The 72089-nt window shown below is 35.8% G+C and overlaps 1 long non-coding RNA gene and 1 pseudogene across 2 annotated transcripts; one reads left to right on the top strand and one right to left on the bottom strand.

Moving 5' to 3' along the window:
- Window positions 1-29390: 29390 nt before the first annotated feature.
- Window positions 29391-48527, top strand: LOC109492932. 2 transcript variants are annotated; one of them, XR_002146914.3, is made up of 3 exons: window positions 29391-29779; window positions 46482-46558; window positions 48291-48527. It is a non-coding gene; the product is annotated as an uncharacterized LOC109492932 (long non-coding RNA). The 2 variants fall into 2 exon arrangements; XR_006586811.1 differs by lacking the exon at window positions 29391-29779 and adding an exon at window positions 42168-42368.
- A 16998-nt stretch (window positions 48528-65525) lies between these two features.
- LOC109492928 lies at window positions 65526-66311 on the bottom strand (annotated as a pseudogene).
- Between the last annotated feature and the right edge of the window lie 5778 nt (window positions 66312-72089).

Genomic DNA, 72089 nt, shown 5'->3' with positions numbered 1-72089 from the left:
TTATCAGAAATGAAAATTAAGCCACACAGCTAAATAATCACTCCAGGCCTCTTAATTTCAAATACTCACTACTTACAATATCATGCATCCTGAAGTTAGGTCATTTAGTCCATAACTCTTTTTTAAAAGCATTTATAATTTGGCTCCTTTCCTAAAAGAGCAAAGATGTTTGCACATTTTTTGTAGCAGTAAGTGTTCTTTGAAGGATGGAATAGAAAAAAAAAACAGTTCTCTGGAAGTAAAAAGGCTCTCCCTTTCATAGACATTCAATACATGGTTAAAAGTAGAATGTGAAATAACTAAAAATGAACTTGATATAGTTAATGTATTATGTATGCTCTATAAAGCATATTTATGGAAAAAATGAAGTCTATATCAAAATTAAAATTTTTAAATGCTATTTTCTATTTTAACCAGAAGTAAATTGACAGTGGCATCCCTGGCCTCTCTGCATTACTTCACTCACTTTCTCTGATTGGAAAGCTTGGCAGAAGGAACTGTGCCTGTCAGCCTCACCTCCTGACCTTCTTTTGGGATCGGACTGCCTGCCTGCTTGCCGAGAGTATTCTTTCTGATGTTCTATGCCACATGTGTATAGGTCTGCCAGTCTTCCTCATAATTGGTTAAGAAACTTAATTCAGTAATGTAATATTAATAAGAACACTTAGCAAGCATACCGAATTGTATTTTCAACCTCATCTTTAAAAGTGAGACATATAACATTTTGATTTCCACATATCTGACTACCACATTTATCTCTCAACTGGTTTCAACCCAGTGAACGTGTGTCTTCATAATGCTCTAAAACTCAAAAAATGAGTATCCTTATTAATGTCATTATTAATATTCTTAAAAATGAAAAAAAACCTGCAGTTTTGGAGATTAAGTAATTTTCCCAAGATTGTAGAATAGTAAGAAGTAGAGATGGAATTCAAATGCAGGCATGGCTGGATCCAAAGTCAATGTTCTTACAGTTATTTTAAATCTGATTCTGTTATTTTCTTGCATACTATCTTCAAGTGATTTCCATTAACAATCTTTTATCTGTTAATTAATTGAAATACTTGATTGCCTCGTATGTACTATCCTTTGTCTATTAGATGATGAATAACATAGACACAGTCTCTAATGGTTTTTAATGTTTTATATTTTTAAGTTTTATTTATTTATTTTGAGAGAGAGTGAGCAGGGGAGGGGTAAAGAGAAAGAGGCAGAGAGAGAATCCCAAGCAGGCTCCACATTGTCAACATAGAGCCCAATATGGGGCTCGAACTCACAAACTGTAAGATCATGACCTGAGCTGAAATCAAGAGTCGGATGCTAAACCAACTGAGTTATACAGGCACCCTTCTAATATTTATCATGCAAATGGAAGTGAAGTTAAAGCCAGGATAGCAATATTTATATTAAACAGAATAGACTCTAAATTAAGGCTGTAACAAGAGTCAAAGAAGGACACTACGTGATAATAAAGAAGACAACCAACAGGAAGTCATAACAATTGTAGATATTTTTGCACCCAACATAGGGGAACACAAATACATAAAGCACCTATTAAGAAACATAAAGTAAATAATCAATAGTAATACAATAATAATAGAAGACTTATCATCCCACTTACATCAATGGATAAATTATCCAAACAGAAAATCAACAAGGAAACAGTGGCCTTGAATGACACACTGGGCCATATGGATCAAACAAAAATATTCAGAACATTCCATCTTACAACAGCAGAATAAACATTTCTTTCAGGTGCACATTGAATATTCTTCAGAATAGATCATATATTAGGCTACAAAACAAGTATCAACAAATTTAAAAACACTGAAATCATACCATGAATCTTTTCTAATAACTATAATGCTACAAAACTAGAAATCAATCACAAGAAAAAAATCTGGAAAGAATATACATACATTGAGGTTAAATAACATACTACTGAACCGTGAATGGGTCAACCATGAAATCAAAGAGGAAATCAAAACACACATGAAGACAAATGAAAATGAAAATACGTAGTCCAAAATCTTTGGAATGCAGCAAAAGCTATTTTAAGAAGGGAAGTTTATAGCAATACAAGCCTACTTCGAGAAGCAAGAAAACTCTTAAACAACCTAACCTTACATGTAAAGCAGCTAGGAAAAGAAGAACAAACAAAACCCCAAAACAGTAGGAGGATGGATATAATAAGATTATAGCAGAAATAAAATCCACTGTTTGGTTCAGTCAGTTAAGCATCCAACTCTTGATCCATGAGATTGAGCCCTACATCAGGCTCTGCACTAGCACACAGAGCCAGCTTTGGATTCTCTCTCTCCCTCTCTGTCTTCCCCTCCCCTACTCACTCTCTTTCTCTCCCTCTCAAAAATAAACAAAATAACAAACAAATAAATAAATGAAATAGACACTAAAGAAACAATAGAACAGAGGCACCTGGGTGGCTCAGTCAGTTAAATATCCAACTCTTGGTTTTGGCTCAGGTCATGATCTCACTGTGAGTTAGAGCCCCGCATTAGGCTCTGTGCTGACAGCGCAGAGCCTGCTTGGTATTCTCTCTCCCCCTCTCTGTGCCTCTTCCCCACTCGTTCGCTCACTCTCTCTCTCTCTCAAAATAAATAAGTAAACCTTTTAAAAAAATTTAAAAAAGTAGAATAAATCAATAAAACCAGCAGCTTGTTCTTTGAAAACATCAACAAAATTGATAAACTGCTAGCCAGACTCATAAAAGAGATAGAGAGGACTCAAATAAAAAAAAATCACAAATAAAACAGGAGAAACGACAACCAACACCACAGAAATACAATTGTAAAAAAATACTGTGAAAAATTATATGCCAACAAATTGGACAACTTAGAAGAAATGGATAAATTCCTAGAAACATAACCTTTCAAAATGGAATCAGGAAGAAGTAGAAAATTTGAACAGACCAGTAACCAGCAATGAAATTCAATCATAAATTAAAAAAAAAAATCCAAAAAACAAAAGTCCAGGACCAAATGGCTTCACAGGTGAATTCTATCAAACATTTAAATAAGAGTTAATATCTATTCTTCTCAAACAATTCCAAAAACTAGAAAAGGAAGTAAAGTTTCCAATCCATTCTATGAGGCCAGCATTACCCTGATTCCAAAACCAGACAAAGACACCACAAAAAAAGAGAACTACAGGCCAATATTTCTGATTAACATAGATGCAAAAATCCTCAACAAAATATTAACAAACCAAATTGAACAATACATTAAAAACTCATTTGCCATGATCAAATGGGATTCATTCCTGGGATGCAAGGATGGTTCAATATTCCAAATAAATCAATGTGATACATCACATCAATAAAAGAAATGATAAGAACCATACGATTATTTCAGTAGATTCAGAAAAAGCATTTGACAGAGTATAACATCCATTCATGATAAAAACCCTCAACAAAGTTGGTTTAGAGGGAACATACCTCAACATAAGGAAGGTTAGATATGAAAAACCCACAGCTAAAATTATACTCAATGGTGAAAAACTAAGATCTTTTCTCCCAACATCAGGAACAAGACAGGGATGCCCACATTCACCACTTATATTCAACATACTACTGGAAGTCATAGCCACAGTTATCAGTCAAGAAAAAGAAATAAAAGGCATCCAAATTGGTAAGGAAGAAGTAAAACTTCCATGATTTGTAGCCAGCACGATACTGTGTACATATATAAAAAAAAAAAAAAACCTTAATGTCTCCACCAAAATACTGCTAGAACTTACATGTGAATTCAGTAAAGTCCCAGAATACAAAATCAATGCACAGAAATCTGTTGCATTTCTATACAAAATAAGTAGCAAACAGAAAAATTAAGAAAACAATCCCATTTACAGTTGCACCAAAAATAATAAAATACATAGAAATAAACCCAACCAAGGAGGTAAAAGACCTGTACTCTGAAAAAATATAAAACCTTGATGAGAGAAATTGAAAATGACACAAACAAATGGAAAGCTATTCCATCCTCATGGGTTGGGAGAACAGATATTGTCAAATGTCCATACCACCCAAAGCAATCTACAGATTCACTGCAATCCCTATCAAAATACCAACAGCATTTTGCACAAAACTAGAAAAAATGATGGTAAAATTTTTCTAGAACCACAAAAGACCATAAGTAGCCAAAGCAATCTTAAAAAAGAACAAAATTGGAGGTATCACAATTCCAAATTTCAAGTTATTACAAACCATAGTAATCAAAACACTATGGTTCTGATAAATAAAACAAACACAGATAAACTGAACAGAATAGAGAACCCACAAGTAAACCCATGATTATATTGTCAATTAATCCATGACAAAGAAGGCAAGAATGTGCAATGGGAAAACAAAACAAAACAAAACAAAACAAAACAAAACAAAACAGTCTCTTCAACAAATGGTGTTGGGAAACTGGACAGCTACATGCAAAAAGAATGAAACTGGATAATTTTTTACATGATATATAAAAAATACATTCAAAATGGATTAAAGGCCTAAATGTGAGAACTGAATTCATAAAAATCCTAGAAAAAAGCATAGGCAGTAATTTCTTTGGCATTGGCTATAGTTACATTTTTCTAAATATGTCACCTCAGGCAATGGAAACAAGAGCAAAAATAAACTATTGGGACTACATCAAAATAAAAAAGCTCTACCCAGCAAAGAAACAATCAACAAACCAAAAAAAAAAAAAAAAATACAACCTATTGGATGGGAGAAGATATTTGCAAATAATATATCTGATAAGGGGATAGTATCAAAAATAGATAAAGAACTTATACAACTCAACACCAAAAAAAAAAAAACACAAATAATCCATAAATAATTAAATCCATAAATAATTAAAAATGGGAGAAGACATGAATAGACATTTCTCCAAAGAAGACATACAGATGGCCATAAGACACATGAAAAGATGCTCAATATCACTCATCATCAGGGAAATGAAAATCAAAACCACAATGAGATACCACCTCACATCTGTCAGAATGGTTAAAATAAAAAATACAAGAAGCAACAAGTTCTGGTGAGTATGTGGAGAAATAGGAACACTCATGCACTATTGGTTGGAATGAAAACTGGTGCCATCATTTTAGAAATCACGGAGGTTCTGCAAAGAATTAAAAATAGAATTACCATATGATTCAATAATTCCACTATTGGTTCTTTACCCAAAGAAAATGAAAAGAGCAATGTGAAAAGATTTCTGCATGCCTATGTTTATAGCAGAATTATTTACAATAGTCAAATTATTGGAAGCAGCCTAAGTGTCCATCCATAGAAGAATGGATAAAGATATGGTACATAAATGCACAATGGACTAATTCTCAGCCACAAAAATGAATGAAATCTTGCCATTTGTGACAACATGGATGGAGCTATAATGTATTATACTAAGTGAAATAAGTCAGAGAAAGACAAATACTTTATTATTTCACTCATAAGTGGAATTTAAGAAGTAATACAAACGAACAAAGAAAACAACAGACAAACAAAGAAACTGTTAAATATAGAGAAGAAACTGGTTGTTACTGGAGAAGAGGTGGGTTGGGGTATGGGGGAAATAGGTGAAGGGCATTAAGAATACATTTATTGTGATGAGCACTGAGTAATGTATAGAATTGTTGAATCACTATATTGTACACCTGAACCTAATATAACACTATGTGTTAATTACACTAGAATTTTAAAAATTAAAAATTGTAATTATGAAAAAATGTCTGTTAAGATCATGGCATATTGTCTCTGATGAGATGCTATATACAGCAGGAGGGGCCTGGCAAGGAATTAGGTTATGAAGAGAAGTAGGGGCTAAACAAAGAAGTAATTTGCGAGGCATGTTTAAGAATTTTAGCTTAAAGTCCAGCAGACAGGAAGCCATTAAATAAATATATTTTTAAGCCATTTGGTGAAATTATTGTACATGCATTTCATTAAAAAAAACCACTGGGATAAGGAAGGGAAGAGAGAGAAGAAAGGAAGTCAAGAAATCCAGTCAGAAGACCGCTCCCTTGGCTGGATAAAGGGTGGATGGGCCCAAACAAGGTGGTAGCAATCATATACACAGACATGGAAGGAGTCTCAACGTATTTAGGAAGTAAAATAATAAGCCTTAGCAGAAAGGACGCAGTAGTAAGAATGATACTCGGATTTCTGGATGTATGGGGCCACTGTCCATAGAGATGAAAAATATTGGAAGATTCCACGGGAGAGAGTAGGGTATCAGGGAATTCTGGGAGCTCAAGGTTTCCATCTTGGGTTAAGCTTTAAGTGTCTTTTTTAACATTTTAGTGAATGTGACAGAAAAATCAATCGGATATTAATCTCTATTCAGCAATGATCTTCCAAGAAGCGGCTACACTCTGTGCTAGACACTGTGGATGCAGAATAACAAGTAAGATAATGAGATGCAGAATAATAAAATAAGGTAGGCTTTTTATTTGCCCTCATGATTCCTACCATCTAGGAAGGATGATGTAAGTAGGATGACTAATGACAGTCTACTGATGAATGCTACAAAAGGTAAAGTATAAAAAGGTGCAGGAGATGTAACCTAATTTGAAGGTGTCAAAGAGGACTCCTTAAAAATTGATATGAAACAAAAAATGTATCTTAAATTATATGTCTCATCTATAAATGTCATAACCATTTGTTAAGTATTATTTTAAATTTTTTTATAACATGATCCATCAAACTAGTGAGATATTAAACTTTGAAAGATGCTATATAGTTCATAAGCCTGGTAGCAAGAAAGCAAAAGGTATGGGTATATACTAATTTCCTTTTTTGCAATTCACTAATTTCCTAAGCTTTTATGCATCAAATATATTTTTGAATGACTCCTAGAAGTCATTTGTATAGTTCTGATGGAGTATCAGAGATATTATACACATATAATAGATAAGACTGATTGTAGCTAAAACCTTTGAGCTTTGCTTTAGAATTTTAAAAAACTGACCTTGGTCAGATAGACACTGGGGAGTCATAGAAAGTTTGTGAGCTAGTAACTGTCATGACCATATCTCTGACATAAATTAATTTGCAAAAGCTTTCCTGATAATCACTACTAACATTAAGGTATTTTGATATGTTTTAAACCTGTATCCATCTCACACTATTGTCTAATATTGTTTTTGTGGCATGTGGTACAATATTTTAAGTATACTTCCACAGTCCTTACAAATTTGATCATTGATTTCAGAAAATTCATTGATAGTGCTTATCATGAAAGCATAAATGTAATCATATTATCAATATTCATGCAGAAGTATAATAATAAAGTACAAGGGGTGTGCTGGAAGGGACTGCTATAAAGTCTTCAAATTTTCCTCCCTTTATCAACACTTGTTACAATATCAGACAAAATAAGGAATGTGTTTCTTGTTTTTTGCCACAGCTATTTAACTAGAACTCCTTTCTTAAAAGGCACACATAAGACCTTCGAGTCAGTTATAGCATCTCTGTAAAGAGGCCAGAGATGATGGGAAATGGGGAAAGCTCTGCATTTTTCCATACGTGATATACAAATGAATGATTTTTAGGATTTGTCGTAAAGTCCCTTAAGAGGTCTCATTTGGTGCACGGGCAGCTCAGTCAGTTAGGCAGCCGACTTCAGCTCAGGTCATGATCTCCTGGTTCATGGGTTCAAGCCCCATGTCAAGCTCTGTCCTGACACCTCAGAGCCTGGAGCCTGCTTCAGATTCTGTGTCTCCCTCTCTCCCTGCCCCTCCCCTGCTTATGCTCTGTCTCTCTGTTTCTCACAGGTGAATAAATGTTTAAAAAAATTTTTTTAATTAAAAAAAAAAAGAGGTCTCATTCAAATTCTTGAGGACTTATATGTGGTGGCAAGGGTCACAAAGTATAATAACTCATCAGTATCAACAAGGATAAGAGACCTCTCAGACCAAAGGGGCTGATGTCAGCACTTTGTCAATAATCACATGGGTAGGGTGGAGAAAGTATGATCTAGTATTTCAAGAGGGGGGTGGTACAGATGGAGAAGAAGTGCAAAGTTTGGAAGCATATAAAACTTCATGAAATCCTTGCTTTCTAATCAGGTTAAACCTGACCCTTTCTTGACTTCATCCAATGCCACAGAGGACAATTTAAAGCAACTTAAATCTTTTAACTTCCTTCATTCTACATTTAATTATACGGGAAAGGAGGAGATCTGGTTATAGGAAAACTGGCTCTCTAACCTGGGATTAGGGATATTTCTATTTTTGTCAACTGTCTTATTTATTTAAATTTTATACAATGAACTTACACTTCTTTTATAAACAGGGGAGAGATTAATTCATTTAAGATTCCCTCTCTAACTTAGCATATATAAATATTTCAACAGACTCAAAATTATCTACAAGTCATTTAAGGCTACTATAATGTTAATAAATTCCTGGGGGGCAACATATTATTTTTCAAATAATTTAAAATCATAACCTGGACAGAGTACTGTGACTAATACAAATGAAATAGCAAGCATTTTGGAGGCATTATTAACAGAACTTTTTACCTTGGGGAAAAAGAAGAAAAATGCCCAAGGAATAAAATCAAATGGTAGTATACAACATCATCCTGCTGTTGGTGTCAGAATTCTCCATTGGATTGAAAATTCTAAAATTTTGTGTTCTAAAACTTGATAAATTATTTGGATATCCAGAGACTCACCCAAACTACGTAATGGAACAGTTGCTAGTCAATGATCTTAAAGATCCATGATTGGGGTGCCTGGATGACTCAACTGGTTAAACATCCAACTTCAGCTCAGGTCATGATCTCACAGTTCGTGAGTTTGAGCCCCATGTCAGGCTCTGTGCTGACATCTCAGAGCCTGGAACCTGCTTCGGATTTTGTGTCTCCCTCTCTCCCTGACCCTCCCCCACTCGTGCTCTCTGTCTCTGTCTCTGTCTCTCTCTTTTGAGGCGGGCACCTGTTGGGATGAGCACTGGGTGTTGTATGGAAGACAATTTGACAATAAATTATGTTTAATATAAAAATAAATTAACGGGGCGCCTGGGTGGCGCAGTCAGTTAAGCGTCCAACTTCAGCCAGGTCACGATCTCGCGGTCCGTGGGTTCGAGCCCCGCGTCGGGCTCTGGGCTGATGGCTCAGAGCCTGGAGCCTGTTTCCGATTCTGTGTCTCCCTCTCTCTCTGCCCCTCCCCCTTTCACGCTCTGTCTCTCTCTGTCCCAAAAATAAATTAAAAAAAAAAGTTGAAAAAAAATAAATTAACAAATAAAGAAATAAATAATTTTTAAAGATATTCATAAATCAACTATTTGCATATATTCTCTGTTCAAGTCACATTTCTTGAGTGACTTACTCTGGTGTTCCACTACCTCCATTTCTTACAGAATAGTTCAAACCAGAAGTTCTTAAACTTCTTTTGGAAATAGACCCATTTTAAAAGTGTTGTAAAGCTCTGGGTGTTCTCCATGAATCCCTAAATGCAAATACGAACATAAAAACACAGTGCTTAGAATATTCCAGGGGGTTCACTAGTCCCTTGAAACGAGAGTTGCCCGGGACAGGCTCAATCTATTCCTGTTGCTAGTTTCCCAAATTATGTAAACTTCCCCCTAAAAACTACTCAGGTAAAAATGCATATCCATTCTTCATTTTAGTTTTCTTCTTGGTCAGTTCTGTCTTTGCCTTTCTTCTCATGTTACTGTTGCCCACTGGTAGAAGGTAAAGATGTGAACAATGGACAAACATTAATGAGAGTGAAAACTTCAGTATCTGAAGTCATCATACTTGTTGCCAGACTCTTCTTCAAATTATTTCCCTACCTGGTAAATTTTCTGAGTATTTTAATGTTTCAGGCTGAATTGTGTCCACCCCAAATTCCTATGTGGAGTCCTAATCTTCAGCTTCTCAAAATGTGATTGTATTTGGGGACAGGATTTTTAAAGGTAATTAAGTGAAAATGAGGTCGTTAGGGTGGACCCTAATCCAAAATGACTTATGAAAAGAAAAAAGAGAAAATTCAGACACAGACTAGTGCGGAGAAAAGATCATGTGAAGAAACAAAGATGGAGAAGAACGAGCCCTACCAACACCTCGATCTTGGACTGCGAGCCTTTCAAAATTGTGGGAAAATAAGTACATTTCTGTTATTTAAATGCTACCCAGTCTGTGATGGCAGCCCTAGCAAACTAATACACTTCACAATTGATCTTTGTTACCCACTGTGAATGTAATTATGAAAATTCTTTATGTGTATAACCAAAGCTCATTGGATTAGACATAGAATTAGACAACAAAAATTTGATAGTTTTATTTTTTACATTAAAGGATTACTTCCCTCATGTTCTATGCCTCAGATCTTGTAACTGATATGATATTGAGCCTGAAATAGTTAAGATTATAATAAGTATTAGCTGCTGAAATGACTAATACTACTACAGACAAAGCATTGTGGTGGGGCATTTTTTAGTGTTGATTTCAAACAGGAAGTGGATTTTCCCACAAAAAAAAACTTTAAAGAGGACTATCATCAACCTGTGGGCAGAGAATGATGAATAAGGCAGAGAAAACCCAGCTGGCCAAGAGCACCAAGAGAAACAGAGATCTAAAGCTTCATGTAGACATTCTTGACATCGACCAAAGAGAAGGTGTCCAGAATTTTGAAAATTATATTGGATAGCCAAATTATGGAAAGAGCCTAAATGTCCATCAACTGATGAATGGATAAAGAAATTGTGGTTTACATACACAATGGAGTACTACAGGGAAATGAGAAAGAATGAAATATGGCCCTTTGTAGCAACGTGGATGGAACTGGAGAGTGTGAGGCTAAGTGAAATAAGCCATACAGAGAAAGACAGATACCATATGTTTTCGCTCTTATAAAGAGGTTAGAGTGGGAGAGAGCCAAAGCATAAGAGACTCTTAAAAACTGAGAACAAACTGAGGGTTGATGGGGGGTGGGAGGGAGGGGAGGGGAGGTGATGGGTATTGAGGAGGGCACCTTTTGGGACGAGCACTGGGTGTTGTATGGAAACCAATTTGACAATAAATTTCATATATTGAAAATAAAAAAGAAAATTATATTGGAACATAGCAAAAACCTTTCTTATTAATTCATCTCAAAAGTTATGCTAAAAGAAAAATTTGCTGTAGTAAATGTCTTTATATAGGTTATGTAAACAAAGTTTTCACCTCTAAAAAAGTACTAGTAGGTAAACATGGACATCTGAAATGAGAAGTATTGAACATGACAATGTGCAATTCACAAGAGACACAAAAAAATCTAGTTCAGTTTGGAATCATTTCCCTAATAGCACTGGTTAAGGGGTATCATCCAATTTTAAGAGAGGAATAAAAGACTCATGACAAAATCTATTACATATCCTTGATGTATCATTACCTATTTATCTGAGTTTTAAATAATATATAATCATCATTAAAGAAGATGGTAAATTATTTTCACAAGTTCTACCACATATTCTTAAAATTCTAGGACACTTTCCAAACACCATAAGAGATGTCAACATTCTGTATACACCATGAAGTTTTGTGCCCATATATGGCAAAATGAGATAAGCACACTTCTTCGTGAAATTATATCTTGACAAAGTTTATTTCTTTCTGAGTGTAACAGAGATTAAAGACTGTTATCTACTGGATACCAATCAAGTTAGATGGTTCCTCACCAGATATTTAAATGACATGTGTAGTGCACAATTTTCACTTTTCTTATGTATTTATGATTGTGTAATAATATATATACAGAAACACACACATATACTTACAGAGAAATATGATGGGTTATTTTAATTAAACTGCTATTTTGATTAATCATGAAATTTCTAATTTCTTAGTACTTATTAAAAAGGGCAGGATAAAATGTCAGAGAAAATGAAAAGGAGGAAGAAAAAGAAGAGGGTGAGAAGAAGAAGAAAACACTTCAAATTCCAGGAAGCTTTCCATTTCTGTTGCACAACAATCAAATTACACCATAATTTTCAGCAGCATAAAGAAAGAGTAACAACAGTAACAATATCTGGGAACTATTTTGGTGATTGATTCAACACTGTAACAAAAATGAGCCCTTGAGACAGATATACTCTTTACATGACTAAATCAAGCATTAGGCTACTGTATTCTGTTATCACTGGGTGTGCCTGTGTGTGTGTGTGTGTGTGTGTGTGTGTGTGTGTGTGTTCATAATTAAACCAATATTTTCCTATGAATTCTTCAGATGCTCAGAAACATGATCTTACAGATCAGTAAAACCCAACTTGAACAGATTTTGCTGAAACCAATTTTGGTTGTGGTGGCTGCTGAGAGAAGCCATACTTTACTTGAGCTTTAGTGTGCAGGAAAGGTGTTAATCACAACAGGTTATCTTGTTCTACCCAATCTCCTTTTCCTATCCAGACAACCTCAAAATCATTCCCAAACTCCACCCCCTCTTTCCTCAACACACACACACACACACACATACACACACTCATTTCTTTTGAGGATCTGCTTCTCCCACACCATCCATACCCATGTCCTTCTGGCTTGGCTTCTAATCATTTTATCATATTCATTAAGCCATAGTGATTATTCCAGAGTTTGAGCTGTCTCAAGCAAGATCATTTAGACCCATTATGTCACATTTTTAATACTGATTCTGAGAAAGACATGTTCCCTCTATGCTCTAAGACTACCTAACTGTAATAACGCAAGCCTGGAGCTATCTGCATCCATTTTTTCCTTTCCATGTGCTCTGTAGAGGAATAATCTGTCCATAGTAGAGAGGTTAAACACTGCAAACAGGGCAAAAGAGTTAGTAAAATGCCCATTAGAGGGCACACAGCCCTCCACAAGAGTACTTCACTACTGATGCCATCTGCAAATTCCAAGGTTCTCAAAACCACCCACATGTTTGAGGACACACAAAACTCACAGTTATTCTCACAGTTAAAGTTAAAAGAAGGCAAGGTAATATCAGCTAAGAGAAGAAGTGCATAGGACAGAGTCCAGAAAGCTTACAAATGAAGGGTTTCTGTTTTCCTAAGTCCATGGAGTCAAAATCCATCATTCTCCTAGCACTGATGTTAGACAATATGCAGAGTACTTCCAAAAAGGGAAGCTCACCTAGTCTCAGCATTCAGTTTTTCTTGGAGGTCCATTATGTAGGCATGATTGGGTGTCCATGTGGCTGATCTCAGTCTCCAGGTAGACTAACACCTTATCACCTGAAGCCCCCTCCAACACACATACCAACTCACATTATTGGTCATCCTGGCATGGCCACCCCACCCTAAAAGTATACAGGTTTGGTCCACCTCCACCCTAAATCACATTTTTAAGACTACCCAAATGACCCAAGGCCCCCAGGCAAACAAAGATATTCCCATTAGGCACACATTCCAAGAGCCCAGATATTACTTCCCTGAAACCACGGGCAAAGGCTAGACCTTCTCTTTGGGCAAGGCTAAATTCTTTATTAGCTAGAGGCCCACATATGGTGAGGACAGAGAAAGAGGCAAAGAAAGAGAGCATTATTTGAGTCCTGTATCTCATCATGCTTAAATACTGTACCACTTCTATCTTTCCAAGTTACATATCAATAAATTCCTTAAACAAGTCTCATTTGGGTTTCTTTTATTTTTAACAAAAAGAAAGGGAAAGGAAGGAGTGGAGGTGGAGGATATTTCAATTCTAATAAAAGGTTCCTGTGACACTCCTGGCCAATAATATTTTAATAAATTTTCACAGACTTATTGTATGGTTGTCTGCCTAACATATAAATGGCCATAACTATAAAAGCAGTTAAGAAATGTGTTGCATCCAAGTGAAAAACTGAAACAGAAATAAACTCCATCGATTTACTCTCATTATAAGAAAATAAAGTATTAGCTACTCTTATCCATTGTACATTCCTCAGTATTTCTATACAACAAAGTCAAGATGGTCCATGAGCCTAACTGAAAGCATCCTAACTTCTGGTTGCATCATCAGTCAGGTAGCTCGTTATTTTTACTGTTATGGTCACATCACAGTAATGAAATGTGGGATTGGAAAGGGACCAAAGAAACTTAGAACCATTCCAATGAGTAAGTGCCTTAGAATAAAAAAGTCCACTTTTAATCAGGTTTGTATGTGTCATCACCTGAAAAGACTTTTTAGAGTATGTATTCTTTAGGTCCCACTCCAGACTGTGTAGTATGTATGTTGGTCAAACTCCCAGAGTGATTTGTCCATCTCAAGAACACCTGCCATTTATTAACTGATTTTATCTATGTAAGTGTCTCAGCAAAGATAAAGAAAAACCCCACTGTGGAACCAGGGGCACTTTAAATAGCAGTATATAATCTAGTGGTTAGCGTGTTGTATAGGTACCCAATACATGAATATGTTATATGCCATTGTAGGATTACGTGTTGTTTATCTGCCACAAACTGTGTTATGAAATTTCCCTAACACACAAGCAAACAATAGAATTCTTGGTGCTGTCAGGTGCTCCCTTCAAATCTAACATTGGCTCTAGAATAAGGATTCTCCTCCCAAACTCGTTTGCATCAACAGAACATTCAAAACTCTAAGACACCTTTCAGTTCAACTTATATTCGCTACTTACTCACCATGGCTGATGCAAGGTAAAAGGACCTAGTGGGGCAGGATACAGGGTGAGGCAGAAGGCTTAAGCCTGTAGGACAAAGTCATGATTTCTAAGGAGCTTTCCATTATGCATTTGCCTTCCACTACATGTGTCCAAACTTAGTAGATCTAGCCTGGCCTGGATAGAAGGCAAAGTGTTAATTTCTCAAACCCCAAGTGCTTAGATCCAGGGAGTGATGGCTGAACCATTTCTAAGTGAGAACACAGGAGTTGCTCTAATTCATACAAGTGCACTGTAGTAGACAGAATAACGGCTGTCCCAAAGATACCCATGTCCTAACCCCTGGACCTGTGAATGTGTTAGCTTCTATGGCATAAAGGACTCTGAAGATGTGATTAAGTTAAAGACCTTGAGTGGAGGAGATTATCCTGAATTATCCAGGTAACCCAGAGAGGCCTGATATACTCACAAGGGTCCTTACAAGAGGGAAGCAGGTGGGTGAGAGTCAGAAAAGATGTGAGGATCAAAGCAGAAGCTGGTCTGATGCATTTTGAAGATGAAGGAGGGACAATGCATCAAGGAATGCAGGCAACCTCTAGAAGACAGAATGCAGGTTTCTCTCCTGGAGCCTGCAGAACGAGCACAGCCCTGGTGACGTGTGTTTTTAGTCCCAGAAAATTTGTTTTGGGTTACTGACTTCCACAACTGTAAGATAATAAGTTTGTGTTGTTTGAAGCTCTTAGTTGGTGATAATCTGTTTCAGCAGCAATAGCAAATTAATCCACATGCACAAAATCAATCTTTAAAACAAAAGGCCTGAAGTAGTATGCCATAATTTGAGGAAGCTCTAGGATCTCTGCACCCTTCCAGAGAGTACCCAGAGAGTACCCTTCCAGAGGGTACCCTTCCTGTTCTAACAGGGCATGAAAGGCACTCATTCATATCACACGTAGGAAAATAACACACTTCTAATTACACCACCCCTACCCTATTCATTCCATTTTTTCCCCCTCTTAAGCAAAGTAGCAGAACAGTGCATGGCTTGTGTTTGGTTTAGTTTGCAGTGTTGTTTTGTCCACCAATCATTGTCCATTCATCATTCGTATCTTCTTTAAGGGAAACACTCCTCTTTGACTTCTATTTTCTCAAGCTGTGGTAAATCCTGCTACAAAGCTCCAGGGATGGGTTCATGATGCACATCAAGATAATTAGAACATTCTGTACCTTTGACTACAATGATTGGTTCAGGGATAAGCATTTGACCCAAGTCAGCTCAGGGAGAATAGCCTCAGACCTTGAGCTTGTGCCAAAGGAAGAATGCAGTGCTGCAGATGCTAGGAACTTTATCCCTGCAATGAAGGTTCCCTTCTGAGAAATGCATGGAGGTCATGCAGAGAGGAAAAGCATGGGAAAGAGATGGAGAACAGGGGACAGAGAGACAGAGACAGAGAGAGAGAGAGAGAGAGAGAGAGAGAGAGAGAGAGAGAGAGAGAGAGAGACTGAAGCTCTGGTGCCAGCCAGATCCAAAATAAGACCACATCTTTGAACTTCCAGTTATGAACCTCAAAATTCCATTCCCTTCTCCGTTGAAAGAAGCTCTGAGTGTATGTGAATAGCTAGAATCCTGACTAACGCAAGTATTACATTTGCACCCTGATCACAGCAGCACGAAGCCTGCGTAGCACCCAGCTGCATCTCAGGAAGTGCAAAAGATGCCAGCTTCTCCATCTTTGGCTTCATTTGGAAATATTCACACAGCTTTCACAAAATAAAAAAGCATCCCTCACCTATTCTTTGATGCCTGAGATTTCTTTATAGAAAGGAAATTTCACTAGAGATTTAAAGGCTTATAGTTTCATATCCTGAGAGGGGAGAAATTTATGGCTGATTCCATTAGTGTCACCAATGCGACTTTATCATGCAAACTTGGACACTTTGAAAATGAAAAGGGACACTAAGAATAATTATGGTAAGACAGTGGGTAAGACAGTGACAGTCCCAGGCAAAATAGGCTATATGTTCCTCCTACCCAAGAGGAATGTGGCATGCAAATTGGTTTTTGCATCAGAGGCTTGAGTTCAAACACTGCCTCTATTACTTCAGGGTTGTGGGCACTTTAGCTCTTGGGACCTTTATTCTCTCATTTTAATGATGTTGAGATAAAACCACCTCAGATGGTTGGTGTGAGTATCAAAAGCTGTAAATACGTGTTTGCCAACCTTAAAGCCTTATGCTACTTAGTTTTCTCCTTATGTATTAGAATATGATTTCATTAGAAGAGAAGGAAAAAGGGTACTTCAGAGATGAAGTGAGACAGTGAAAGACAAAACAGGAAAAGTGGTCAAGGGCAGCTCTAAACACTTGTTCGTAGTTTACCTTTCTTGCCTGTGGTCAGTGGTAACCTCTCTTGAGGGCAGAGAGCGCCACCTGGAGGCATCATAGGTATTTTAAGCTGCTCTGGCACAGTGGCGGAGTCCCCATAATGGGGTATGTTGTAGCAATCCCATCAAAGGAATTGATCCTTGAAACACTGGCAGGGTGTTCAGCCACACAAACTGGACTGAACTCTGGCACTATTCTGATCCACTTAAATATGATGTGATCATCTTAAGAAAGCACCTCTCAGCAAACCTCTGACTGTATTTCCATCCACTTAACTGAGATGCAAGCCCCAGCTGTCCAGTCAGTGAGCTGTAAAATATGGTTTCCTAAAATAAGGGCACATTAGAACTGCTGGCAGAATATACCAGAATATACCAACTTTAATTCAACATCTGGCTCCACCAATTACCCTGAGAAAATTATTAGCCCCTAAAATCTCTGTCTCCTCAGCTGTAAAATGAAAATAATAGTAGTACCTATTTTCATAAAGTGTTATGAGGACTGAATGAGATCCTGTGTCTAATGCACTCACCACACCACCTGGCTAATGGAATCCATGCTTGATAGCTGAATATTTTCTTTCCTAGGTGCCTCCCAGCCAAAACCTGCTACAGTTAAAATAATTTCATCTAAGCCAATACAGTGGAATTTATCTAGCTTTTAAAATTTATGTGGTCATTGATTTAACAAGCCCACCTTCCTAAACATAGAGTTCTCTTTTTATTTCTTCTTGGCTGACTTGAAGATGTGCTAGTTTGTCAACTGCTGATGTACAGACCCGTGATCTGCACCCCCCAGGATAACTCTTTAGCATTGGAGAAAACCTAATTAAACAACTAAACTCAAATGAAACATCCAAGGAGAAGCCCATCTGCTTCCAAATAATCTCTGCCTCTTAATTCCATGCAGGTTGGAATTTACAATGGAAATGAGATCAGTGCCTTGTGTATTTTTAGTTCAGAATATCCAAGTGGGCATATTTCTTTAGGCTTAGCATGTACAGTATTTTAAACAACAACAGTTGTTGTTTAATAGTTCTAATAGAAGAGTTCCAACTTTTTATGTAGCTGTTGCTTTCAGTTGCTGGAAGATAAAAACTTTTAAATTTATGATGAAACATTTTCATTAGGAGTGTCTTAAAAATATCTTTTCGAATATAAAATTGTCCATTTGTGCTATTTTATCTCAGTGCTCACTACTGAAAAGTATTTCAAGTCCAATACAAATTAAATAGCTTAAAATAGATTAAAATACTGAGTCAAAAAATATGAGGACCAAATTCAAGCTATTTAGAAATTCTGTCCTTTTTGTCCTAGCTCACACTACTCCATCAACTCAACACTGATTGAGCAAGTATTGTATTCAGTCTCATAGAGCTGGGCAGGCTTGATTCCTCATGAGCATATACGATTTCTTTTAAAAAGTGGGAAAGAGAAAATGACTAAGAAAGCTCACGATTATTTTTGTCTCTTCTGTTACTTTTACTATATAGAGCAAACCCAGTGAACACAATTTACTCAAAAAATGAAAGAATTTCTGTAGTGTTTAAAAGTGTAGAGACAAATGCTAATCTTTTAAAATAAACTAAAAAAGAGAAAGATCAAGAAATGGTTTCTCTTTTAAGAGAGAAAAGTCCTCCCAAAATGCATTACTATCCAGTTAAACCCAATTTCAGAAACCCATATAAAAAATGACAAGATCTGAAACTTTGAAAACTAATTCATGATAGGAAGCATTTTTTTCTGAGTTAATTATTTCTTTTTCTTCAGGTATGCTTAATATCTAAATATACAGTGTTTAAATGTATCATACAGTTTGTGAAAGTCATCCTCACGTACATCCACGTGATTACACATTATTGTACATCCACCCCAAACCTCACATGTCCTAAGAAAGATGAAATTATGGTGGTCAGAGGAAAAATCCCAACCTGATCAAGAAATTGGTGGAACTACCATCTCAAGAGAGACCTTAAAGAATGAAAAAATGCTGATAAAAGCTTGATGCAAAGTCTTTGAAGGCATAGCAATGCAAACAGTGTCTTATGAGCCCTATGATCACATAACTAGACAATTGGCATTTGACCTTTTGGAAAACACTTGGTATTACAAAGGATATTGAGTTTGAGATCAAGTTATAAGGGTTACACTACTAAGGCTAAAATTAATTAAAAGTATATTCTAAACAAGTTGTTTAACTTTATTTGATCCGACACCACATACATCAGTTAAGAAGTTTTCTTCACATTTTAACTCAAGGTACAAGGAGGGGCTTTATGTCCATGCATTTTGGTGAAGGAACAGGGTCTAGAGAAGCATGTAACTCCCTAAAGTTTCAGAACTATTTTATTAAATAATTCTTACAGTCTGTTTCAGTCTTACCACTAAATACATCCACCCTATAAAAATATCCAAAGAATGTTCAGCATTTTGCAAAATTATGCATCTAAACTCATTAATGACAAATATACTTGATTCAAAGAGAAAAAGCAGGGGTGTTCAGAGTCCATTTGTAACTTCTCTAGATGACATAAACAAGAGCAACTCTGCCATTCCACAACGGATCCTATGATGGCTCTCCACTAAACAGTTCAGTCTATCAAATCATATGTGTGTTGTTGATTAGGATGATAAATGAATACAGACATCACAGATGTGAACATTTTATGAAGCAGTGGGCACCCCTAAAGAGATTTTTTCCAGATCTTTAGAATAATTTTTAGTTATCTGTCACAAGAAGACTGACCCATACTTGTTGAACATCTAAGCAGATACAACTTTGCTCAGAATTCTGGAGTCAGTGTGACACTGTTGTCATTTTTAAGCTTGTATTCTCATGACATTCCTGCTGCTTCCTGTAAGAGCCTTTTTGACTATTTGGATGAGGCTCAAATTCAATTATGCCTCCAAATAGCTTCTCAATGACTGTATCGAAAGAAGATAAATCCTGCAAAAGCATTTCTAAACAACTGGCTAATATAAGACACAAAATTCACACTCTTCTGATTTAAATGAGAATTTCTATTACATTATTGTCAACATATAATTTCCGGATTTTAACTAATATCTGTGGCAACTTTAAAATGTACTTTTCTTTTCTTGGGGTGCCTGGGTGGCTCAGTCGGTTAAGCATTCAACTCTTGATTTCAGCTCAAGTCATGGTTTCAGTGTTCTGAAGATCAAGCCCAGCATGGGCTCCATGTTGACAGCATGGAGCCTTCTTGGGATTCTCTCTCTCTCCCTCTGCCTCTGCTTCTTCCCCCCTCACTCACGTTTTCTCTCTCTCGCTCTCAAAATAAATTAATTAATTAAAAAAAATAAATTAAATGCACTTAACTTTTCTCATATGCCATCTAGGACTTAGTTATACAATCATTAAGAAAAAGGAAGTATGTGAATATGGCTACATTTTCAGCTTCAGCTTTACAGACAATTTGACCACCAAGAATATTATTGTTCCACACAGCATTTAATGACACTTTGTTCAGCCACACTGAGATGGTTTTCCTCAGACATTTTGGTGATTTTTAAAAGTTTTCTTTACACTGTCCTATTAACCAAAATACATACTAACAAGCATACTAATTACTGTTCAATTGATTGATATTTAGCTCCATCACCTCATCAAAAAGAATTTTCATTTATCGATGGTATTTCTTTCAGAGTACCTGCATATATATTTCTTCAGATATCTTGTTCACATCAGTGGGAGATTCAGAAGTATCTGTAGCTCACATGGGGGACTTCCCTTACATCAAAAGCAGAGCTGCCCAAGGTCACAGATACAGAGAAGAGATGGATGGTCAGCAGAGGTCGGGGATGGGGATGAGCGAAATGCGAGAAGGGGGTCAAAAGGCACAAACAATTAAATAAGTCACAGCGATGTAATGTATACCATGTGGACCATAGCTAATAATACTATACTGCATATTTGAAAATTACTAGGAAAAGAAAACAATGTTTGCAACTCTGTATGGTGAGAGATGTTAACTAGACATTATGGCAATTATTTCACAATATTTACAAATTTCAAATCATTATGTTACATATCTGAAACTACTCTAATGTTATATGTCAATTATATCTCAATAGTTAAAAAAAAAAAGAGTAAAGTTGGTTTGCGCACCTTCCCATTGTTTCACTGCTCACCAGTTATTCTCCTGGCTCATTGGAGCCAGCACATTGTATGTTCTCTGCAGTGTCCGTTGAAGAAATAACCATTACTGGAAGTATAACAACTGACAATGTGACTTATCCCATTTCAATAGTAAAATTGTATTTTAAGCAGGTCACAGTTTTTCTCAGAAATATTTCTTCAAAGGATGTGAAACAAGAAAGTTGAGTAAGGGACATGAAAGTACAAAAACCAGCTCTAAGAATAAGGAGGATAAAGTGTTGTTTCCCCTCCCCAACTGGTTTAAACCCTCTCCTTCAGTCTATATATTCCTACTCTCAAGACAAAAAGGAAAAAAAAAAAAGAGTTCACTATTATTTAAGATAACCTTACTAATATGAAAAACAAAATATTCCAGGAAATATCCTGACTACCTTCCCAGAATTTTCTGAAGAAATACTAAAATTTTTAGTTTAATGAAAGAAAAAAAATGAGTAAACAAAATGTTTTCAGTTCCTCTATCATAATAACAATATGACATTGCACATACTTGCCCTTTTGTGCTCTGTTCCTTAGTCATGAAAATCCTCTACTACCATGTCCATGAGCAAAGACTATCATCTTTCAGGACTCAGAACATTCAGTATGTCTTCTAGAAACTAGTTCTCAACTCTCCATTAGTTTTTTCCAGTGTAATAAACTGGATGTGTTCCCCCAAAATTCATATGTTAAATCCACACACACTGTTCGGATGGCATTTGGATGTGGGGCTTTTGAGAGGTTACTAGGTCAAAAGGGCAGACTTCAGAAACACAGCACCATCTAAAGGAGTTTTGGAGTCCATTACACCAACAGCTGCACACCTGCATCCGCCAGGCACATCTCTAGTAAGGCAAGTCAGCCTGAGAAACAGAGCAGCAGGCCCCTCTCCCAATAGGCCATCACAAATCCCTTCCACCCACTTAGTCTAAGGATCACAGTGTGCTGCAAAGTTTCAATTCTAAGAGAAACTAGATCTAGCTTCATTTTGGGTTTCTTTTTGTTCATTTGTTCATTTGATTTGCTTATGTTTTTTTCTTCTTCTTTTCTTTTTGTTTCTTGGATACACAAAGAGCAAATGTTTTATTCTATTTCATTTTGTTATTTTTAAAAAATTTTTTAATTTCTTAAAATTTTTTATTTTTTTTTCCTTTTCTATCAAGCTTCTCTTAATGATCAGACTAAAACACACCTAGGATCTAGCTTCCCTTTTGTGACTTTGTTTTGTTTCGTTTTTTTATTTTTCAATTTAAAATTTTAATTTAATTTTATTAATTGTTTTCTTCCACCAAAATGACAGATGGAGGAATTCACCCCAAAAGAAAGAACAAAAAAAAAAATGACAGCCAGGGATTTAATCAACAGATATAAGTAAGATGTCTTAACTAGAATTTAAAACCACAATTTTAAGAATATGAGTGGGGATTAAAAAAAAGCATAGAAGATGCCAGAGAATCCATTTATGCAGAGATAAAAGAGCTAACATCTAGTCAGGCTGAAATTAAAAATGCTATAACTGAGATGAAATCTCAAATGGATGCGATGACAGTGAAGGTGAACAAAGCACAGTAGTGAATTGTGATACAAAAGGTAAAATTATGGAAAATAATGAAGTGGAAAAGAAGAGGGGAAGAAAGGCAAAAGATCATGATACAAGACTTAGAGAATTCAGCAACTTATTAAAGAGGAATGACATTCATATCATAGGAGTCCCAGAAAATAAAGAGAGAGAAAAAAGAACAGGAGATTTATGTGAGCAATTTATAGCTGAAAACTTTCCTAATCTTGGGAAAGACATGAACATCAAAATCCAAGAAACACAGAGAACCCCCATTAAATTCAACAAAAACTGACCATCGCCATGGCATATTATAGTCAAATCCACAAAACACAAACAAGGAAAGAATCATGAAAGCAGCAAAGGAAAAAAAGTCCTTAACCTACAAGAGAAGACAGATCAAGTTCACAGCAGTCTTATCCAAAGAAATTTGGCAGGCCAGAAGGTAATGTCAGGATATATTCAATGTGCTAAATAGGGAAAATACGCAGCCAAGAATCCTTTATCCAGCAATGCTGTCATTTAGAATAGAAGGAGAGATAAGAGTTTCCCACACAGAATGCAAGCTGGGGCAGCCACTCTGGAAAGCAGTATGGAGGTTTCTCAAAAAACTAAAAATAGAACTACCCTACATCCCAGCAATTGCACTACTAGACATTTATCCAAGGGATACAGGTGTGCTGTTTTGAAGGGACACATGCACCCCCATGTTTATAGCAGCACTATCAGCAATAGCCAAAGTATGGAAAAGAGCCCAAATGTCCATCGATGGATGAATGGATAAAGAAGATGTGGTATACACACACACACACACACACACACACACACACACACACACACACACACACATACACAATGGAGTATTACTCGGCAATCAAAAAGAATGAAATCTTGCCATTTGCAACTACATGGATAGAACTGGACGGTATTATGCTAAGTGAAATTAGTCAGAGAAAGACAAAAATCATATGACCACTCATATGAGGACTTTAAGAGACAAAACAGATGAACATAAGGGAAGGGAAACAAAAATAATATAAAAACAGGGAGGGGGACAAAACAAAAGACACTCATAAATATGGAGAACAAACAGAGGGTTGCTGGAGGGGTTGTGGGATGGGCTAAATGGGTAAGGTGCATTAAGGAATTTACTCCTGAAATCATTGCTTCACTATATACTAACGAATTTGGATGTAAATCTTAAAAAATAAAAAAATAAAGTTTAATTATAAAAAAATTAAAATTAAAACACCTGAAAAATTCATTACATCTAAAGAATAATTAAGTGGCTAGACCCATGCTGTGGAAAGAGAACTATGTAGAATGGCTACAATTCATATTTAATGTGGTTCTGGTATTTTTTCCCAAACCCTCCCCATTAGAATAATGGACCTGTGACATAAGCGAGCATTTCTTCAAGTCTTAGGAGGGAGCCTTCCCTTTTCTTTTATAATTTTACTTTGATATTCTCCAGTGTTGTACTTCTGAGTTCTGCATTATCTATTGCCTAACTGCACGTAGCTTTTGTACAAATTACAGGTAATTGTCTTCTTTTGCTCTTGAAGAGGAAATCCTTCCTCATGGTCTTTTTATGAACTTAAATTAAATGGAATGAATTTAGAACACTTAGCATTGGGCCAGGATCACACTAGATGCTCAGTAAAGGTTAGTTCCTTTCCCCATTTCAGCCTAATTAATTTTTTTTTAACATCAACAACACAAACAATGTAAGTATCTGGCATCCAGTTGACAATTTTCTCTTTAAAAGATCAGATTGTCTGAAAAACAGTAACAAAAGGTACAGTGTCCTAGAATCTTTCCTTGCATATTTTGTATATTAACCACTGTAAGCTTTTTAAGAGGATAAAAGTTTATGCTACTCCATGAAATAGACAATTAAACATTTATATAGTTGTTTAAAAAAAATGTTTTCTACACAAACAAAAATTAAAAGAGTTCATGACCACTAAGCCAGCCCTGCAAGAAATTTTAAGGGGGACACTTTGAGTGGAGAAAAAAAATAAAATGAAACAAAAGACGAAAAGCAACAAAGACTAGAAAGGACCAGAGAACATCACCAGAAATACCAACTCTACAGGAAACACAATGGCACTAAATTCATACCTGTCAGTAATCACTCTGAATGTAAATGGACTAAGTACTACAATCAAAAGACATAGCATATCAGCATAGATTTAAAATTAAAAAAAAAACAAGATCCATCTATATGCTGCCTACAAGAGACTCTCTTGAGACCTAAAGACACCTGCAGATTGAAAGTGAGGAGACGGAGAACCATCTATCATACTGACGGACATCAAAAGAAAGCTGAAGTACCCATACTTACATCAGACAAACCACATTTTGAAACCAAGACTGTAACAAGAAATAAAGAAGGGCATTGTATCATAATTAAAGGGTCTATCCATCAAAAATTAATCACACACAAAGAAATTCATTGATAATAATACCATAATAGTAGGGGACTTTAACCTACAGCAATGAACAGATCAAGAACCCAGCAGGGATGTCTACTTTCACCGCTGTTGTTCAACATAGTACTGGAAATCCAAGCCTCAGCAATCAGACAACAAAAAGAAATAAAAGGCTTACAAATTAGCAAGGAAGTAGTCAAACTTTCACTCTTTGCAGACAATGTGATCTTCTACGTGGAAAACCCAAAAGACTCCACCAAAAAAACTGCTAGAAATAATACATGGATTCAGCAAAGTCATAGGATATAAAATCAATGTACAGAATCTGTTGCATTTCTATACACCAATAATGAAGCAACAGAAAGAGAAATCAAGGAATCGATCCCATTTATAATTGCATCAAAAAGCATAAGATAACAGGAATAAATCTAACAGAAGAGGTAAAAGATCTGTATGCTGAAAACTATAGAATGCTTATGAAAGAAATTGATGATTACATAAAGAGATGGAAGAACCTTCCATGCTCATGAAGTGGAAGAACAAATATTGTTAAAATGTCCATACTACCCAAAGCAATCTACACATTCAGTGCAATCCCTATCAAAATAACACCAACATTTTTCACAGACCTAGAACAAACAATTCTAAAATTTGTATGGAACCAGAAAAGACCCCAAATAGACAAATAAGGTTGAAAACAAAACCAAAGCTGGTGACATCACAATTTTAACTGTATTTATTTAACTGGACTTTAAGCTGTATTACAAAGCTGTAATCATCAAGACAGTATGGTATTGGCACAAAAACAAACACAGACATTGATTGAACATAATAAAGATCCCAGAAACAGGCCCGCTAATGTATGGCCAACTAATCTTCGAAAACGCAGGAAAGAATATCCAATGGAAAAAAGTCTTTTCAGCAAATGGTGTTGGGAGAACTGAACGGCAACATGCAGAAGTATGAGACTGGACCACCTTTCTTACACCATACACAAAAATAAACTCAAAATAAATGACATACCTAAACGTCTTTCCTAGACAAACCATCAAAATCCTAGAGAAGAAAACAGCAACTTCTTTGACCTTGGATACAGCAACTTTTTACTAGACATGTCTCTGGAGGCAAGGGAAACCAAAGCAAAAATTAACTACTGGGACCTTATCAAGATAAAAATCTTCTGCACAGTGAAGGAAACAATCAACAAAACTAAACAGCAACCAATGGGAATGGGAGAAAATATTTGCAAATGATATAAAGGATAAAAGGTTAGTATCCAAAATATATAAAGAACTTATCAAACTCAACACCTAAAAAAACAAATAATCCAGTGAAAACATGGTCAGAAGACATGATTAGACCTCTAGGCTTCTTTTCTTTTCTTTTCTTTCTTTTCTTTTCTTTTCCTTAATTTACTCTCAAGTTGGCAAATACATACAGTGTGTAAAGTGTGCTCTTGGTTTTGGGGGTAGATTCCCATGGTTCATTTCATACATACAACATCCAGTGCTCATCCCAACACGTGCCCTCCTCAATGCCCATCACCCATTTTTAGACTTCTTTTCTAAGAATACATCTAGATAGCTAACAGAAACATGAAAAGATGCTCAACATCACTCATCATCAGGGAAATACAAATCAAAACCACAATGAGATACTACCTCACATCTGTAAGAATGGCTAAAATTAACAACTCAGGAAACAACAGATGTTGGCGAGGATATAGAGAAAGGGGAACCCTTTTGTACTGTTGATAGGAATGCAAACTGGTACAGCCACTCTAGAGAACAGTATGGGAGGCTCCTTAAAAAATTGAAAATAGAACTACCCTACAACCCAGCAATTGCACTACTAGGTATGTTGTATCAAAGGACACAAAAATGTTGATTCAAAGGGACACATGAAACCAATGTTTATAGCTGTGCTTTCAACAATGCCCCAATTATGAAAAGAGCTCAAATGTCCATCAACTGATGAAGGGATATGGTGTATGTATGTGTATGTAATACACACACACACACACACACACACACACACACACACACACAAAATGGAATATTACTCAGCAATGAAACAGAATGAAATCTTGGCATTTGTAACAATGTAGATGGAACTAGGGTGTATTATGCGAAACCAAATAAGTCAGTCAGAAGAATACCAATATCATATGATTTCACTCATAGGTGGAATTTAAGAAACAAAACAGATGAACATATGGAAAGGGAAATAAAAGTAAAATTATAAGTTAAAAACAGGAAGGCAAACCATGTGTCTCTTAAATACAAAGAACAAACTGAGGGTTGATGGAGGGAAGGTAGCTGGGGGCATGGGCTAAATGAGTGATGGGTTTTAAGGAGGGAATTTTTTTGGATGAGCACTAGGTGTTATATATAAGTGATGAATCACTAAATTCTATTCCTTAAACCAATATTACAGTAAATGTTAACTAACTTGAATCTAAAATAAAAATAAAAAGAAATCTGAGGCCAAGAAAATGCATATGATTTGGTACTGGATTACCCAAGTTTGGGACTGATCTCCATTAACTCCTATATCACACTTTCTTTCCATTTGTCATTAGATATAGAAAATCACTGAAATCCTATGGAAAACCTTTTGTCATTTTTTAAGAAACATTTTCTCATTAAAAATCATTTTTTAATATGAAATTTATTGCCAAATTGATTTCCATACAACACCCAGTGCTCATCCCAACAGGTGCCCTCCTCAATGCCCATCACCCACTTTCCCCTCCCTCCCACTCCCCACCAACCCTCAGTTTACTCTCAGTTTTTAAGAGTCTCTTATGGTTTGCTTCCCTCCCTCTCTAACTTTTTTCCCCCTTCCCCTCCCCCATGTCTTCTGTTAAGTTTCTCAGGTTCCACATAAGAGTGAGTGTTTACCAAGAGCAAGGTAGGAAACTAATCCCTGAGAAATGAATGAAAATGTGTAATCTATTGTCCTGAGCTCAAAGTAGTCATTACCATGGCTGAATGAAAATTCTGCTTTGACTTGTATGCTAGTTTCCCATTAAAGCCATTGCAATAGTAACTAAGGGAGATAACTTGGGTATTTCTTCTCCTGACATTCTTAAATCAATGTCATCATGTTTATGCATAATAAGTGATATAGCTATTTGTCATTTCATATTGTATAAAGAGGAAGGAAGGGAAGGAGGAAGGAAAAGATGGAGGTAAGAAGGAAGGAAAAGAGCATGAGCTCTTTCTTTCAAGTCTTAAAATAAAGACCTGGCATAGAAATTCAATTTTTTTTGTTTTAATCTGTTTTTGTTGTTGTTTTCTTATCCTGTTCCCGAACCTCTTCATTTATATTTTCTCCTATAGAAATCATAGGTGATTTCTATCCTGTTTTCTTATCCTGTTCCCGAACCTCTTCATTTATATTTTCTCCTATAGAAATCATAGGTGATCACATTGCTACCCATACTATTGAAATTTGTACACTTTTCTCCCTATTTGGAACTTTAGAGTAAACATAATTACTTCCTGTTATTGATGTTTATTGCTCTGTTGCAGTAGCTCATTTACATGTATATTTCTTCAAATTATTTTCTTGTATGAATTTGGGGAGCAATTAGGTTGTATTAGTTTAAATCAACAAATATTATTAAAAGAATAATTATAGAATATATTGATGACAACCCTTCCCTGGGAAACTTAAGTACTATTTATCATCCAACTAATTCTCCAGTGAAGTAGATCATTGGTTTCCAAAATCTGCAAATTATAGAGGAAAGGGGATATTAAAACTAACAGGATGGACTTGGAAAAAATCACTTAGCATAACATAGTCAAAATGAGAAAAATAATTTAAAAATCTATGACTTTTGTAATAAATATACTAAAGTGCATTAAAACGACATAAAATTTATTGAATTTTAGTGTGAAATATGAGAATGATTAACAGAGAAAAATTTTAAACCAAGTTCTCTTGAAATCACATTTATTATAGACATAATAGGCCCTTCCTTTACTACATATTATGCACAAAATTTACCCTTATAGAAATATTGAAGGCCTATGAACCATTGCCTCTCTTTAACAGATATATAAATTGTTGGCTTCCAAGTTCATTGACCATATAACATAATAAAAGAGATACAAACAATGCCCGTGAGAAATGGCACACTATTCCTGTTCTGTACTACTCTCAAGTTCCCTCTTTCAAAACTGAAGGAGCAATGCCTTGATGTAAAAGGACACCAATATTGAAGCAATAATGCTCCTGAATAATATGCTTCACTGGCAGAAGCTTGTCACCGTGGTAACACAACAACATCAGGCAACATTGTTTTGTTCCTTTGTCCATGAAAATTCTTAAGATAAAATACGATGTTAAAATTAACAAACCAACAAAATGAGGCATTTCTTTGAATCATACTTATCTGTAACAGGTAAACAACAGCATATTTTTATTCATATTTTTAAAACTGTGTAAAAACATCACCTTGACCCTATGTGATCTTAGAGAAATGGGATGAACTTTTAACAACTCATCTGCTACATTTCTAAATGGGCACAACTTGTTAAGAGATGAGAAATCTGCTAAGAGAGCAGTGACGTCATTGTCAAAAGTGGTCAAAGGAGCAGGGAAAACAAAGTACATCCCAGCAGATGAAGGAAAAAGAGCTATGGAAAAAGATGAAGGAAAATGAGCTGGTGAGTCACTCCCACACAGCGGAAGTGGGCCTAATCAAGGAATAGTCTCTAACCTCAGAGAAGGGACACCTAGCAGCATTTGTCCAGCTGGATTTCAGAATTACAATGGACAAATGTCTCTCCTATGTGATTTTCTTTCTTCCCTTTTTTGAATGGATATTTCTCTTGTAATTATACTGCTCTAGTTTAACCCATATGTTGGATGTTTGTAGTATTAACAAACTTATCCATAGGTCTCTGGATTAAGAAGGACACATCCTGATTTAAAATATACCATAAAATACTGTACTCTTAGCCTGATGCTATAATTGGGTGAGATTCTTTCAGGACTTGAAGGGATTGACTGTATTCTGCATTTGGAAGGCAATAAATAATTTTGAACAAGAGATAGACTATGGCAGATTGATTGCTTAATGCCATCAATTAATGTTGTCTCTATATCCATATGCTTTGCCCTATAAACTCACAGTCCCTTCCCTTTCTGACTCTGAGATCAGGCTGTGACTTGCTTCAGGCAATTTAATGTTATCAAATGTACTATAATCAGAAAATTAAAAAGCCCATGTGTGTTTCCATTTTCTATTTTACACAATGATGCTTGCTCTCTCTTTTGACCTCTGCCATCATCATAGGAACAAGTGAACCTGCCAGAGGTGTATGAGAAGTACTTGGAAAAAAGCTGAGGTCATTCTAGACAAGGCAACAGCCAGCAGACCCCAAAACATGTGAGAGAACACAGCCAAGATCAGTTCATCTCAGCCCAGATCAGCCCAGTACATAATGCCAACCTAATATATAGATTTGTGAGGAATAATAAAAGGTGGTTGTTTTAAACGACTAAGCTTTGGGGTAGTTTGTTCAGTAGCCATAGCCAACTGATATATCTTCATTTGCATGATCTGGGACTAAGAATCCAAGACCAGGATTAATTAGTAGACTAGAGTCAGTTTCTAGTAAACTTTGTCGATGAATTCCTTGTCTGGAAGACAGTGTTTAAGGAAATTATTGTTGGGCATATTAACCCTAATCTCTCAATCCACTACTCTGATCACAAAATGTGTCCCCTAAGCAAAATAACCCATTCCACTATCAATTCTCTAAGAGCTGTGAGAATTGAAGACCATCCTCAGAATGCAGGTTATTTCCCCTGAGAAGAATGGGGTAAAACCATCTGTATGGACAGTCCAAAGGGCATATATTTTCTCATATGGAAAGTGTTTACAGGACTACCATCCACAAATATAGCATGAAGGTTGAGAACGGTATTCTGAGGACGTCTAAGATTTTTCTCAAGCATCCTCCAATGATCTCTATCATTCTGGAGGAAGTAACCATCCCAAATGACTTCCTTTCTCTTAAACCTTGGGATCTAAGATCCACTTTTGGCAATCACTTTCATTTGTTAATATTATTATATGATACATAGATCAAGTGTGTTAGAAAGTTTCAGAAGCAGAGAAAGTGTGTTAGAAGGTGAAGTGTTCTCTCTCCTTGTTGAAATATCAGACAGATGAACAAAAAGGTTATCACTATAAAAATTGCAAGAATCTGGGATGGTCTTCTTGCAATTCTGGAGAAATCCAAGGGCAGGACAGTGTGTACCCATTTCTAGCTTCTCATCTTCAGTGATCCCATCTTACTAGGCAAGGATCTTTTTCTTCCTTAGAATATATCCATAGCCTTATTTGCATGCCAGGAGCAGTCATTTACATGGAGGCCAGTAGTTTCCTTATTATTCTGCTTGCTTTCTCTTTGACCTCTGTCATCACCATAAGAACAAGAAAGTCTTCCAGAAGCATGTAAGAGGCACTTGGAAAAAAAGCTGAGGTCATTCTAGACAGGACAATAGCCAGCAGACACCAAAATATGTGAGAAAACAGTGCCAAGACCAGTTAATCTCAGCCCAGATCTGCTAACCCACTCCTATGTTCCTGATGTAGTTGAAATACACTAATTTGTACGCTTACTAGAGTGAGACAAGCCAGTATCATGCTTACGTGACATAAGTATGGACCTTGAAACAAATCACATAAAACAGTACAATGAGTATATTCCATCCAGGGAGTCATCAAACGTGTTTCTGATTATAGTAGTACCTTTAGTCCCCATCTACTCCATGGCACAGGGTACAGCCAGACTTCTGTAATAATAAGGGTGAAGACAAGGTTCTGCTAAGACATATTACCATTGTTTCTTAGTCACTAATCACACCAGAGGGGCTGGTACTTCCCTAATCATAACTTAACATTACATTGCCAAATAGTTAGACTGTCTCTTGCTAAGTCTGACTTCCACTGCAGCTTCAATTCTTGGCACTGGCCTAGAATTTAATGGCCAACAGGAGACTCACACACTTCTGTTACTGCTGTCTCTATAAATTTCCCTGATACATGCTATTCCAGCATGTTTACTATGTGTGTGCTCTTGCCATTTCCCCTCCTTTGTATGAAGCACCTCACTTACATCAATGGACATATCATCTATGCAGAAGATCAACAAAAAAACGATGGCTCCAGCTGGAATAACAGATACATTTAGGACATTCCATCCTAAAACAGCAGCATACACATTCTTTCCAAGTGCACACGGGACATTCTCCAATATAGATCATATATTAGGTCACAAATCAGGCCTCAACAAATACAAAAATACTGAGATCACACCATGCATATTTTCTGACCACAATGCCATGAAATTTGAAGTCAACCACAAGGAGAAAATAGGAAGACCACAAACACATGGAGGTTACAATACATGCTACTAAACAATGAATGGGTCACCCAGGAATTCAAAGAAGAAATTAAAAAGTACATGGAAACAAATGAAAATGAAAGCAAAGGTCCAAAATCTTTGAGATACAGCAAAAGCACTTCTAAGAGAGAAGGACACGCAATACAGGCCTACCTTCAGAAGTAGGAAAAACCCTGGGGTGCCTGGGTGGCTCAGTCTGTTAAGCATCCAATTCTTGGTTTCAGCTCAGGTCATGATCTCATGGTTCATGGATTCAAGTCCCGCATCAGGCTCTGTGCTGACTGTGTGGAGCCTGCTTAGGATTCTCTCAAACTTCTCTCTCCCCCTCCCCCCACTCACACTGTCTCTCTCTCTCTCTCTCAAAATAAATAAATAAATTTAAAAAAAATACTTTATAAGAAGAAAAATCCCAAATAAACAACTTAACCTTACACCTAAGGTAGCTACAAAAAGAACAATAAATGAAGCCTAAAGCCAGCAGAGTAAAGAAAAAAGTAAAGATTACAGCAGACATAAATGATATACAAAGTAAAAAACAAACAAACAAACAAACAAAAAAACAAGAGAACAGATCAATGAAACCAGGAGCTGGTTCTTTGAAAGAATTAATAAAATTGATAAACCTCTAGCTAGACATGTCAAAAAGAAAAGAGAAAGGACCTAAATAAATAAACACAAATGAGAGAGGAGAAATAACAACCAACACTACAGACATACAAGCAATTAGAAGAGAATATTATGAAAAACTATATGCCAACAACTTGGAGAACCTGGAAGAAATGGATAAATTCCTAGAAACTTATAAACCACGAAAACTAAAACAGGAAGAAATAGAAAACCTGAATATACTTATAACCAGCAAAGAAACTGAAACAGTAATCAAAAATCTCCCAACAAACCAAAGCAAGACCAGATGGCTTCATAGGTGAATTCTACCAAACATTTAGAGAAGAGTTAATACCTATTCTTCTCAAACTATTCCAAAAAAAGAAAAGAAAAGAAAAGAAAACTTCCAAATTCATTGTATGTGGCCAAGATTACCCTAATACCAAATCCAAATAAAGGCACTACTAAAAAAGAGAACTATAGGTCAATATTCCTAAAGAACATGGATGCAAAAATTCTCAATAGAATACTAAGCAAACTGAATCCAACAGTACATTAAAAGAATCATTCACTGTGATCATGTGGGATTTATTCCTGGTCTGCAAGGGTGGTTCAATATGTGCAAATTAAACATTATTTTTTTTAATGTTTATTTATTTTTGAGAGACAGAGAGAATGAGAACACAAGCAGGGGAGGGGCAGAGAGAGAGAGAGAGAAAGACACAGAATCAGAAGCAGGCTCAAGGCTCTGACCTGTTAGCAGACAGCCCAACACAGGGCTCTAACCCACTAACAATGAGATCATGACCTGAGCCAAAGTCAAACCCTGAACAGCCTGAGCCACCCAGGTGCCCCCACTGCAAAGTAATCAATGTAATATACCACATTAATAAAATAAAGGACAAGATCCATATGATCATTTCAATAAATGCTTTATAAAAAGCATTTGACAAAGTACAACATCAATTCATGGTGAAAACAATCCTCAACAAACTAGGATTAGACAGAACGTACAGTGACATAATAAAGGCCATCTATGAAAAACCCACATCTAATATCATCCTCAATGGAGAAAAACTGAGAGCTTTTCCTCTATAAATAGGAACAAGATAGGGATGTCCACTCTCACCACTGTTACTGAACATAATACTGGAAGTCCTAGCCACAGCAATCAAATAACAAAAAGTAATAAAAGCCATCCACATTGCCAAGGAGGAAGTCAAACTCTCACTAACTCCAGATAACAATACTCTACACAGAGAACCGAAAAGACTCCATCAAAATATTGCTAGAAATGATGCATTAATTCAGTCACAGGATACAAAATCAACATACAGAAATCTGCTGCATTTCTATGCACCAATAATGAAGAGCAGAAAGAGAAATCAAGGAATCAAACCCATTTATAATTGCACCAAAAACCATAAGATGCCTAGGAATAAACCTAACTTAAAGAGGTAGCAAAGAATCTGTACGCTGAAAACTGTAAAACACTGATAAAAGAAATTGAAAATGACACAAATAAATGGAAAAACATTCCATGCTCATGGACTGGAAGAAAAAATACTGTTAAAATGTCTATAGTACCCAAAGCGATCTACACATCTAATGCAACCTCTATTAAAGTGTCAAAAGTATTTTTTCACAGAGCTAGAACAAACAATCCTAAAATTTGTATGGAACTACAAAAGACCCAAGCAACCTTGAAAAAGAAAAACAAAACTGGAGGCATCACAATTCCAGACTTCAAGTTATATTGCAAAGCTGTAATGATCAAGACAGTATGATACTTGCACAAAAATATACATATAGATCAATAGAACAGAATAAAAAAATCCAGAAATGAACATAGAACTCGATGGCCACTTAATCTTCTTGAAAGCAGGAAATACTATCCAATGGAAAAAAAGATAGTCTCCTCAACAAATGGTGTGGGGGAAACTGGACAAAACATGCAAAAGAATGAAACTGAACCACTTTCTTATACTATACACAAAAATAAACTCAAGATGTATTGAAGACCTAAATGTGAGACAGGAAACCATCAAAATCTTAGAGGAGAACACTCTGACCTTGGATGTAGCAACTTCTTACTAGATATGTCTGAGGCAAGGGAAATGAAAGTAAAAATAAACTATAGGGACTTCATCAAAATAAAAAGCCTCTGCACAGCAAAGGAAACAATCAACAAAACTAAATGGTATCCTACCCAATGGGAGAAGATATTTTTAAATGACATATCTGATAAAGGGTTAGTATCCAAAGATATATGAAAAACATCAAACTCAACATTAAAAAATCAAATATTCCAGTTAAAAACTTGGCAGAAGAACTGTACATTTTTTCCAAAGAAGGCATCCAGATGGCTAACAGACATATGAAAAATTGCTCCACATCACTCTTCATCGGGGAAATACAAATCAAAACCACAGTGAGATATTACCTCACACGTATCAGAATGGCTAAAATTAACAACACAGAAACAAAATGTGTGGACAGAGTGTGCAGAAAGGGAAACCCTCTTATAACGTTGCTGGGAATGAAAACTGGTGTACCCACACTGCAAAACCTTATGGAGATTCCTCAAAAAGTTAAAATAGAACTACCCTATGATCCAGCAATTGCACTACCAGGTATTTGCCCAAAGGATATAAAAATACTAATTCAGAGGACTACAGTGCACCTTGATATTTATAGCAGCATTATCAACAATAGCCAAATTATGGAAAGATCCCAAATGTCCATTGACTGATGAAGGGATAAAGAAGATGTGGTGCGAATACAAAATGGAATATTAGTCATAAAGAATGAAATCTTGCCACTTGCAATGATGTGGATGGAGGTACGTGTATTATGCTAAGTGAAAGAAGTCAGTCAGACAAAGACAAATACCATATGATTTCACTCATATGTGAAACTTAAGAAACAAAACAAACTAGGGAGGCAAACTAAGAAACAGACTCTTAACTACAAAGAACAAACTGATGGTTACCAGAGGGGAGGTGGGTGAGAAGATAGGTTAAATAGGTGATGTCAATTAAGGAGGGCACTTGTGATGAGCCTCAGGTGTGGTATTGTGTTGAAATCACTAGATTATACACAGAAATTAATATAACATTGGATGTTAACTAGCTGGAATTTAAATAAAAACTTAAAAAAAATAGAATTCGTCTGTGAAGCCATCTGGTCCTGGACTATTTTTTGTTGGGAATTTTTTTTATTACTGATTCCATGTTCTTTGCTGGTAATTGGTCTGTTTGAATTTTCCATTTTTCCCTGCACCAGTTTTGGTAATGTATATGTTTCTCAGAGTTTGTTATGTGTTTCTCAGAGATTGTCCAATTTGATGGCATACAATATTTCATAATATTCTCTTAAAATCGTTTGTATTCCTGTGGTGCTCGTTGTTATTTCTTCTCATTTGTGATTTTGTTTGAGTCCTTTTTCTTCTTCTCCTCCTCCTCCTCCTCCTCCTCCTCCTCCTCCGTCTCTACCTCCACCCCCTTTCTTTTTTATCCCCCCTAGTGAGTCTGGGTAGAAGTTTATCAATTTTGTTGATCTTTTCAAAGAACCAGCTCCTGGTTTCATTGATCTGGTCTATTGATTTTTAGTTTCTATTTCATTTATTTCTGTCTAGTCTTCATTATTTCATTCCTTCTGCTGTTTGGGTGTTTTGTTTTTCTTCTTTTCCTAGCTCCTTTATGTGTAAAGTTAGATTGTTTATTTGAGATTTTTATTGCTTCTTGAGGTAGACCTGTATTTCTATAAATGTTCCCCTTAGTGTAACTTTTGCTGCATCACAAAGATTTTGGATCAAGTGTTTTCATTTTAATTTGTTTCCATGTTTCCATTTTTAATTTCTTCTTTGACATCTTGATTGATCCATTCACTCATTGTTCAGTGGCATGTTATTTCAGCTCCATGTATTTTGTGGTCCAGATTTTTTCTTGTGGTTGATTTCTAGTTTCACAGTGGTCTGGTCAGAAAAGAGGCTGGTATATCTTCAGTCTTTCTGAATTTGTTAAGGATTGTCTTGTGGCCTAATATGGGGTCTATTCTGGACAATGTTCCACGTGCACTTGAAAAGGATGTGTATGCTGATGTTTTAGTATTGAACGTTCTGAATAAATCTATTAAATCCATCTGGTCATTCAAAGCCACTGTTTCCTTGCTGATTCTCTGTTTGGATGATCTGTCCATTTATGTAAGTAGAGTGATAAAGCCCTGGCATTATTGAATTGCTAATGATTAGTTCTTTCATGTTTGTTATTACTGCTTTATATATGTGAGTATCTCCATGTTGGATGCATAAATATTTAGAATTGTTGTATCTTTTTGTTGGATTGTCTCTTCTATTATTACATAGTGCCCTTCTTTGACTCTTGTTTTAAAGTCTATTTTGTTTGATATAAACATTGCTACTCCAGCTTTCTTTTGACATCAATTTGCATGATTAATGTTCCCCATCCTCTCACTTACAATCTGTAGGTGTCTATAGGTTTGAAAAGAGTCTCTTGTAAGAAGCAGGTAAGTGGTTCTTTTTTTTTTTTTCTAGCCACTTTGTCACCCTATGTCGTTTGATTGTTTAGTCCATTTACTTCAAAGTAATTACTGATAGATATGTATTTATTGCCATTTTATTATTTGTGTGTGTGTGTGTTTTTTTGTTTGTTTGTTTGTTTTTTTTAGTTTTTCTCTGTTCCTTTCTTCTCTTGTTCTCTTTTATGTTTGCTGGCTTTTTTTAGTGGTACACTTAGATTCCATTCTCTTTATTCTTTGCATATCTATTACTTTTTTTTATTTGTGGTTACCATCTGGTGTTTGTATGTAACATCTTCTGCATATAGCATTCTATATGAAGTTGATGGTCACTTAAGCTTAAAATTAAGCTTCTTTCTTCCTCTTCCTCATCCTACACCTCCTCCAAGTTTTACGTATATAGTGTCATTATTTATGCCCTTTTATATTTTGAAACCCTTAATTAACTTTTACAGATAGGCTTATTTTTAGTGTATTTTGTTTCCAATTTTTTATACTCTTATTTATGGTCTTACCTTTAAGACCTTTAAGAACTCTACTCAAAGAGTTCCTTTTAATATTTCTGGCAGCCTAGTTAAGTGGTCATAGACTCCTTTAGTTTTGTTTGTCTGAGAAATTCTTTATCTTTCCTTTTATTCTGAATGATAGCCTTGCTGGATAAAGTATTCTTGGCTGCAGATTTATTCTTTTCAGCACTTTGAATATATCATGCCTCTCTCTCCCTTCTGGCCTGCAAAGTTTCTGCTGAAAAATCAGCTGATAGCCTCATGGATTTCCCTTGTGTGTAACTGTCTTCTTTTCTCTTTCTGCATGTAAAATGTTTGCTTTATCACTAATTTTTGTCATTTTAATTACTATGTGTCTTGGTGTGGACCTCCTTGGGTTGAGTTTTTTTGGGGGGATCTGGGCCTCTTGGATCTGGATGTCTGTTTCCAACCCCAGATTAAGGAAGTTTTCATGTTTTATTTTTTTAAATAACTTTTCTGCCCCTTTTTCTCTGTTCTTCTTCTGGGATCCCTATAATGCACATGTTGTTACACTTGATGGAATCACTGAGTTCCCTAAGTCTATTTTCATTTTACATATTTTTTTTCTCTCACCTACTCAGTTTGATTAGTATCCATTACTCTGTCTTCCAGATCATTAATTCATTCTTCTGCTTCCTCTAGCCTGCTACTTATTCCCTCGTTTTTTTTTTCTTTAATCTCTTTATTAAGGATCACACTGATGCCCTCCACTCTTTTCTCAAGTCCAGTGAATATCTTTATGAGCATTCCTTTTAATTCTCTATCTGACATATTACTTGCATCCATTTTGCTTTGGTCTCTTGCTGTGATTTTGTCCTGTTCCTTCACTTGAGACAAATTCCTCTCTCTTCTCATTTGGTCTAACTATCTGTGTCTGTTCCTGTAGGAAAGTCAGTTACATATCCTGTTCTTGAAAGTAATGGCTTTATGAAGAAGAGGTCCTATAGTACCCTGTAGTGCAGTGTTCCCTATTCCTCAGGACCTAGCAGTCCAGGGAGTATCTCCTCTGTGTGCTGTGTGTGCCCTGCTGTGGAGACCTGGCCACTTTTTCCTTCAGTCTAGTCATATGTAGAGGCTCTCTTTGCCTGTTGTGGTCAGTGTTTGGTCCCTGGCTGAGTGGGGCACATTTTAATAAGGTATGCACTGGTCTGCTTGCAAAATGAGACCACCAAAACTTTTGCTGCCACCAGAACTTCTTCAGTGTGGCAATTTCTCTACCTTCAGTTGTGGAGTTTGTTCTGCCAGTCTTTGGGTTGTTTTCTGAATTAGTTAGCTTATGTGAGTGTTATATTTTATCCATGGGGCAAGTGAGCTGAAGGTCCTCCTTCTCTGCCATATTCCCAGACTTCCCTGATTATGAGCTTTGATGAAATACTCTGATTCATTGTGGGGACCCCCATCTCAGCATTGTTAAGTCTTTTCTTCTTAAAATGATGAGATACTCCATTCCAAGGTATTTTATCATCCTATTTCAGTTATATAACCTTTGCTTACAGTCTTATAGAAATCAAATAACAAAGGATATAGGGTCTCCATATTCACTATGTAAACTTTCACTTTATCCTCATTTCTTGTATGTAATGTGTACCTTTCATTTTGCCTTTTGCTCTCAGTCTAGAGACCTGTCTATGCTCTTCAGATAAATCTCAATAATAAATATTTATAATATTTCAGGATACAGCATGGTAGTTATTTAGGTTTCAAAGAGGGATAGGATATGGGTCTTGTAAACAGAACTTAAAATAATGCCCATGTTATTAGTCCATTATAAAGGTCCTGAATTCTAGCAATTCCTGGGCCTTTGGGGGGATTCTATGGGGTACACAATTTGACTTTACCCATTGCCACATTAGAATCCAACTTTTTGGGACATGCTAAATCAATCATAGTCATCAGCTTCTTTCTGGATTTCCAAATTGGTATTGCTATTCTCTCTTCTTGTACTCTGTCATTGTCAAAATAAGCATCTTAATTTTTTTTCTCTCATGTTAGTGGGGTTTCATGAGGGAAATGGTATAAATGTGTTGGTTCAAAACACTATTTTAAACCAAAAGTCTCAACCAAACTTATAATTTTTTTTAACATTTATTTATTATTGAGACAGAGAAACACAGAGCGTGACAGGGGAGAGGCAGAGAGAGGGAGAGACACAGAGTCTGAAGCAGGCTCCAGGCTCTGAGCTGTCAGCACAGAGCCTGATGCTGGCTCAAGCCCATAAACCAAGAGATCATGATCTGAGCTGAAGTCAGACGCTTAACCGACTGAGCCACCCAGGCATCTCTCAACCCAACTTATCTTAGAAAAATATCCCGCCATATTGGCAAAAGTGTTCAGTGTCTTAAACTCAGAGAAATGGTGTGGTTGTAGTTATGCATTTCCCAGAGTGCCAAGTGGGGCAGCAGGAAATGTCATCATTTCAAAGATGCACCCTTCCCCCCAAACTCTATTTATTTGATCTGTTAACCTGTAATGTTTCCCAGAAGCCCTAGTAAATGCAGAGTTCATAGATCTCTTCATATCAAAAGAATCAGTTCAGAGGGGAAAAGCTTCAGGTACCAAATAGTGATTAAACCTGGTATCATACAATACTAATGTCTTGATTGAAATTATGAGACACCAGCTGTTGGCTTTAATTGTATTTCTCATAAATGCAATAGTATACATTAATATCCCTGCAATATAAAATGGTACAAGATGTAGGACAGCACTGACAGTGAATATATATGCATGGAATTTGGAGGTTTTTTATTCAGTGCAAACAGATACTTCCTGTTAATTAAGTACATGTGACATATTTCTTAAGTAACTTTATGTTGTGGTCACTATGAATGTTTTTAAATCATACATTTTAGAAGAACTTTAAATATTTTGTTAATAGGATTTCTTACCACAGGACTGAAAAGTAAAACTGAATTCTACTTAAATGATCTTTAAATTTCTGTCCAATTCTATCAAATAGCAGCTATTTCAGTGGGAAGAAAAAAAAAATCTCAAGTCTATTTTTTCCCTCAGCACTTAAACCAACATCTGTTTGAACTTACTAAATTTCACTTTAAATTGACTTATCAGATTTCATGAAAACAGCAAAACACACTTTTCCAATCTTCAGTCCACAGGGGTCAGACTTTCAAAGTATACTTGTTTCCAGCTGCCAATAAGTATTAAGTCAGCAAGAAGCCAAGTAACAAAGATGAAATAAATGCTGCTTTTTTGAGTATTGTTTTCTAGTAGGATCTATACTGGATCTCCTATTAAAATAAATAATAAAAGATAAATAAAAAGTGGCTAAACACAAATTTCCCACTGTTTCCCACTGTTTTAAGAAACTAAATGCAGTTGCTATAGTGCAAAGTTTTTACAAACTGAAAACAACACCAGTTTAATGATACTATAATTAATCTTTATAAAGGAAGAATTATAATAAAAATATTAATTACAACTATAGGAAATAAGCAATCTCTTCAGCAGGATTCTACTTTATTGCCTTTGATGATTACAACAGATTATAAACATGATTCAATTTAAATAACAGGTAAATAAACCAAATATTAGCAATTTGTACCATCCATAAATAGTTGGATGTTCTAACAAAGTTGCAGGATATAGAACAAGTTCAAAAGTAAGGCTTTTCAAAAATTTAATATTATCAACTTGCTGACTCTATCCTTGGTATAGATATTAATGATAAAATCTTTTGTTTTGCTCTGCTCTTTACCTGTCTTTGTTGGGGTTTTAATATTCACCTTTATTAATTTTATACTGAATGCACATACAAGGCGTTCTGGATCAAAGACAGATCACTGTACACCTAAAAATAATGACCACACGATTCCTCATATCCCAATTCTTACCCCGAAGGTGATGCAATGAAAGCCAGGTCAGATATCCTACACACATAAATTTTAAGTCTACACTACTGGTAAGGAATGGAGAAAATTGAGTTTTATCTGCTTATCTATAGGAAAAAGAGGCAGTTACTCTCTTCGCCCCAAAAAGGAGGGAGAAAACCCTTGCTTTTTGGAGACTGGATGGAAAGGATCTTGGGATCTCACTCTAAACTTTTGGGATGTAAATACATGTCTCCAAGGACAAGATAAACCCAGTGTCTCTGGATTTTCTGACTTATAAATTTCTCCAACGTCCTGAGCCTAATCTTCCCTTGAGATGTAAGTATATACCTCTGGAGTTAGGAAAATCTGTCTGGAGTTCTCTCACTACGTATACAGTTGTGAATGAACTTTCCACATCTTGCTCTTAACCCAGCCTCCCAAGATTGCAGCAAAATTTATTCAAAAAGTCCCAAGTCTACAGAAACACAAAAATATTTCCTCACATCTCACACTCTTGCTAGCTCCAATTATTTGCACTATGGACTTTCTTTGAGGATTACCTGTAGTATTTCTCACATAAGTAATAAACAGGCATATTTAACTCTTCCCTTAGAAAATTAATATGTTATACATGACATATTTAGTTCATATCATTAAGAAAAAGTAATTTTTAACCTAACAAATAAAATTAAGTCATTATCTTATTTTACCTTATAGGATTTCCAGACTTCAGAAAGAAATTCATGAAATAATGAATAATGTTACTAAAGAGACCTTTCTAAACTTCCACCAGCAGGTTTCTCTCACTTTGAATCAGCTATTTTTTTTTTTCCTTTCACATGCATTTGACAATGACATGCCACTTTTTCTTTATTATAATTAACTTATTTCTGAATTTGTCATAACTATGACATTTTTGGAACAACTAGCATATCCTTACTTTAATTAAGACTTGAAAGATTGTTCATGTTCTTTGTAACAGTTCATTTCATGATCTTTTTCAAATTTCCATGTGTCTAAAAGTTATATTTTCTAAGTTTCATAAAATCAAATTTACATTTAACTACAATTCTTTCTGCAGAAAAAAAGATAACCCTTTAAAAGCATGGTTTAGTCTAGCTTTAAATGTAGAGTTATAGGATTATGTCAAATATATAAAATGGAGCATTTATATTAAATGCCATGTATTTCTTCATAATGCTACCCAAGCTAATCGAGAGTGACTACCTCTAATTTGTGATTTAGCAAAGTAAACCAGATTAGTCTTTGAGAAGAACTCAGTGCCAAAATTAAGAAAAAAATAAAAACCATACAGTTTATCAGAAAAGGTTATATTTCACAGAAGACAAAGAAGATACTGAATTATGCAGTCTATAGAAAACAATAGATCTCTGGCTATGACTTATGCAAATTTATCTATCTTACTTCAAATTTTATCTTTAGACACAACATTTGAAAACAATTAAGTGCCTTGATGTATATTTAATTTGTCTGATTCTAATGCCTTATATAAATATACCAGTTGAAAATAATACCTTTCCAGTGGAATCAAAAACATAGACTCAGATAAGTTTTATATGCCATACATTTATTATGTAAATGTGATCATGATGGAAAACTACACGTAGAAACAAGGAATAATATAAGTCAATATAGCAAATCAAGTATAATACATAATCCCAAAATAAATTAAATATAAAAGTTTGCTTTTTCCCAAATGAATGGTACACTGACATTTATTCATGTAAAATGAAGATATCTTAGTTTTCAAGGAAGACATACACAAACACTCAACTTCTATTAAATAGAGACTTGTAAGGATGTTGGGGATCTAAGGGAGGAAGCAAACACAAAGTCTCTCAAGAAACAGAATATTTTATGAGTGCAAATTCTTAATGTATCTAATCTTAGAGGAACTCTGATGGCTTAAGAACCACCTAAATAAATAAATAAATAAATAAATAAACAAACAAACAAACACACAAATAAATAAATACAGAACTCTAGTAGCTGTGTTTTCCGACACAGGCATCAACCACTCCCTAGACTTGACCCATCACTATGGTGATAAATCAGTTTTTGTCTCTGACTGATCTAGTCTTTCTGCCCACCAACTGTTCCTTTGGGCAAAATGTTTGATACATTTTTTTCATATCATTTACAAAAAATCATTTAAAGTCTTGAGGTACAAGATTATTTCCCAAATTTATTTTAACTCAAAGATGTGTTAATCATTTGTTAATATAAATTCATCAACATTATCACAAATGTAGATTTGTAATCATTATCAACTTAATGACTAGCATTAAAAAGCCTGAAATCTTTCTGGGACCCTTAGTTCCTAGTTCTCTAGTAACTGAAACAAACAACTCATTTTGTATTTTGGTTTTTGTTTTTTTTTTTCCCAAAAAGTATTTAAACTTACTCTTCAAGGAGCGTAAAATTCCTTGCTCACAAAGCTCATTCCACATGTCAGGTGAGAGAAAAGTACATTCTGAAAACATTATTACCATAAAATTTCAGAAGAGGTATGTGCTGATTATTCCTTAGGATATACAAAATTTTACATCTTCTTTCTAATTAAGTTTGCCTGACCTTATATTGATAATTAGTAGTAACAATATACCAAAAATATGTCTCTAATTACCCATGTTACAAAATGCACGCACCTTCAAACATTTTGGGTATTGTTTTTTTTCCCAGTCACTACTGAGTTTATCCTTACAGGTTTATAGCATCAGCATATCTGTAAACAATCAACCTATGGTCAGTTGTTCTAAAAGCTCCTGATTCTCTCTTGTCTGTCCCTGCTGTTGTTTTTCCAAGAATATGACAGTAATAAAAAGTTACACTGGCATTGTAAATTTCTTCAGCCTTTCATTAGAAATTATCTTAGCAAGTGTGGTAAGATAGGGTCAGCAGCAATTTTTAAATAACACATTTTCACATAATTTACACCAGAAGCTTCTGAAATTTATGCAGTTGGTACTTTGAATATTAACATTCACATTCAATATTCATTTCATTAAGGTATATTCTACTTGATTTTGTGCTCCATGTACAGTCAGTAGCTCAGGCTCACTTCCTGGTTATTGAGTCCACTCATTCAACACATAATCCGAATCTTAATTTTGTTTTTTGTTTTCTTTTGATGTTTCCATTGGATCAGTTTTTTCTCTTTTTTTAAATTCGGTTTTGGTTATCATGGTCACTGAGAAACTTTAACAACTTGTTTTTCTGTTTCCCTAAGAGAGATGAAGTCATATTTCCCATACCACATTCTTTAGATATTTCAGTTAGATACTCCATTTATAAAAATCTTCTAAAAGACTTGCAATGATCAGATAAACAGATGTGGGCAACAACTCTATTTTATGCACTACTGATGAGTACAAATGTTTCCTTTACCCTTTTACTATAACACCTTGGGAGGACGGGGTAGTAGGAGCTGTAACACCTAGTTACTTGTTTATATTTTCCCAGTGCAACTGAACTCAAAGTCACCAAAAAATAATAAAGGTAATAAAATATCTGTGAACAGCAAATGGAAGAGGTATAACTGTATACACTCCACTCCAGTTCTGATGCCCACTGAGTTTTAGTACCAAACTTAAAAGAATAAAAATGTACTACAGAGCTTTTCAGATTGTGGAGTGGCTCTCATATATTTTATGAGGCAGGGAATCTAATTACTATCTCTATTTTACAGATAAAGAAACCAATATGGAAAAATTCAGTAAATTCTTTTTCTCATGCAAACAGTATGAGCAATAGAGACAAGCTTCAAACTCATGCAGTCTGGCTCCACAGACCCTATTCTAGACAGACTATGTCTCTCTGGCCATCTCAACTTCTTTATCATGTTCCTTAAGTTGTTCTTTTTAGACATTCTGACTGGTGTGAGGTGGTATCTTATTGTGGTTTTGATGTGTAGTTCCCTGATGATGAGCAATGCTGAGCGTCTTTTCATATGTCTGTTAACAATCTGGATGTCTTCTTTGCAAAAGTGTCTGTTCATGTCTTTTGCCAATTTCTTCATGGGCTTATTTGTTTTTTTTTTTTTTTGGATGTTTTTTGATAAGTTCTTTACAGATTTTAGATACTAACCCTTTATTTGATATGTCATTTGCAAATATCTTCTCCCATTCCATTGGTTGCCTTTTAGTTTTGCTGACTGTTTCCTTTGCTATGCCCTCTAACATAGCTGTTCAAACAAGAATTCAAACAGGGAGAATTACTATTCATTCTCTGATATCCAATATAAAACTGTTGAATCCCCAGCAAGGTAATAGTTTTGAAAGATGTTTAATTCCATTATATTCCCTCTTTAAAGAGACAGACTACAGGACTATAGAGTTCTATTATAGCCCCAGAATCGAAAGAAGGAAAAGATGAAATGTAGAGATGGAAACCCCAAAGCTCTCCTCTTATGCCTGGTCTTTATTGTAGAGAGAAGAGGAAAGAAAGGAACAGCATGGTCAGATTTCCCTCTCACCCTGGGGCTGAGCTTCCAGGTATGCCAAAAGGTAGGGAGATTTATTCTATAACATACAGATAGGTATCGGACAGTATAAAACTTTAGGTCTAATGGCAGACTTGACTGGATTTGGTAGGGGGAGCCTGTAAGCTTTTGAAAAAAAAAAAAAAAAAAAAAAAACCAACAGTGGCTATTTCACACATGACCTGAGGCAATGGCGCACCAACCATGGTAGAACAGGTGAAATGAAAGGAATGTTCCTAAATTTCCAGTGCCCATATAGAGCAAAAGACCTACAAGTAACAAACTATTCAGTAAAGAAATTAAGAGGTGTTGGGAGGCCCATGAACCCTCAGAAGCCTGGAGATAGTGTGAAGAGCTTTAAAATGGGAGTCAATACCTGGACCATCCAAATGTCCTTCAATAGTTGAATGGATAAACAAACTGCAGTCTACCTTTTAGTTACTAAAATTCTTTCTTTCCTGTATCACTTCTCTTACAGCTTTACTAAGCTACAAGACTTGTCTCTCAATCTATGCTTATCCACTCTTCAGTAGCTCAAATTCTCTCTGCCTCTGTATTTTATTAAAGCCCCATTAATTGCAACATTCAATGAATTAGCAAGAATCACTTTCATCCCTCATTGATACCTGCACAATATTTTACGTGGCCATGACTGAATTGTTCTGGCTGCTACTTCTTCCCTCAACACAACTGATATGGCTGACACACTGATAGTTTACCTGATTTCCCAGCCGTCTGACTGTGATAACACAGCAGCCTCAGATCTGAACATAGATCTGAATACACATCAGAAGAAGAAAAATCACCTTATATCTCAAAGGACAAGAAATAAAGGTTTTCTTTCTTTTATTAATAGAAAAGCTTATATACCGCTACTAAGTAACAAGCATTGGGTTGCCAAAGGGTCTTACTTTGTGAGACAACTGACTTTAGGATCCATACTTATTGCACCAACAAAATTAAAGTATGCTTTTAAGAGCATTAATTGTCAATTATCAAGGACTAATATGTTAAGATACAATGCGTCTTAAAAAATTTATTGCCAGTTATCTGTATAACTGTTATGAATATTGTATTGTCAAAGGTGCTCAAGTTCAATAAAGTGATATATTTAATTAGAAACAAATTTTTGATATTTCCAGAGGTTGGATCAAAGATATATTATTTATTTTTCTCAATTGAAAATTTTGTATTTTCTATACTTTCCCAGTATTTCTAAGTCAACAATTATTATACAGGAAAAAATTATAGTTCATTTAAAATTAAATATCAACATATTTTAAGGCTTAGCTATTATTGAATCAGTATTCAAATATTCAATATGTTGAAAACTGGAGTGTGTATATGAGCGAATAAATAGCCAGGAATAGACTAAACTATTGGTATGTTGCCAGTTACCAAGATAAAGGTAAAACTTAATCCAAAACTCAATAAATGTGGGGTTTTTTCATTATTTTATTCTAAATAAATAACTTCCTTAAAATCAAATTCCATATTTAAGGATGAACGAAGTTTAAATTTTTATAATTTTCAAAATGCAAGTATTTATAAAAAGATTGTATTATAGCCATTAATGCATTATATACAAGTGTAACATATTGTTTTTAACTGGCATACATTTCCTCTTCCCTATATTGCTTGTTATTTATTGCTGGTTGATACTTGAGAAACAATGGGTAACTTTGCCTAAAAACCAAAGAACTTCTTATCAAATAAGTAATTGTAACATCCAAACCACTTTTTTTTTTTTTTTTCAGAGTTCATTGTTGTTAAACTTCTTTGACAGCTTAAGATAGTCCAAAATGGAATCATTGCCCAGGAAAGGACTGTGATGCCTCCTCCCCTCCACTCCCAAGAAAGGGTAGACCAGCACCAGGGGCCTTTTACAAGCTCAGTGTATTTCTGAGGTTGCAAAGCTCTCCTGTCCAACACACTGACACTATTGGTAAGTTCAGGCTCTCCCAGGCACTGGACTATTAAATACAGAGCTGCGACTTCTGGGATGTCATGACTACAGTGCTGTGAGTCAACCTTAGCTGAGTCTGAACCTTGTTTACTTGTTTTAAAACTCAATTTTGCTTTACTAAAAACATGTTTCCATTCAATCTCACACAATACAGAGATACACAATTTTTTTATGTTCACTATTGACTTTTAGGAAGTCAACAGTGTTCCTCAAACCCTCAAACCCATTCCTCTCAGAGTAATTAACAGGATGGGTGAGAGGGGATCTTTTTTCTTCCTTCCCCTTCCTGTACTATTCAAACCACTGATGTCAGCAGAGAGCCCATCTCAGCAGGTGTTGGACACTGTCTCCATCTGTACAATGCTGATTCTTTCCAATAGCAATTCTACCCAGAGCAACACAGTCCCTATTTCTCTTTCCTCAAGTTTTCTTCTGTGAAAGACACTTACGTTGCATCAATGTTATCTCTCGTGGGTAAATTCTAAAAAGCCCTGACAGTGGGGTTGGGGTACATGGAAGGGGTAGCTGCTTATTTTCTACTTGTCAGCAAGACATTGGCCAAAGACTTTGCCAGGAATGTTTTTAGAAGCAAATATTCATAAGATGGCAGGTCTTAGCACCTACTCCAATTGATAGGAAGGAATATTTAAGAGTAAAATATTGAGTTTAGGAAACTAGAAGATTATGACCCCAGACAGGCTAGCCATGATAAAAGAATATTCTCCCAAGATGAGGTTATAAGTGTGGAGTCACTGATAATATTACTAATATAAGTAGGATTTTGTTTTTACCCCAAGCTGATACATAAGTTTATAATCGTATCTGTGAACTCTAATTCTGCCCCATAATAAAGATACTGGGAAATTTTCTTGACACACAACTCATTGAAAAATAAAAAAATTAAAATAATTTTTAAAAATATGCAAGTACAGTATAATAAGTTGAAAAAGGATACATACATGGAATCAGAGAGACCAAGTTCAAATCCCAATTTTACTGACTACTCAGAATGAGACTTGAGCCATTCACTTAAACTCTATAAGCTCAGATTCTTGGTCAATAAAATGTGAGCATGAGTGACAATCCTGAACATTTTTTATAATGTTTAAATGAGATATTCAGCTCTTAAAATAATGTATTAGTTTTCTTATCTCTTTTTCTGATCACACTGTACTTCAAAATAATTAGCACATTTTTTCCATTTCATGTGCCATCAATAAGGAAAAGCAAAACAATACTTATGTCACATTTATAATAACACTTAATATTAGATGCTTAATAATTATATAATAAATTTTAACAGCAGAGTTGGAGCCAGAATTACCTGGATACACCTGCCATATTTATCAATGAGAACCTTAACTCCTTTGGTTCAGATTCAATCACAATCTGAAGCAACACTGTTGCTTTTAGCTTGAGGCTAAAAGCACCCAGAGCACTGAACCAGAGTTGCAAATCTTATAAAATGCCATTAAAACCAAAATCCATGTAAAATCAAGAAGTTATTGGTACAAGTACTCCCAATACCAAGATAGAAGTCAAGATGATTTTTAGAGAGGAAACTAAAATGTTCCCATAGAGTCGGGGATTTTAGACTTCAGCTCAGATTTGGGCTGGCTCAGAGGAAAATGTGTCATATGTTCAGTGACCTTCAAAACACACACACACACACACACACACACACACACAAACCACTGTGACTTCTTCATTTAGCGGGGGGGGGGGGGGGGATTTTATTAAGGTTATCTCTTAATCCTTTGAGTTCCAACAAGTGGTGGGAAACATGGAGAGATACCAAGACCATGGAGAAAGCCCAGCTGGAATCAGGCTCTCCATCCCCACTCACACATGCACACATACGGTCTCATGTCAACCTGAAATAGGAAATAGGTCTGTTGTCTGACCTGTTGGCTTTATATGCAGGTGTAAGGGAAAGGGTGGTTAGAAAGAAGAGAAACAGTGTGACAAATAACTGCTATACATTGCTTTTTAAAAGTATTCTTAATAAATAGGGGAGGAAAGTAACTACAAGTTTGCACTTGTAGCCTTGGGTAGATGGATTTTTGTCTTTTTTGGCTCAATGGTTTTTTTTTTTTTTAATTTTTTTTTCAACGTTTATTTATTTTTGGGACAGAGAGAGACAGAGCATGAACGGGGGAGGGGCAGAGAGAGAGGGAGACACAGAATCGGAAACAGGCTCCAGGCTCTGAGCCATCAGCCCAGTTGGCTCAATGGTTTTAATTCGATATCTGAGATGAAATTTATATAGCCAACAAACAATAAAATCAAGAACACAGGAGACTGAAGAAAGTTCAAGCTTGGTGGGGAAGAGGATCAATCAATTGATCAATCGATAGATGATCAATAGATATATAAATACATGATAGGTAGATGATAGATGATAGACAATAGACGATAGATAGATAGATAATAGATAATAGATAATATAGAGATATCCACAAATCTGCTACTTTCTTCTACTGGACTTTTTATCACCACCCCCAATTTTGTTCAGCTAAAAGATACTGACACAACACCTAAATTTGTATTGCACAATAAATACCCTTTCAAAGGGTATTTATTGTATTTATCGTTTAAAGGGAGATACTTAAAACATTCATAGTGAAAAAATATAGATATAAAATTAAAATAACAATGTCCTTCTGTAATAAAGACACTTGCTTTTCCTATGGCTCTTCTATAATTCCCTTTTTAGTTTCTTGGATGGATGGATGGATGGATGGATGGATGGATAGATGGATGATGTACTACAACAGTAACCAGATTATATTTTCTAGGTTTGAACCCCCACTTACAGCATTGTGGGGCCTCTACTCCCAATAGGTTTCCAAAGTTCCCAGGGACCTCTCACACAGATGTCCATGTTGCTCTGCCTTCCTTCCTGGTATAATGGAAGACTTGTTGATGTTCCTACTTATGAACTTCTACTTATGTGCTATACTCCATCCACTCTGACTTTGCTCTACTATATAAACAGGTTTTTCTTCTTGACCAGATTAGTCTTATCAGTGTAACAATGTACCATATTTTTTTTCTCATCTAAATGAATGGCTATTCAATCAATCAATCAATCAATCAACCAATCTACTTTCTTTATTGCTACTCCCTTCATTTCTCTGCATAACAAATTCTTTGTGTGTTCTTTTACTGGTTGAGGATGATGGTGGGCCTATCCCTCTTGTCTTCCCCCACCTTTCCTGCCCCTGCTGACACTCCTGCATGGCCTCTTTAACTCAAGGGGTGGAGAGACCATCATCTGCCACTGCTAATGTGTGAAAGGTTCTGCCCTATTCTCTTTCCATGCTCAGAGTACAGTGTGTCTGTGATACACTTCTGCTCCTAAGGTCGACCTTTTGGGTCCCTAGGTTCCTAGGCCACTGATCTGTTGATGGCCTTGTCCCTTACCCTTAACACCAGGATCTCCCTCCAATGCCCTTCTCTCTTTCAATGACCTCCAACAGTCCCCTCCCTGAAGTAAGGAATATCTCCTACACACTGCACTTTGATCAAATTATACTATCAGATGCTCCAAAGAGCAAACAATATTCTGGTGAAATAAATCTTGCTATATGTATATTTTTCTTTCTTCATGGCTCTGGGAAATGTTTTTGCCACATTAGGGAATTGAGGCATTGGATCTGAAGTATAAACTATTTAGTATACACTGTTCTATTTAAAGTTACTGGTTCTCTGTTGCATGGGCTCATCCTTCTTACATCAAGCCAGTCTACCTTATTTTCCCTGAATATAAAGATCTTCACAAGAGTATCCTTCATGGACTTATACCTCATGGTCTCCTCCGTAGGTGCTTAAACACATCGAATTTCCAGGATATGAGTTTCAAGACTATATGCTCCTACTGTTTGGGGTCTTAGTATCATCAAATACCAATATACCTGACTACACAAAGAAGGTGCAATCATCATCAGCACAAAGTACATTAGGTTATTTCCATGGCCTAACAATGAAAAGATCTCAAGGGAAGAAAGAGGAGCAGACTAGTACTAACGAAAGGAACAGAAGGCCCTGAAACATTATTCATCTTTTCTCGCCCAAAATTCTACACAATAAAAACCCTCTCTTGTTCTCAAGATAAGCCTGTCAAAAATGTCAGTGTTGGGCACCTGGGTGGCTCAGTTGGTTAAGCATCCAACTTCAACTCAGGTCATGATCTCACACTCCGTGAGTTTAAGCCCCGCGTCGGGCACTGTGCTGACAATCAGATGCCTAGAGTCTGCTTCAGATTTTGTGTCTCCCTCTCTCTCTACTCTGCCCCTGCTCATGCTCCCTGGCTCTCTCTCAATCTCTCTCAAAAATAAATAAACATTAAAACATTTAAAAACCAAAAAAAGGCCAGTGTTTCTCAGCATTTTAAACTTTGACTTCTTGTTGTATTACATGAGAGCTCTTACAGATTTTTCATATTATATCCAATTTAAAATAAATCAAGTATTATAAATAAATAAATGTAAATAAAACTAAAACAAATACAAATATAAAAAGGTATAATTTTGTTTTCAAACTAATAGGCTGTCCATCATAATGACCCGAGTCTCCTTAGCAGAGCATGGCCCTTTCTGAGTAGTTGCACATTCTATTTATGCATAATAATCAGAAAATGAGAGTTATTCATAGGGTGGGAGTGGACAACTGCAGGAGAGGAAGTTTCAGTAGATGAAGCAAGGTAGAGACAGAGAAGCCAAACAAAATTATCGAGTGTAATATCAAACAGGTAGAGAGGAATGGATGCTAAAGAACTTTCAGGCAGATTTTTTTCCAGGCTTAGTGAGAGGGGATGTGGGCATGGTCAACACTGTGATAACGGCAAAAGCCACGAGCATATGCTCTTCTTGCTTTTCACAATTCCTCCAGCACACTAGGTGTGTGAAGCCTGCCATCTTCTAACTCACACACAACTGCCAGCACTTCAGGGCTTTACCTCAGATGACCCCTTCCCATCCGCTCACCTTGCCTGCTCCCACCTTCCCTGGGTAAAGCTCTGTCCTCTGAGACACATGTTTGTTTTTAGAAAACAGTCAAAATAAAGTGAGACATTTTAGATTATGTGTGGAAGTAAAAGCAGAATAGCTATCATTCAAAACAAAACTAAATGATCAACTGAACAAGTTATGCACAAAGTAATAAGGAAAGTCAGAAGGCATTACACTGATGGAAATACTAGGCTAATAAATTCCAGAGAGTGAATTATACCACATAAAGTGAATACATTCATGGAGTTAGCAGGATAAGGAATTATACCAGTACAGTGACATCAGATCAAATATTGGCTTTGCCAAGTTTTTTTTCTAGTTCACACACAATGTGACATTCAGGTGTACAACATAGTGATGCAACAACTCTATGTGCTGTGCTCACCACAAATGTAGCTGCCATCTATCACAGTATCATCGAATGTATTCCCTGTGCCTTTTATCCCCATGATTTATTCCTGCCATAACTTCCACACCCCTCCACCCATTTTGCCCTCCCCCCACTTCCCTCCCTCTGGCAACCATCAGTTTGTTATCTCTAAAGTTCTGAATATGCTTCCTGCTTATTAATTTCTGTTTTTATTTTGGATTCCACATGAGTTAAATAATATGATATTTGTATTTCTCGGTCTTACTTATTTCATTTAGTATAGGACAATTATTTTAACCTCAGATACAGTATTTTACCTTTTTGCACCAGTGATTTTCATTCTAAATTGAATTAATACCTATCTTGTATAGTTGTTGGATGCTTAAATAAGGTGATATATTTGAAGGTACCAGTCAGACTCAAACTATGATTGTTAGTACTGCTGCTGTTAATTTTCATTTTTCCAAGATTTATATCCAGTTTCCATACTCCAGAACCTGACAAAAGTCGAAGGAAATTTTAAAAATAACCATATTCTGATAGCTGCACAACTCTGTGAATATACTAAAAATCACTGAATTGTACACTTTAAGGGGGCGAATTTTGTGGTGTGTGTATTGCATCTCATTAAAGCCATTCTATACATATATGCATGCACACGTACATTTTTTGTCTTTGCATGCATACATACATACATATTTATACATGTGTACTCTTCTATATTTATAACATATTCAATGAAATGCAGGTGCTGAGGGATCCAAAAGCAGTTCTAATGAGGAGAATAATTTCAGGAGCAAGAAAATGAACCTGGGTCATGAAGACAACTACAGGGTTGAAGTGATGCCGGCACTGAGAATTCATGTGTACTAGTGATGTGAATGTTCTTTGTGGACATAGAGTATCATTACATTATCCCACGTGGCCCACAGGCCTGTACAGTGTCAGAAGCAGCTTTTCCCCATCCTGCTGCTAAATTAAAACTGGGAAAGCAATATGCTGCTATTGCTATTACTGTGAATCCATCTGCAGCCTGTCACAGTTCATCATCGGGTGGATGTACATATTTAACTAAGTACCTGACTAGTGTTATAATACTGCATTGTGCTAGTATTTGAAGATTACCTCATAAGTGAGAAAATTACATAGGCAGTTGGTGCCTTGGTCTTGGCTTATTTCATGACTTTTTGAGGGAGTAGGTGTGGTTATTTTCTTAGTTTTACAGTCATAGGCTGTCATCCTTACCTGATAATCATACCTGGAAATTACGCTTCACAGAACACATGTCAGCAGTTGTACTTACGACTCACCCCTCCATGCTTGTGACCCATTCTTCTCTCAGGTCACATATCCCGGGCCCGACTGGACTCCTTTAACCCAGCCTGGACATCCCCACAACTTGCAGTTGACAACAACACATGTGAATTGAACTAATTAAATTAATATTTAGAGTCAGGTAGAAGAATATCTCCTAGGCCTATAAACTCAGCTATATCTGGATTATAGTTTTTACTTCATCTAAAGAAAAATGTATATGCTGAAGAGGGTGATGGATTCATAAAAAGAGGTCAAAAGAAATAAACCTGGTCAATATTTGCTGATAGTTTTCAAAATAGTTGAAATCTGACTCTCACACAAATAAAAAGTTAGCCAAAATTTATAAAATGTACTAATGAAGGAAATAGCTAAATAGTGTCCTGGTACACAGAAAAATTTAAGACAATGGATAATTAATGGAAGAGGAAATGCTAAAATATGATTACAAATTTAGATATACAATAGGTTAATATTGATTATGATAGCAATTTCAGTACAAACAACATCCTATGGCAATTACTGAATTGGCTTCAAATCTTGCTCCAAAAAAGTTCAAAAGCTATCTGCAAAGACTACATCTCAAAAATGATGGTGACACAGGAGGCTCCTGATTTTCCCTTTTCCTGTGGATGGCTCAAATATACATCTGTATACAGAGTAATTCCGAGAGAAATCCAGAATCTAGTTGAGTGACTCACTTACACAGGTGACTGAGAAAATACCAGTATCAAAACGGATAGGAAAGGCTGAGACAAACTCTCACCACAAATTATATCCCAGCACATAGCTGTAAAGTCAGGTGAGAACCCCAACTCTCAGCTTCGCCCTGAGGCGCAAAGACTTTGGGACAGCTAACATCTCAAACTTTATGGCTCCCACCCAAGGGATAGACCCCCAAATCACCTATATCTGATAATAAATGGGGCTTATATTCATGAGTCCCCCAAGACTATGACAAACAAAGAAACAGCTTAAAAGCTGCTGTGGCTCACAACTATACACCAGGCCTCAGGTCAAGAAAACAGGCAAAAATGTCAATCTCTCAGTTTCACACTCTCCCCACTTCTGTCTGACAACCCAACTTCTACTCAGCCTGCATCTAGGTGCTGACTTCAAGTCTCCCCTTAGGGACACTGGCATGTCTCGACACACACTCAACTACTAGAGCCACTAGGAACAAATATGGCAGCACTGAAATAACAAGAGTTTGAATGGCAACCAGGAACTCTGGTCACACTGATTGATAAGGCACTTGCCTACACAAAACCAATCTTTAAAGACTGGGAGATGTGGCTAACGTGCAGAAACCAAAATAGACAATCAAGGAAAATAAAGTAGGAGAATATGTTACAAACAAAAAATAAGATACATTTCCATAAATCAATCTTAATGAAATAGAGATAAGGGATTTACCCATTAGAGAGTTCAAAATATGGTTATAAAGAAATTCAGGAAAACAATGTATGAACAAAGTGAGAATTTCAACAAAGAGAAAATATTTAAAAGGTACTACCAGAAAATCACAGAGCTGAGGAACATATTATTAACTGAATTGAATAATTCAACAGAGAGGTTCAACGACAGATTTGATTAATCAGAAGAAATAGCAAACTTGAAGACAAGATAGTGGAATTCATTCAATCAGAGAAGCAAAAACAAACTAATAAAAAAGAGTGAAAAAGAGTGAAGATGACTTAAAGGTTTATGGGATACTGTCAATATACTCATTATAGGGATCCCAAAATGAGAAGAGACAGAGAAAGGAGCAGGATGTTTTTTCAAAGAAAAAATGGCTGAAAATTTCCCTAACCTAAAGGAATAAACAGACATCCAGATCTAGGAAGCCCAGAGTATCAAATAGGATAAAAACAAAGATACCCACATTAAGTGCTTTTTAATTAAATTGTTAGAATTTAAAGAAAAATCAAAAATCTTAGAAGCACCAAGAGAAAAGCAACTACTTATATACAAGGGAATTCCTATAACATCATCAGTGGATTTTTCAGAAGAAATCTTACAGACCACGAGGAGTAAGATGATATATTCAAAGTGCTGCAAGAAAATATCTGCTGACCAAGAAACTTTACTCAGCAATGTTCTCTTTAAAATTTCAAGAAGAGATAAAAAGCTTCCCAGACAAACAAAAGTTGAAGGAGTTCATCACCTCTAGACCAGCCTTACGAGAAATGTTAAAGGGACTTCTTCAAGCTAAACAAAAGGACATTAATTAGTAGCAGGAAAGCATATGAAACTTTAAAACTCACTACAAAAAGGTAAATATAATTAAATTCAGAATGCTATAATACTGTGGGATGGTAGGTAAATCACTTGGTGATTTTACCCTTATAAAAATGTTAAAAGACAAAAGTATTAACAATAACTATAACTACAATAACTTCTTAAGTGATACACAATATAAAAAGATGTAAATTGTGACATCAAAAACATAACATGTAGGATAGGGGAACGTCAAACTGCAAAACTTTTGTATGTATTGGAAATGATAGTAGCTTGAAATACACTCTTATAAAACTATAAGATGTTTTGTGAAAACCTTATAGTAAACACAAAACAAAAACCTATAGTAGATACACAAAAGATCAAGAGAAAACAATCACAGCATACTGTGACATAATATCATCAAAACACAAAGAAAGAGAGCAAGAGAAGTATAAAGGAACAAAGAAACTATAAAAAAGCCAGAGAACAATGAACAAAAAGGCCAGAATAGTTATGTACCCTTAGACAAACAATGTAAATATAACTGGATGAAATTCTCCAATCTAAAGACACAGAATGGCTGAATAGATGAAAACATAAGACCCAAATATATGCAATTTACAAGAGATTCACTTTCACTTTAAGGACACACAAAGATTGAAAGCGAAAGGATGGAAGAAGATATTCCATGCAAATGGAAACCAAAAGAAACCAAGGATAGCTATCCTTATGTGAGACAAAACAGACTTTAAGCCAATAAGTGTAATAAGAAGCAAATAAAGTTATATAATGATAAAGGGAGGAATTCAAAGGTCATAACAACTGTAATATTTATGCACCAAACATAGCAGCACCTAAATATATAAAGCAAATATTAACAGATCTGTAGAGAGAAGTAGACAGTAATACAATAATAGTAAGAAACTTCAATACCCCACTTTCAGCAATGGAGAGCTCAACCAGACAGAAAATCATTAAGAAAAAAACTGAACTTAAACTACACATTAGACCAGGTATACCTAACAGACACATACAGAACATTCCATCCAACAGCAATGGAACACACATTATTCTCAAGCACACGTAGAACATTTTCCGGGATAGAACACACATTAGGCCACAAAGTAAGTCTCCATACGTGTAATAAGATTGAAATCATATCAAGCATCTTTTATGACCAATGAATATGACAACAGAAATAAATTACATGGGAAAACTAGAATATTCACAAACATGTGGAGATTAGACAACATGCTCCTCAACAACCAAAAGGTCAAGAAGAAATTTTTAAAACTGTATCTTGAGACAAAAGAAAATGGAAGCACAACACACCAAAACTTATGGATGTAGCAAAATTAAAGGAAGGAATACTAGAGAGATAAATGCTTACATTAAGCAAAAACAAAGTTCTCAAATAAACAACGTAACATTATGCTTCAAGGAACTAGAATAGAAAAGGGACAGACTAAGTCCCAAAGTCAGTAGAAGGATAGAAATAACAAAAGGTCAAAGCAGAAATAAACAAAACAGAGACTACAAAAAGAAAAATAGAAAAGATCAATGAAACTAAGAGCTGGTTTTTTGGAAAGATAAACAGAATTGGCAAACTTTTAGCTAGATTAATCAGCAAAAAAGAGAGGCTTCACATACATAAAGTCAGAAATCAAAGAGGAAACATTACAGAAATACTACAGATCATAATAAATTACTATGAACAATTATACACAAATTAGATAACCTAAAAGAAATGGATAAATTCCTAGAAACATTATACTTCCCAGGACCAAATGATGAAGAAATAAAAAACCTGAACAGAACAATTACCAGTAAGTAGATTGATTCAGTAATCAAAAATTTCCCAACAAAGAAAAGTCCAAGACCAGATGGCTTCATTGGTGAATTCTATCAACCATTTAAAGAATTAATGCCAATCCAACTCAAACTCCTCCAAAACACTGATAAGGAGGCTGTTACCAAACAGACCAGAGACAATAAATGCCAGTAAGGATGTGGAGCAAAAGAACCATTGTATAGTCTTGATGGGAATATAAAGTGATATAGCCACTAGGAAAAAGAGTGTGGAGCTTTCTTAGGAAATTAAAAATAGATTGTTTTTACACATTGACCCCACTTCTGGGTACATATCTCATGGAAATGAAATCATTAACTCAAAGAGTTAGAAAGGATTCTGAACTGAATGAAAATGAAAACATAGAATGTGTAGAATCCTGCTTGTACTTCTATGTTCCCTGCAGAATAATTCACAAATAACCAAGTTATGGAAACAACCTGTGTCTGTCAGTGGATAACTGGATTGGATAAAGATATGGTGTGTGTGTGTGTGTGTGTGTGTGTGTGTGTGTGTGTGTGCGCGCGCGCGCGCACGCACATATACATGTGTATTGGAATGTTATTTTGCCTTAAAAAAGAAGGAAGTCATGGCATTTGCAACAACACGGATTAATCTAGAGACCATTATGCTAAGAGAAATCAGCCAGACAGAGAAAAACAAATACTACATGGCATCACTTATATGTGAAATATAAAAAGGAAAAAGTCAAACCCATAGATAGAGGGTAGAATGGTAGTTGCCAGCGGCTGAGGGATCGGGAAAATAGGAGATGTTGGTAAAGGGTACGAACTTGCAATATACAGTCTGAGCATCTCATGTATAACATGACAACTATAATTGGTAATGATGTATGATTAAAATTTGCTAAAAGAGTAGAACTTAAGTGTTTTCACACACACCTACAAAAGGTAGAACATCCACTGGTATCTTCCCCCTGCTCCATTGATATCTAATAATAGGTAAGAGCAAAGTATGACCTTTGACCATATAGTCAGCCTGTTTAGGGTTCCTGTTCTTATAAAAGTGAAATTTTAAAAAAGTCCTACCTCATTGGATGACTGTAAAAATTGAACATTACATATATAAAGGGCTTAGAATGTGCCTCACATATTATGCTGTTTGCATATGTATAAGTCTTAATTATTATCCCATATCATTGCTATTATTATTATTATAATATTATAATTATATAAAATTATAATGTGTGCACAGGTCACACAAACTTAGTACTCTTTACTCTGACAGGATATATGCAAAAATATACACAGGATATTCACTTGAGCATCAGTTTATTATTAATTTGCTGGTTCTGTTTGTTTATTCTTGCATGCCAGAACTTCCTATTTTGACATGTTTTGGTGACTTACTGAATAATGACCATCATGTCTATAGTTTTGAAAGTACTCACAATACCTCACACCATACTAATTTCTAATTCACCTGCCTAAAATACCGGCTACTTTTAGGGTATCTCAAATCCCACCTTTCATGTCATTACTAAGTGAGAAGTTTGAGGAAATATCTTAACTAATCTGAGCATAAATATGAAACATTTTACTTTTCCAATCATAGTTCTTCATATGAATAATATCAGCCCTTCCCTTTAGATTCTAACTTGGACAAGTTTATAAATTCCCACTGTTCTGGCTCATCAGTTCATGTTCACCTACTCTGCAGAATTTCTATATATTCCTTGGAAATATCATTTTGCACTGCAATAATTCAAGACATTTCTCACACTTTCTATTACTCCAACTAATGACCACGTGTTCACAACTGCCTGTCCCTTATCCCCTGCTTTATCTGACCTAAGTTTAGTCAGTCTTCTGTCCTCCCAACAGGTCCTTGAATATGGCTCTCCCCAAGCTCCTGGGGCAAAGCAAGGGTTTAAAGGCAAAACATGCCCCCTGACCTCCAGTACAAAGAATCTGCTCATCACAGGGAGACACATTTACTGCCAGACCAAACCCAAGATGCTATCTGCTCATTCTCCCTCACTTGCCAATGTCCCCTTCAAAGTTTCCACTAGTCCTGCTTACTTCTCTCTATAAAAGAAAAGACTTTTCTGTTTGATTCTGATATGCTTGCAGATCTCTGAAATCAGAGTGTTCTCCATAGTGTGACATCCTTTTTGAATAAAATCTCTCCTTATCTGTCTGGATATGCTTTTATTTGATACTGATATAGACTCTTACAATATTTCTTTCTGAGGCATAGCTTTTATTAGATTTTATTATAGAATAAAATAATTAATTAACCAAATTAACTCTGCTTTCGCCTCTAATAAATCCATATTAAACTATCCTTTCCCACCATCCCATAAAAATTACCCTAGAATATTTAACATTACACAGGACATAGTAACACAATAAATGTGTGGTTTAATTTTGTTTTATGTGACCTCTCTGAGCTTTTACATCATACTATATAACGTAGAGGAACTCTCTCTCTCTCTCTCTCTCTCTCTCTCTCTCTCTCTCTCTCTCTTTCTCTGAAAAATATGACATTAATTCTTGAGTTCTGTTTCTTTACAATAATCCATTCCTTCCCTTTCAATTTCCTAGGTATTTGGCAATATTCCCAGGCCTCATTCATTCAAGGTGCTCCTTCATCAAACATTTATTGAAGGTTTATCCTGTTCCCTAGCATTTTGATAAGAGCTATGGATACTATTATAAACAACACAGGTGTAACACACGTCTTTCTCTGGAGGTAAAAATTATAGAAACACTTGTGCTTTTCTCTATTATTATCAGATCTCCTAGGTCTCCCTCTCCCTTGTAAGCTAAGTTCTATTGCACATTTTAAAATACTTCATAAACATTACTCACAAAGTTCTTTTTGTCAACTACCATTAAGTTAATTCTGCTTTATGATGAATTGGCATAACCAAAATTGTCTTGATTGCTGACTTTTATTCTTATAGTTGTAGCATTGTCACAATTATTATTTAGGATTTTGGGGGTTGAAAGTGGCAGAAACTAACAAAAAAAATTATAACCTCACATTCAGATTCAGTTAAAGCACAGTCCAGGTGCTCAGAGGTCATTAAGCATCTATCTCCCTATCTTCTCTGATTTTCTCTGCAATAACTTTTTTATAAGACAGAATCTCCCCACAATAGGACAAAAAGTACAAAAGAATTTCAATTATATATTCCATGAACCTAGCAAATTTAGCTTAAAAAAAGTTTAGTTTTTGAAAAAAAAAATTTCTGGGAATGTCTGAGTTTATACATTTGTCAGTAAGATGTTGGTGCTCCAGTTAGCAAAGTCTGGGCCACATGACCATGTTAAAGTTAGGGGCAAGTGAGTTGACATTAACCATAGTAGAGCCACGTGGACCAAGAGTGGAAGAAAGGTGGTTTCAATAAGAGATGCAAGTCATTGTCAGCAGAAGAGAAATAATGACCACTAAAACTTAGGCATGTCTAAAGGGTACAGGGTACCAAGGTGACCCCAGAAGTGGAGCCTGCATGTTGCCTTTGCCAGGACTGGTTGTGCCACTTGAAAGAAAAAGCCATAGAAGTGTGTGAGCCTCTACTGTTCTTCCCGACCAGCGTATGTTTTTGCACAGATATTGGTAACAGGATCTCCACAGGATGTAGCAATACAAGAAAATTCCAGGAGACACAACTTTTGTACAAGTGTCTTATGTGATTTCATATCGTTATCCTCCAATCAGATTCAATTCACAGGAATACTTGCTGGGACAGAAGGACAAAGTTCACCTCTCCCTTCTCACCACTTGCCCCGCTGTGTCTACACTCATTCTCAGACTAACTCTAACTTTCACCTCGATGAGCACCATTCATGTAGGAGACCAAAGAAGAGTCAGATATAGTGCAAAGATAGCTCCATCCTGTAAACAGGTATCCGTTTCCCGTTCTCCTCAATGCCATGTTTTTTCTCATTTTGTGCTTTTCATTGCTAATTTCGCTGTTTAGAGTGGGTCATGCTGGAATGCTGTCCAGTGTTCCTAAACACAAAAAGTCTGTGATGTGCCTTAGGGAAAAATACGAGAGTGACATAAGCTTTATTCAGGTATGAGAGTGTTACTGGCCATGAGTTCAATGTTAATTGCATTAACAATACATACTAAATAAGATGTTTGTCAACAAAAACATACATAAAACAGGGTGTGTGTGACTCAGTTGATAAAAATGTGTGACCAAAGGCAGATCACAGGAACCTAGGAACCACGGGTCAGTATTTGCTATTTTAGTGTTTGTGAAGACTTTACAGGCATAAGTACCTCAAATAATGGCAACTGACTGTAAATAGTCTATATTGTGCTAGATTTATTATTGCTAGAAGTGAAAAATAATGTGGTGATATTTTAGAAAATAATCGTAGGGGAAGAAACATATTTTGGAGTGGAGGTAAGGAAACCAAACTTCTCTAAAACATTTCCCAAGGAAGAAGCTGAAATATAAAGGATAAGGAAAAACATCAGTCATTATTTTGGAAATAGACAAAAGACTGATTTCTGAATAATATTCTGTTGTAACAAGATGCTAAATACAGAAAGAGCTAGGGGGAGCACCCACCAACCAGATGACCATTTCATTTCTATTCTTCACAATTGGTCTGTTTAACTTATTGAGGAATAACTAACAAACATAACATTTGAAGTGTACATGATGATTAGATGTACATATATACTTTAGAACAATTACCAAGATCAAGATAATTAACATATCTATCACTTCACATAATTAGCTCTTTTTTGTGTATATGTGGTACGAAGACTTAAGATCTCTCAGCAATTTCAAGCACATGACACCATATTATTAACTCTAGTCACCATGCCATACAGATCCTCAGAACTTTTATTTTTCTAATAACTGAAAATTTGTACCCTTTGATCTACATCAACCCATTTTCTCCTCCCCGGCCCCTGAGAACCACCTTTCTATTATCTGTTTCTGTGTAATGAGATTTTTTTTTTTAATTCCACATCTTTCTCTCTCTGGCTTATTTCACTTAGCATAATGCTCTCCAGATTCATCCATGTTCTACAAGTGGCAGGACTTCCTCCTTTTTGTGGCTGATTCATATTCCATTGTGTATACATGTCACATTTTCTTTATCCATTCTTCCACTGATGAACACTTAGCTGTTTCCATATCTTGGCTATTGTGAATAATGATGCAATGAATATGGGTATGCAGATATCTCTTTGAGATACTTATTTCATTTCTTCAGAAATATAGTCAGGTGTGGGATTACTAGATTACATAGAAGTTTATTTTCAATTTTTTGAGGAATCTTCATACTGTTTTCCCTATGACTGTATGATTTTATGTTCCTTCCAAAAGAGTATTAAGAATTTCCTTTTCTAGGGGCATCTCAGTGGCTCAGTTGGTGGAGTGTCTGACTCTTGATTTCGGCTCCAGTCATGATCTCACAGTCATGAGAGTGAGTCCTGCATTAGGCTCCATGCTGGGCATGAAGACTGCTTGAGATTCTCTCCCTCTCCCTCTGTCCTTACCCTGCTCTTGAAAGAAAAGAAAAGAAAAGAAAAGAAAAGAAAAGAAAAGAAAAGAAAAGAAAAGAAAAGAAAAGAAAAGAAAAGAAAAGAAAAGAAAAGAAGGAAGAAAGAAAGAAAAGGGAATTTCCTTTTCTCTACATCCTCTCCAGTATCTGTTATCTCTTGTTTTTTTGTTTTGTTTTGTTTTGTTTTGTTTTTATTACAACCATCCTAACAGTACACGTGTAAGAGAATATCTCATTATGGCTTTGATTTGATTTCCGTGATGAGTAATGATGTTGAGCACCTTTTATATATATTGGTCATTTGTAGATCATCTCTGGAAAAATATCTATTTGGGTCCTTTGCCCGTTTTTTAATTGTATTATTTGGGGTTTTTTGGAGTTTTGTTATTTTTTGTTTGTTTTTGCTATAAAGTTATGACTTCTTTATACATATTTTGGACATTAACCCCTCATCACAGGTTAGTATAAATTAGTTCCTCCCAAGGGAACCTGGGTGGCTCAGTTGATTAAGCCTCTGACTCTTGGTTTCAGCTCAGTTTATGATCTCATGGTTTGTGGGATCGAGCCCTACATCTGTGCTGACACAGTGCAGAGCCTGCTTGGGATTCTCTCTCTCACTCTACCTCTCCCCTATTTGTACCTCTCTCTCTCTCTCTCAAAATTAATAAATAACCTTTAAAATTTTATAATTGAAATTTAAAAAAAAATTGTTCCTCCTATTCTGTAGGTTGCCTTTTCAATATATTATCTCCTTTGCTGTGCAGAAGCTCTTTAGTATAGTCTCATGTTTTTATTTTAGCTTTTGTTGCCTGGGATTTTGATGTGTTAACTCTTTTTTTTTTTTTAACTAGGCAAAAACTTTATTAACCTTGTTTCAAAGTTTATTCCCAGGTTTCTTCAGCTTAATTAGCTGCAAAGAATGAATTGTGTATAAGCAAAAACTGAAAAGAATGGCAGTGTCCAAGGAGCTTGGGCTTAAAATATTAAAGATCTAGATTTTAGTATATCCATGAAAAAATTTTTAAAAAGCACTCATAATATAAAATAGCAGCTCCCAGTAACTTCTTCAAGTTTTATTTTCTTCAGAAGTTGACTCAACTCAGTTTGTTTCCTTCTTGGAAGCTTCATCAAAATTTTCCACAAGATCTGGAACTTCATCATCATCCCCTCTGGTAGTGAGTGGTGCTTTTCATCCACAGATTCTTCCTAAACTAGTCAGACTTGCTGTACCACGTTGGTTTAAGATCTTGGGTAGCACTTCTGTCAGCTGTTTGGTCTCAGGGTGGCCTTTTAACAGTCAAAGTGTTTGCTGCCAGGGATGCCTGGACTTAGGGTTGTTGAAGTGGATCACTGTTCCCTGGTTTGTGAACATATTCATTTCTTCAGTGCTAGAGATACTGTTTACCCCTAACTTCTTTAAAGAGAACTGAAATTTGTTATCATCTACTATAGCCTTTCTATGAACCACCTTCTGTCAGCTAACAGTTCTTTTCCCACCAACGTGCACTTGTGCTTGCAGTTTGCCGAGTTTCCCCAAACTTATGATAGTTTATTGCTCATGATAGTTTATTTCATCTTGGAACAGAAATAGGACCATGTGGGGGACTAGGGCTGGCGCTCAGGAGATCTCAGGTAGACCAGCTGAGATTAGGTGAGCTCACATGGGAACACAAAATGGCAGCTAACTCACTGATTTTTAAAGGTTCTCTTTCCACATGAGTACAACCAACCACTTCCACTCCCCATCCCTACCACCACTAACCAAGATTTTAGAAATCACGGCATTCACCTCAACTCCTTCCACAACATGCAACCCATACAGATGGAAAATAAAACCTAGAGTAAGCAAGTGATATTTTCCAACATCCTACATTCAAACCTTACCCCGTCAGGGGTGGCGTGGGCCTCTTATTCACCCTAAATCAGAATTCTACCAGTGGGTTTGGAGTCTTATTAGCAAGCCCACTATGTGATTCAGCAAATCCCGGGGCCTGATTTTTCCAAACATCTGTCTAACAAGACAAGTTTCAAAATATTTTTCTAGAAAATGCTGACTACAAGGAAATGAAAATAGGCTATTTCATGCATAATAAAAAGAAAAAATCTAATAGATTTTAGGAGCCCAACAGAGAATTAGATTAGTAGAATTTACATTCAAATGAAGGTAATGGGTATTTTTTCAATGTTCTCATCATTTCTTCACCAACTTAAAGGCTAGTACTGATATAAAGCACTACATAATTAAAAGTTACCTGAAATCCCAAATTGCTGGCCAACAAATCAAAGTAATTCACACTTATGGAGTTTTTCTTTCAAAATTAGTAAGGCAAATGGAAATCCCAACCATTACATTATGCCTAAATAACCTAACAAAGTAGTTACCATCCTGACGAGAATTCTGACTAAAATGATGTACTAGAACCTACCCATGTTTTGCATAGGGAGGCAGTACAGCTTCTTGTGAAATGCATATGCAGGCCATTCATTATGCCTGGCTTCAAATCCTGGTTTCATAATTTACTAGTTAGGTGACCTTGCAAATACTGCCCATGAAGCATCTAAAACCAAACAGTGCTAAATGCTAACACTTTAAAGGCTTAAAGGCTTTTATCCAAAACACTGTTGGAGAAATAGAATTTAAAAAACAAACCTCAGGGCACCTGGGTAGCTCAGTTGGTTAAGTGTCTGACTGCAGCTCAGGTCATGATCTTGCAGTTCGTGAGTTCAAGCTCCACATCAGGATCTGTGCCGACAGCTCAGAGCCTGGAGCCTGCTTGGGATTCTGTGTCTCCCTCTCTCTGCCCCTCCCCCATTTGCACTCTGTCTCTGTCTCTCAAAAATGAATAAACATTAAAAAAAAATTTAAATAAAAAACAAGTCTACTCCCAAACCAGAAAATCTTTCTGCAAAGGTAGAAGAGAACAAAGACAATTTTACTATCAAATAAGCATTAGCATTAAAGCATAATGTGATACACATCACAGGAAATCTGCTAAGAGATTGTAAAAGGCAGAAAGAAGTTTCACCCTCTTATATAGCCAATAGAAACACCCATTATATACATATTCTCAAAAATAAAAACAAAAACCCATAACCAGTCCTCAAGTAAGAGGACTAGATAGGACCACCTGTCACACAAGTTCATCCTAAATTCACCTGGTAATTGGGGTGGTACTCTGTGTTTGCTAATTGTCTTTGTCCAAAGGAAAAATAAACTCATATCTTTATGACAAGAAGTAGCATTACATTGCGCAGGTAGACACTGCCAGAGTCAGACTCCTATCTCCCACAATAACTGGTGCTCTATCTTCCCTGATGGTTACATTTCAAGGGGTTGGCTCCCAGGTCCTTGAGAAAGATATTCCTGGGTTGTACGGCTGGTAAGACATTTATTTAGCTGCTTAAAAAAATTAACATACATTTCAAAGCTACCAAGAAAGACCTCAATATTACAAGTTTTCTAAAGTAAATGCTCTAGGAAAAGGGAGGCAGTGGGAAGTCTCTTCTTTAATTTTCAGTTAGGAGAAGTAAGCTTCTTATTTTTAATTTGTATTTGCTCTCATAATCTCAAAACTCTTAAGGAAACCAAACTTTATTTATTTAAAAATGTAAACTGAAGTTCTACAAGATTCTCCTTTGTAAAATTCTATTAAGCTTATTTTTCTTTCCTTTTTTTCAGAAAAAAGAATCAATGTTTTTGAACCAAATAATAACAAGGCCCAATTGTCACTTAAGGTGGGATAAGTGTCATATATTATTCAGTTTAATTTAGCTATACATTAGCTACAATTTCTGCTGTGTTGTTTTCCATATATACATTTTTTTTTTATTTTCCCTTATTTTTCACGAAAGCTCTCGTCACGGGAGCACACTGCTGACAGTACCAAGGGCCTCTTGCACCTGGCAGAATGAGAAAATAAGGAGGTAAATGAGTAAGAGAACGAGCAGCCACTGTCTTCCTTTCGACATTCCTAGAACATATTCATCAAATACATACTTAATAATATTTCAAAATCAATGAAAGATAGCAGCAATTTCTTTTGATAAAGCTGCCAACGCTTTTAGTTTCTCTCTACTCCATACTTTGGCCTGCCCTCGTGTATCTATTAGTAGGTTCACAACTATGCACACAGAAAGACTCACATAAGCAAGCTCTTAGATCCAACTGTCTAAAGATATACAGGAGACTATTAAAATTCACTATTTTAAGGGTGCCAAAAAAGGTAAGGAGAAGTGTGTCATCTCTACTAGAATACATTATTTTCAAACACAAGAGACTAAAAATGTTTAAATAGAGTATGGAAAAGTCATTCATAACCTCCTCTTCCTTTCTTTTTTCAATAGACCCAATAAGACTATAGTGATATGATTTTATTTACTCGTCATCACAAATAGAAGGCGACCTTGGCAGGAGCAATATTATAAGCAAGAAGAATAAACCAACACTGATGTGGTATAGTTTGGAAAATATAATGAAAATTACTTCTCTCATCTCAGCCTGGAAATTTTCCTGAAATTACGCCATTAGTGCTTCATTATTTTAACTTCTTAGGAATACCAATTAAAATACATAGGCCTCCCAAAGAGATAAGATGAGGCTACCTTCATGGTCATATGGTTCTCAGGGAGACTAATATCACAAGATATTTACAACAATGAAGCCAAGCTGACAAGCAACGATATAAGGGTACTTTTGTGAGGCAAATTCATCCCAAGGTTAAGTTCTGACACAATACAATCTATTTCTGAAGGACAGTAGCAGGAAACCCTTAAGGAGACATGTGAGGTATCTGCACATGTGAAGGAGATGCTCCCAGAAAGAAGATTTCTGAAAAGGGAGAGAAAACAAGGACCATAGCCCATCTTTGCCATCTGTGTCACTTTGCTTTCATAGATCAGGTAATTCAGAACAAAGTACAAAAGATATATATCGTCCTTGTCCTTCCAACAGTCAATAGCCAGTCAGATGAGTGGATTCAGTGAACACTAAAATGCAAGTGTACAGACGAAATAATTTTCACTATAACAAAAAGTATTATTACTGCACTTACCCTGTAAACAAAATGGCTTAAAAGATCACATTATGCCTTCCTTAAGAGATATTTCAACTACCTTTTGAAACATTTAAGATTTAAAGGAAGTTCTGTTTTTGTGTTTCTTTTTGTTTTTTAGCGCAAAATATTCCAGGTTTATCTTACACTTTCTGTATCCCAGTCCTGAAATCATTCATTTCTCTAGGCTCCCCTGGGTCCTGGTAGGAGGAAAGCAATAGATTTAGAAAACAAGTTAGAGACTCTCGGGGTAGTTACTAGAATGGTCATTTCCTTACTGGTAGGCCTTTCCAGAACTATGCAAAAACCCAGATACATATGTTTGTATATCTTTATGCATTTGTCCATTTTACATGTATATAAAACTTTGATTTCATATGGATAACTGCAATTCTAAGCCAACTATACAAGACTCAATCTAACCTTTCTATTTTCCTTGTAATTATTCCTCATTTTACAGGTGGACAGACTGAGGTCTTGGGAGATTATCTAAGGTCACATGCCTGCTAAGAGCTCTTAACCACTTTAAACTAAAATTTTTTTTAATGTTTAATTTTTTTAGAGAGAGAGAGACAGAGAGAGACAGAGCAAGTGGGGGAAGAGCAGAGAGAGAGGGAGACACAGAATCCGAAGCAGGCTCCAGGCTCTGAGCTGTCAGCACTGAGCCCATCGCAGGACCTGTGCCAAAGTCAGATGCTTAACCACCTGAGCCACCCAGGCGCCCATTTTAGAAACAGAACCATTTTAGAAACAGAAAGAATCCCCTGAGAACTCTGTCTCTAAGTCATTTTGTGGAATTCAATAAGTGGCTATAGGATCCCAACTCTAAACAGAAAAGTTGCCGAGTGGAAAACACAAAGTCCTTTTCTAGTTCTGTTTTTATAACTGCTGAGATCAAGCAAGTTTGTTCACCTTCAACAACCTGAAGTCTGTTAGTTCCGTAAAGTGTATCTAAGTTTAACAGAGCCATATTGCCACTGCAGAAAAAACACAGGACACAAGATAAACTAGTGTTTTCTTTGACTTCAACAGTAAAAGTTTGCATGGAATGGAACTACACACCTAAAGAAAAAAAAAAAAAACTGTAGTCCTACATTTGAGCTCTTCGTGATCTAAGCCTCTTTTTTATTTTTGGATTTCAGAAAACCATCTCCAGTCAAATAAGAATACTAAAAAGCAGTCAACAATACCATACTCATCTGAGTCCTTTGACCTTATGTTCATAAATTACCACTTACATGTTTCTTTGCTTCAGTCTTTACTCTTGGAATCATTTGAAGGTTTATAAACCAGTAAATAATATCCCTTTAATATTTAGTAATGCTTTTAGAATGTGGCTTAATAATTCAAGGAATGTTTTGCCAATTCAAGAAGACAATTTTTATAGGAAAAAAACATCTAAAATTACACTATTTACTCCAGTTTATGCACATATATAAAGTTTAAAACACATGTCATAAACCATAGATCACATATGGCATAATTGATATTTCATGTAATTGAGGGAGCAATCCCAAATTAGAGATCAAAATAACTTATATGAGCAGCAGTAATTCCTGAAGTTATTCCTTTCTACTTATAGCATGATTCAATTTTATACCCTTATTTCATTTGAGGAAAAAAAGTCCTTTTCTGTCTTTCAAAAATTGGTAGGTATTAATAAGTACTTATTTTCTGTTCAATCCATTCAAGAAATAGTTTAAATAAACACAATTTAAAGTCATCAAAATAAACACCAGAAATGCAAAAGACTCTTACAAAAACAGATTTATCACATTTGTCAAAAGTAATATCATATAAATGCATCATAAAGAAATACGAACTCAGAACCTTTCCATTTTAGAAGGAGGAGATAAAATTATACCCATTAAAAACAAGAGTTATGGGTATTCTGTCAAACACTGTTAAAACTGACAAGAGCAATTATATATTTTCTCTAAAAATTTAAATGTTCTTAAATACAGATATAACCAATTCACATGAAACTTGTAAAAGAGCTGTTCCCATTAGATAAATAAACTTGTATTTATTATATAATATATTCTCTATATTTGCTGAAGTACAAAATAGGATCAGAGTTGATACAATATGCATAGTAAATAATTCTAAATTGATATCCCACTAGTGAAGCCCATTACGTCTTCAGTTATGATAATTAAAAGAACTGTAAGTGTGCTTACACAGCCCAAGTAGGATTAAGCCTAGTTACTACTGCTTTTCATAGAAGAGACCAGAAAATTGGGTTAATCCACTGAAAGCCCTTTTTCCCC

Source organism: Felis catus, chromosome D2, assembly GCF_018350175.1.
Source record: "Felis catus isolate Fca126 chromosome D2, F.catus_Fca126_mat1.0, whole genome shotgun sequence".
In the NCBI taxonomy this organism is placed as follows: domain Eukaryota; kingdom Metazoa; phylum Chordata; class Mammalia; order Carnivora; family Felidae; genus Felis; species Felis catus.
The sequence above is the reverse complement of the archived record's forward strand: the minus strand, read 5'-3'. Positions and strand labels throughout refer to the sequence as shown.